The sequence below is a fragment of the Miscanthus floridulus genome, chromosome 8 (genome assembly GCF_019320115.1).
Source record: "Miscanthus floridulus cultivar M001 chromosome 8, ASM1932011v1, whole genome shotgun sequence".
NCBI classification, from domain to species: domain Eukaryota; kingdom Viridiplantae; phylum Streptophyta; class Magnoliopsida; order Poales; family Poaceae; genus Miscanthus; species Miscanthus floridulus.
In genome coordinates, this window is record NC_089587.1 from 133146595 (window position 1) to 133218683 (window position 72089).

At 43.0% G+C, this 72089-nt stretch overlaps 1 protein-coding gene and 1 non-coding gene across 2 annotated transcripts; both read right to left on the bottom strand.

The window, feature by feature from the left end:
• Positions 1-34019: 34019 nt before the first annotated feature.
• Positions 34020-34628, bottom strand: LOC136469901 (uncharacterized). Its single transcript, XM_066467922.1, has one exon. The coding sequence runs from the start codon at positions 34626-34628 to the stop codon at positions 34020-34022; it is 609 nt and encodes a 202-aa protein (XP_066324019.1).
• A 33322-nt stretch (positions 34629-67950) lies between these two features.
• LOC136478658 (small nucleolar RNA R71) lies at positions 67951-68059 on the bottom strand. The gene has a single exon (XR_010764377.1). It is a non-coding gene; the product is annotated as a small nucleolar RNA R71 (small nucleolar RNA).
• Between the last annotated feature and the right edge of the window lie 4030 nt (positions 68060-72089).

The following is a 72089-nucleotide window of genomic DNA, read 5'->3' on the forward strand; positions in this document are numbered from 1 at the left end:
TGAGACATGACATTGAGTCATGTGATCAAGGTGGAGAAGATCAAGACAAGACTTGGCTTGATGGACCGGTTGCAAGCATGAAGGGCAAGTCGAAGGCTTTGGAGTGATGGACCACGTGGCAGTGAAGCTTGAGCAAGACTTGGCGTCGATGGACGATGGCAACGGTGAAGAGCAAGTAGAGTCAAGATCGATGAACCAATATGATCATGTGATGATATGAAGTGGATCATATCATTGTTGATCGTGTTGGTGCATGTGTTGCATCGACATTGGAGGAGATGGAATGGAATGCCAAGGCAAAGGTATAACCTAGGGCATTTCATTTCACCGGTCATAGGTGTGTAGAGAAGTTTATGACCGGGTTTAGGATAGATGGCCGTACTATCAAGAGGGGCAAACTTGTTTGCATATCGATCATCTAGTGCCACTCGAGTGATCTAACTTTGCATTGTCGCTAGGATCGAGTGGCGTGGCAAGTTGAGTGGCTAGGATTCGGCGCTTTCGGGAAAATGGAATGCCTATTTTCTATTGCGCCGGATGCAAATTCTGGTGGTTAGCACATTGGTGCAAGGGTGAAGAGAATGGAGAAGATGCTGGCGTCGGTCAACTAACCGGACGCTGGATCTGAATGCACCGGACGCTGGCTGGCTGTGTTCGGTCAGGCTGACGTATAGTGACGCAGTAGCTGGAGAGTGACCGGATGCTGGCTGCGTCCGATCGCGTTCGACCGGACGCGTCCGGTCATGCTCGGGAGCTTACTGGAAACGACCGGACGCTGAGGGTCCAGCGTCCAGTCAGTTGAAGCTAGAGTGTCCGGTCAGGTCAAGTGACCGTTGGAACCGGGACATGTGGTCTTCTGTGGGCGACCGGACGCTAAGGTCCAGCGTCCGGTCAACACGACCGGAGCGTCCGGTCGGCCCGACCATTGCCTAGTGAAGGTGTAACAGCTAGTTTAGCCCTTGGGGCTATAAATAGAAGTGGCCCTCGGCCATGGCTGGAGTGGAGCACCTTGGGGGACTTTGTGTCCATGCTTGTGAGTGCTTGGGAGCCCTCCATCACACATATACTTGATAGTGATCATTCGATTGTGTGAGTGAGCGATTCTAGTGTGATTGCATCGTGAGGTTGCATCGAGTGGCACTAGGTGATCGAGTTGCAAGCCGGTGGTGCTTGTTACTCTTGGAGGTTGCCACCTCCTATACGGCTTGGTGGTGGTCTCCGTCGAAGCCCGCAAGAAGCTTGTGCGGCGCTCCGGAGAAGTGCTTGTGAGGGGTACTTGTGCTCGCCCCGTGGGAGTCGCGAAGAGCAACTTTAGTAAAGCGTGTCATTGAGCTACCCTCACTCAAGGGGTAGGTTCTTGCGGCGCCCGACGTGCGGGCTTAGCGGGTGATGCTAATTAGCCGCCGAACCACCAAGTGAGCGGTCGACACAATGGGGACTAGCGTGTTGGCAAACACGTGAACCTCGGGAGAAAAATCATCGTGTCAACCTTATTCTTCCCGTTGGTTTGCATCCTCGTTACACAAGCTTGCAATTACTTTTATACATATTAAGCTTGTGTAGTTGCAAGTGTAATTAGATAGCTTGTGTAGCTTGCTAATTACCTTCTTGCTTGTGTAGCATAGAAGTAGCTACCTTGCGTGGCTAATTTGGTTTTAGTAACCTTGTTAGTCACATTGCTTAGTTTGTGTAGCTAAGTATTTGCGCTCTCTAATTAGGCATTGGTTGCCTTGTTATTGAGCATTGCTAGTGAGCTTAGTTAGCTTTGTGCTTTTGCTTACTAGCATGTGTAGGAGCTCCCTTGTCACTTAAAGTACTAGTGGCATAGGTTTGTGTAACCTTGCTCCTAGAATTGTTTAGGAGAGCTCCAGCTAGCCCGACACCTTTATTGCTTAATTGTTATCTTTGCAAGGTGCTAGTGAACATATATAGTGGGGTGTAGTCTTGGCTAGACCGTTAGTTTAAATTCCGCATTTGTATCGGTTAGCCGACGCGATTAAGTTTTAGAAAAGACTATTCACCCCCCCCTCTAGTCGCCATCTCGACCCTTCAAGTGGTATCAGAGCCCGGTCTCTCATTTGTGGTCTTCACCGACCCAAGAGGATGGCGTCTAATGGGCTAGATGATTGTCCATACATTTTTGATGGCACACACTTTGCACGATGGAAAAATTAGATGATATGTAATTTTAAGTATGTATGCCCTCAAATGTAGTGGATGGTAGATGTAGGCTTTTCTCATGTGTTAGATGAAGATAATCTAACTCAAGCACAAGAGAAATGCCTAGATCTCGACATCCATGCTACTAACATCATGTATAGATCTTTGCATGATTGCATATTTGGAGAGATCATGGACATGAAGACCACCCATGAGATTTGGAGTTATCTCAATGAGAAGTATGGGACGGTCTCCGATGATGATGATGATGAGCCCAAGGAGGAGGCACATGAGTGTGTTGAGCATAACCACAATTTGATGATTGTGGAAGATTGCTCCACCTCATTGTTAAGTGAGGATGATGATGATCAATCCACTGCAAGTTCACTTGACAAGGTTGATGATGATGCCACAAGTGTTGCAAGTGATGATGGTACCCCATGCACACTTGATGGTGATGATGGTTCATGCTCAAACCATGATGATGCTACTACAAGTCCATCCACTACACCACATTGTCTCATGTCACAAGGTGACACCAAGGTATCAAATGATGATGTGGTTGATCATGTTGATTCATATGATGAGCTTGTTAGTAGACTTGCTAGCATGACCATGTCTTTAGAAAATGAGAAAGCTAAAACATTAAAATTAGAAAATGAGAACTCATTTCTAAAGAACTCTTGTGAAGATCATAAGAAATTACTTGATGCATATAAATCTTCACTTGATGAGCTTAAATTGAATCATGAGACACTACTTGCATCTCATGATGAATTATTAGAAAAACAAGCTTCTCTCATTAAAATATTTACAAAGAAACTTAAAAATAATGAGAGCTCATCACATGGGTCAAATGATCAATCACATGTTGTTGCTAACCCTTGTGATGTAGGCAAGAAGCATGTATCCACCTCTTGTGATGATTTATTAGATATGCCATGCTCTTCACATATAGATGCTTGTTCTACTTCTATGTCTTGTGAGACTAACCTTTTGAAGGAGAACAATGAGCTCAAAAATGAAGTGAAGAAATTAAGCAACAAGTTAGAGAGGTGCTACAACTCTCAAGTCACCTTTGAGCATATGTTGAAAACTCAAAGAAACTATGGTGACAAGTGTGGCCTTGGCTTCGAAAAGAAGATGACAAAGGGTGAAAGAAAGAGAGAAAGAAAGATAAAGAAGCTACAGCAAAGAAAGCTCTCTCACACCATGTGCTACCGGTGTCATGAAGCGGGACACCTTGCAAATGGTTGCCCAAACATCGAGAAGCTCAAGAATATAAAAGAAGAAGAGAGGCTAAAGCATGTCAGGTGCTTCAAGTGCGGCACTTGGGGTCATCTTACCTCGATGTGCCCAACCAAGAAATTGGTGAAGCAACAAGTGAATCCTCAACCAAAGCCACAAGTTGAGCAAAAGAAGACACCCCAAGAGCAAATCAAGATCAATCATGAAGATGATGATTTGATGATCAAGAAGAAGAAAACAAGAAGGGGTGGAAAGACAAGGCATCCAATGCAAATTCAAGATGCCAAGATGATGAGCAAGAATGACAATGAGAAGAAAGTCTATGCTCACATCAAGTGCTTCAAGTGTGGAAGTACGGGACACTTGGCCTCTAAGTGTCCTAACAAGCTTGAGAAGAAGGCTCAAGCAACCCATGAGAGGCAAGGCAATGAGAAGCACCACATGAGCAAAGAAGAGAAGGCTCAAGCAAAGAGAAAGTGCTACTCATGCCGGGAAAGGGGACACATGGCACATTCATGTCCCCTAGGTAAAATTTCTAAGCCTATTTCAATTGATAATCATGATATGCTTAGAAAGGATGGCAATGGTACCTCATTGGTTGCAATTGCAAAACATCCCGCTACTCATACTAAGGCATTGCCTAAGTATGTTGCTCCTAACTTGAGAGGACCCAAACTTGTTTGGGTACCATCAAAAAGTGGATGAATGTGTGTAGGTACCATTGGCATTGGAGGCTTGATTCAATTATGTTCATAGTAATCATCATATGTTGAATCAAGATATGAAGCTTAGTGCACATCCAATCCCAATGCCATGACAAATTAAGTGAAGTCCAAATGTGCTATAACATACAAGTGTAAATTTCAAGTTGTTGGTGATTCATTGGATATATTTGATGACTTGAAAATTATTGAATTGAAACTTGCTAGTTGGATGATCCTGAGCTAACCAAGGTATATCTCTTGTTGATCATTTCATTTGGGTGCATAGAAGTTGATTGAATTGGATAAATATGCAATGTTGCTTGCTATGAGATGTTTGAATGGATAATTGCTTAGTAATCAAGTTTGGATTGATTTGTGATTGGATAAATTCATGAGATGACATTTAGTAAGTGATTTGAATGGATATATGTCTTATGGAAGTATTCAAACAAGTTAGTTTCAAGTTTGATTCATATTTGATGAAGCATAGCTCAATTGTTGAAATCTGTCCTATATTACAAAATCTGAGCTAGCTGTGATCATAGCCATGTTTGAGTAATCAAATCTTATTGGATTGGCTTGAAAATTGGTATACATGCTCTAGACATATAGTATGAGATGCTGTACAAATTTCATGGAAATTGGATAAGAAATGCTTCGGTTTTGGAGTGGTTCTTGTCAGCTATAAGTGCAGCAGTTTTCAGCATGTAGCAGTGGTGGAAGAATTAAAATTTAGCAGTCCATATGAGATCAAATGAAGCTAAAATTTTTTATGGCTGATAGATAACTTAGTGAAGCTCATCTCCACCAAATTTCATGGTATTCGGATTTGTACTTTGAGAAATATGCTTAGTTCTTTGGAGAGTACAAAATCTGTCAGAAAAGTGATAAATATTGGATTGATCTAGAGTCACTTTGATTGAAAGGTCCTCAAGTTGGAAACATGTTTACAAGTGTTTGAGGTACCTAAGTTTGGTTTTGAATTGATCTAGAAGCATGACAAGATATGAGTACGATGCCATTTGATTGAGAAGTGTACTTTGCACACTTTTGGTACTCAAATTAGAAGGTCAAGATCAAATTCAAGATGAAGATAAAGTTTAAGTTCTAGTTGTGATTGGAGATCATTTGGTAGAAAGAAAAGAACTTAAACAAGAAGAAAGAAAAGGACTTAAAGAAGGAACCAAGGTTACTCATCAAGTTAAGTCCATCACTTGGATCAATCAATCAAGTCATTTCAAGTGAGTATCAAGAATGGTTCTTGGAGAGAGGTCACTTCTCCCTAGTGTAGGGGCTTGCCGCCTATGTGTAGGTGAACCAAGTGTGGTACTTGGAAGGCTAACATGGAAGTGGTGATCCGAGGAACATTTGAGATGCTTAGTTGAAGAAATCAAAAGGATTGATCAAGAAAAGCAAGCAACACCCAAAAGAGAGATAGTTATTTCAAGTGGTATTTCAAATAGTTCTCTCATGAAAGCAAACATCAAAAGAGAAAGCAAGTCAACCACAACAAGAAAGTGCACTTGATCATAAGTGGTATTCATCTCATATGGGTGAAGAATGTAATTTAAATTGGTATCTATTGGTCTTCACCAAGCTTTTAATTGGACTTCACATTGCTATTGGAGTAATGAATTGGAATCTATGTGACTATCCTCTACTCCAACATAGCAAAGGTATCATTGTAATGTGTATGATCATTTCATCCCTTACTAGTATGTGGTTAGTGCATATAGTACATGCTTCATAGGATCATGCATTACAAATGAAATGTTTGAAATTCATAGCCTACCACTATTGCTTGAATGATTACTTGATCTAGTGGTTAGTACATGAATTTGTTCATGAGCTAGTGAACCCAAGTACTTGACTTAATTTGGATTGCCAACAAGTGACAAGTACAACATTGGCAAGATAACCCTTAAAAAGAGGTGTGAAGAAGCTTGTCATTGGTTCAAACTAGACTTGAAAGCTTAAGCAAATCAATTTAGTTCAAGTCACATAAGAAGCTCATGATAATGATAAGAGTACAAGCACAAGACAACAATGCAAATGGATATCTAGTTTGTATGTATCAACTCACAAGTGATATCCTATAAGTGGTACTCATGAAAATAGCAAATGTTCAAGAAATGGTCTTTATTGATAAATCAACCAAGTGGTTCCATACTAGAAGATTCTTTCAAATGGTATTCACTTCCTACAAGTGGTATCTATACATAGTAGTCGATGGTTCCACAAGTGATCCTCAACTTTAAGTGATCATCAAATGAAGAATGCATTCCTCACCTACAAGAGCTTAAGTGAAATAAAATGGATGACCCATGCATAAGAATGATAAGATACAAGTAGTACAAGTTGCAAATTCTAAATGGTATCTACTTGTGGTGTCATTCCAACATTCAAGTAATGTCCATAAAAAATGCAAGTCTCAACCATCTACCCCAAAGTGCATACCTTTGCATCAATAAGAAGCACACCTTTTATGGAAATTGATGACAAAGGGGGAGAGATTGTACAAAGATATGAAGCATGGGGAGAGATTGTACAAAGGGGGAGAGATAAGATATGAAAGCTTAGAAGGTTGGACATGGACATGGACAAAGAGGGAGCAACATTGGAGAAAAGAGAAGGATCAAAATTCTTGGACAAGAGAAGCACACAAGTAGGGGGAGCAAGCTCATGAACTTTGATTGATTGCATTTGATATATGCATATTCATGTGCTTGCTTGCATTGCATAAGTTTTTTAAATTCAATATGCATGCTTGTGTGGTGTATGCTAGTTGTAGAACTTGGATGATGATTTGATAACTAGCATGCATAGGATGATAGCTAGACACTTGGTATGCTTTTCAAGTAATGCTAGTACCTTGCTTTTAATGTTGATCTCACAAGGTATCTAGTGTTTTATTATCAAGTGATATCTAGCTAACCATGGTGCTAAGGATAAACTTAAAGGTGCAACTCCGATTGGTACACGCTTCAAAGGTTTATTCTATACACCTTAGCATCATTTTGTAGTATTTACTCTCCCACAATTTCAATCTATGCATATGTGCAAGCTTCAAATTAAATACTTTAGCACATATGTAGGGGGAGCTAATACTACCATTTCGGGTTTGTGGTACTTGTCCAAAATCATTTACACATGGTAAAATTGCTTGGGCAAGCAACATGAATCCAAAAGAGCTTAATTTATATATCTTTGTAGAGTTGTCATCAATTACCAAAAAGGGGGAGATTGAAAGGTCCTTGTTTGGTTTTGGTAATTGAGTGACAACTTAGGTGGACTAATTGTGTTTATGTGAGATACACAGGTGATTAGTCCACAGGTACATGTGTGTGAGCAACATATGCCATGAAGGTGAAAATGGCTTGGAGATGTTGCAAAGCTCACACATGTGATGATGAAGGAGCTTAAATGCACATGAGACATGACATTGAGTCATGTGATCAAGGTGGAGAAGATCAAGACAAGACTTGGCTTGATGGACCGGTTGCAAGCGTGAAGGGCAAGTTGAAGGCTTTGGAGTGATGGACCGTGTGGCGGTGAAGCTTGAGCAAGACTTGGCGCCGATGGACGATGGCAACGGTGAAGAGCAAGTAGAGTCAAGATCGATGAACCAATATGATCATGTGATGATATGAAGTGGATCATATCATTGTTGATCATGTTGGTGCATGTGTTGCATCGACATTGGAGGAGATGGAATGGAATACGCAAGGCAAAGGTATAACCTAGGGCATTTCATTTCACGGGTCATAGGTGTGTAGAGAAGTTTATGACCGGGTTTAGGATAGATGGCTGTACTATCAAGAGGGGCAAACTTGTTTGCATATCGGTCATCTAGTGCCACTCGAGTGATCTAACTTTGCATTGTTGCTAGGATCGAGTGGCGTGGCAAGTTGAGTGGCTAGGATTCGGCGCTTTCGGGAAAATGGAATACCTATTTTCTATTGCGCCGGATGCAAATTCTGGTGGTTATCACATTGGTGCAAGGGTGAAGAGAATGGAGAAGATGCTGGCGTCGGTCAACTGACCGGACGCTGGATCTGAATGCACCGGATGCTGGCTGGCTGCGTCCGGTCAGGCTGACGTACGGTGACACAGTAGCTGGAGAGTGACCGGACGCTGGCTGCGTCCGATCGCGTTCGACCGGATGCGTCCGGTCATGCTCGGGAGCTTACTAGAAATGACCGGACGCTGAGGGTCCAGCGTCTAGTTAGTTGAAGCTAGAGCATCCGGTCAGGTCAAGTGACCGTTGGAACCAGGACATGTGGTCGTCTGTGGGCGACCGGACGCTGAGGTCCAGCGTCCGGTCAACACGACCGGAGCGTCCGGTCGGCCCGACCGTTGCCCAGTGAAGGGGTAATGGCTAGTTTAGCCCTTGGGGCTATAAATAGAAGTGGCCCTCAGCCATGGCTGGAGTGGAGCACCTTGGGGGACTTTGTGTCCATGCTTGTGAGTGCTTGGGAGCCCTCCATCACACATATACTTGATAGTGATCATTTGATTGTGTGAGTGAGCGATTCTAGTGCGATTGCATCGTGAGGTTGCATCGAGTGGCACTAGGTGATCGAGTTGCAAGCCGGTGGTGCTTGTTACTCTTGGAGGTTGCCACCTCCTAGACGGCTTGGTGGTGGTCTCCGTCAAAGCCCGCAAGAAGCTTGTGCGGCGCTCCGGAGAAGTGCTTGTGAGGGGTACTTGTGCTCGCCCCGCGGGAGTCGCGAAGAGCAACTTTAGTAAAGCATGTCATTGAGCTACCCTCACTCAAGGGGTAGGTTCTTGCAGCGCCCGACATGCGGGCTTAGCGAGTGATGCTAATTAGCCGCCGAACCACCAAGTGAGCGGTCGACACAACGGGGACTAGCGTGTTGGCAAACACGTGAACCTCGGGAGAAAAATCATCATGTCAACCTTATTCTTCCCGTTGGTTTGCATCCCTGTTACACAAGCTTGCAATTACTTTTATACATATTAAGCTTGTGTAGTTGCTCGTGTAATTAGATAGCTTGTGTAGCTTGCTAATTACCTTCTTGCTTGTGTAGCATAGAAGTAGCTACCTTGCGTGGCTAATTTGGTTTTAGTAACCTTGTTAGTCACATTGCTTAGTTTGTGTAGCTAAGTATTTGCGCTCTCTAATTAGGCATTGGTTGCCTTGTTATTGAGCATTGCTAGTGAGCTTAGTTAGCTTTGTGCTTTTGCTTACTAGCATGTGTAGGAGCTCCCTTGTCACTTAAAGTACTAGTGGCATAGGTTTGTGTAACCTTGCTCCTAGAATTGTTTAGGAGAGCTCTAGCTAGCCCGGCACCTTTATTGCTTAATTGTTATCTTTGCAAGGTGCTAGTGAACATATATAGTGGGGTGTAGTCTTGGCTAGACCGTTAGTTTAAATTCCGCATTTGTATCGGTTAGCCGACGTGATTAAGTTTTAGAAAAGACTATTCACCCCCCTCTAGTCGCCATCTCGACCCTTCAGAGACGCGCGGGCGTGGGTGTCGTGCGGCTGACATGCGGGGTCCAGCGGCAGCAGCTACAAGCAGAGGCAGGGAGACGCGTGGGCGTTGTTGGGCCGCAAGCTGGGCCGCGCGCGCTGGGGCTGGCTAGGCCGAGCGGCTGGGCTACGAGGCCTTCTTCTCCCTTTCTTCTTTTCTTTTTTTGTTTTTCATTTCCTTTCCATTGTTTAAATTCAAATTTGGTTTAGGTTTCGAATTTAAAACTAAGGTAACTTGTTCATTGGAGTTTAGGGAATTTTGTTTAGTAATAAACTTTATAGAATTGTTAGTCATAACATAAAGCAATGAGAATCCAAATCACAATTTAAGTTAATCATGTCTGCAACATCTATTTAATAGAAATTAATAATCATAATCAACATATGACATGCTATGCTTTTGTATTGACTTAGGTTGGGTTACTTTACATGACACTCATCATCACATGGAGGTTTTGAGAAAATTTTGTAGTTGGTATTTTTGGTGTGTGGATTTTTGGGTTGTTATAGCTGCCGGCCGTGCTTGTGCCACCGACCATGGTAGTGGATGTGATAGGTGGGACACAGCTAGATGCAGCCATGGTGGTGCTCGAGGCAGCGGCATGACCCGCGCCACCGATGGTCCAAGTGACATCACCCAACATGGACTAGACAGAGGGGGACGTAGCCGAGGGGTCCCCGAATGTCATGGTGGTGGCAGAGAGGACCGGCGGGGAATCGTCCTTGGCCCTAATGATAGGGGGCAGCCACTCACCCATGCGGGATGAGCCCCTACTCCGGTGGATGAATCCATAGGCCCCGACGTCAACACTCTTCACCCTCGTCGATGATGCTGCTAAGAGCATGGAGCGAGAGAGTCTCGATGAGGGGATTATGGCCATGCTAGAAGCCTTGAACCATGCCAAGGGCACCCTGTGTGATGTCATCATTCCTACTAGCCAGATATTCACTTGATCTTGCCTCTCGTCCTCTTCTTTCTTCATGTATTTTTGTGTTCTGACCATCATCTTTTTTAGTCCCTTATCACTCATAGCCATGAGAAATCTCAGTTCCTTCAGTGAGCAGAAGGAGAACTAGGACCATCTCGTCGAAGAGGTGTGGCTGCGCAGCTCATTGCCACCCAGCAGAGGGTGGCCCGAGCTAACTCCCCTTGCTGAGGAGGTGGACAATCTCCGATTATGTGAGGCCGAGGCCCATCGGCATGCGGACAAGGTCGAGAGGGCATTCGAGGCCCTATTGGTGAGGTCACGGCAGGATGATGAGGAGGCTGCCAAAGTTAGGAGGGAGCTGGATGAGCTGCTCTAGAAGGACACCGAGACCCACCGATGGATCCGTGACCTTCTGGCTGAGGCTGAGAGGGAGCAGGAGCTAAGGTTAGGAGCCAAGGAGAAGCTCGTGGCCCTAGAGTGGAGGGTGAGTCAGGATGCCAAGGTGGTTGCCCGGCTATGCAAGGAGCAGGACAAGCTACTCCAAACTGCTAAGAGGCTCTGCTCGGAGCATGGCGTGGCCCGCAAGGAGCTTGACCAGGCCATCTGAGAGAGCGATGACACAGAGCAAAAGGTCGGCTCCCTCTAGGCTGAGCTTGGAACTGTGACAACCTAGAGGCTAGAGGCCAAGGGCATCTCTGCTAGGCTAGCCACGGAGCTCGCTGAGGTGAGGAGGAACCATTAGGCAGAGAGCAATGAGCTCGGTATCTTGAGCACCACCCTCAGAGTTGTCTGTGATGACTTGGAGGTGGTGTGGTCAGAGGGGACTAGTTTGCTCTTGGCCCATGCCATCAAGATCATGGCGTGGGTGCGCCAACTCAAAAGGAACACCCTTTCACGCTAGGGTGAACCAAGCCTTTGCAATTGCTCATTCTCATTATGTGGATAGCATCGACTTGGAGACGATGAGCCTCAGCTTCGCTCCTGGCTACGAAGCACATGAGCTGGATGAGATAGAGATGGTGGTGGCTCCTCTTACATGGGACCTGGTGGACAAAATCAAAGACATAGTTCTCCCTCGGAGGGGCTAGTTAGTCAAATAGGTTAGATGATCATTATTGTAATCAGTGGACAAGTGCCAACCCTTATGTATTGCAAAAAACAAACTCATCATTTCATTTCATTTGATTGAACTTGTTTTCCTCCCTTTTTGTATGCAAAAAAGGGGCTCACATATTTCGACCCTTTGGTTTATTAAGACCGTAGGGCCCGAGGTGTAGGAGGAAAACTCTATTTACGCTGGTAAGCAAAGATACTGTAGCCACCGAGGTGTAGGTTTCTTACAGTCTGACCAGGCCTGTTCAGTTGTTCATTTCCACAATCCTTGCCACTAGGTTTAATGTGAGGAAGAGGCCGAGCGCGGCGACTATTTCAAAAAGGGTGTATTTATACCCTTATTAGCCCCCAATGAGATCCGACCCCTTGCCGCTGGTAGGGTCGGATGTCATTGAAGATCTAGGAGAGGATAGCGACACTAGTAGGAGAAAGCATCTCTTGTATTCGCGCGTACCCCCTCCCAAGGATTTGAGCTATTGTTCTACAATTGTGCGTTCGGTCTCCTTGTGAGTGCAACTTTCCTCAAGCCCCTGCACGTAGCAAGGGTTTGGTCATGGTCAGCTTGTCTTTGTAATTGTCGCCCCATCTATGGTTTCCACAACTAGAGGAGTTGAGTTAATCATCACTCGCCTCGATGGCTCAAGTGATGCTATCGGTGAGCTCACAAATAGGCATGTTCAAGTGGAATCTAGTTTCTTCATTCGTGATAGGGTTGGCAAAGCCCTCGTGTGTCATTCCACTGCTCCTTAACCCACCTTCCAATAGATGCCCCCTCAATGGGGATTCTATGGGCTCGGCTAGAGGCTAGGATCAAACGAGGAGGTCGAGATGAGGCCGTAGGGGCTCATCTGTGTTTTCTCCTCTAGCTCTTGTTTGACGTGAGGTGGCCTTAGGCCCTCTATGGGCTAGCCTTTGAACCTCAGTCTCCTAATTTAGGGTCAAGTGACTCGAGCCCTTGAGCCTAGTGGGTCTTAGTAGGGGTTGGTCGTGTTTCATGCGTCACCCTATCCTCAATTTCTGCAACTAGAGGGGCTGAGCTAATGACACTTGCCTCGATGGCTCGAGTGTCACGCTCGGTGAGCTCGCTAATGGGCATGTTCGAGTGGAATCTAGGTCCGCCATCCGCTGATGGGGATGGCAGAGTCCTCATGTGGCATTCCACTACTTCTTAACCTGCCTCTCAGTAGATGCCTGAGCTATTCAATAGGCTCGGGTGGCTCATTGGCCTCTCCTTGATGGAGAGTTTGTGGGCTTGACTTAAGGTTAGAATTGAACAAGAAAGGTTGAGGTGTCCCTGTCCACTTCTAAGCGGGGTCATGCAAGGCCACTGGGCTCATCTTGGTTTTTCTCCCCTAACTTTGTTTGACGTGAGGCAGCCTCAAGCCCTTCATGGGTTGGCCTTCGAACCTTGGTCGATCGCCGCTCATATCGCTTGTATGTATGGGTGAATGTATGAATGAATGATTGAATGAACGTATGAATGCATGCGTGAGAATGAATAATCATGCAATGAAAAAGAAAAAGTGGGGATCGATAAAGTTACCTCGATGGCTCAAGTGACTGGTTCAAGGAGCTCTTACCGGATATGTCCGTGTGGGTCTGGGTCTGACGTTCATAATAGAGCCAGCATAACCTACATTGGGTATCCAACTACTCCCTATCTATCTCTCGGCAGCAACCCGAGCTGTTCGATCGACTTGGGTGACCTGTCGGCCCCTCCTCGATGGAGATTCCATAGGTAGGCCCATCCAAACCCTTCTTGAGAAGGTGGAGGCTAGAGCTCAAGGTGCGGAGACAAAGACTCTGATCATGCTGGTGAGCAAAAACACACTAGCCACTAGGGTGTAGGGTCCTAGTGGTCTGACTAGGTTTACTCAGAGTTTGTGTCCACACACCCTGCCTCCAATTTTTAATGTAAGGAGGGGTTGGGCATAGAGAATGTCTACCGAATAGACACTCTCGCTAGCCCCCGAGCGATGTCCGACCCCTTGCCGTTGCTTGGGTCAAAGGCTCAGTAGCAAAATTAATGCATAAAGTAAAGGTGCTTGTCTCTCGGCGGTGGCTTTGAGCTGTTCGATCGACCTGGGCATAGGTTTTACCTCTATGGTGAGAGTGATGGGTTTGGGAAGCCTCCACTAGATATGAGCGGGATCCTATCTGCTCCCTACCCATGTTTTGGTGGTGGCTAAGCCATCAAGTCAACTTGTGCTACCTGCTGAGACAAGACTGTCCTACTGAGATAAAGGATGAAAACATCCCGTGTAAGAATTTTAGTTAGGTAGATAAGCTAGGTGGAGAAACTTGTAACAAATGGACAAGCTTTTAGGTTTCATTATAGCAAATGGCTTTTTAGCTCTTTTCCCCTTTTTGAATAAAAAGGTTAGCATACTCCAACCCTTTTTGTTGTTAAGGTAGTAAAAGCTCAGAGTGTGGGTGAGCTAATTTTGATCACGCTAGTGAGCAAAGACACCATAGCCGCTAGGGCGTAGGTTTCCCACAGTTCAACTAGTTATAGTTAGAGCTTTTTCCCACAAAGCTCGCTCTTAGGTCTTAACGTGAAAAGAGGGGCAGGCACAGAGAATGTTTGCTGGATAAATGTGCTCATATCAACCCTCGAGTGAGGCCCGGCCCTTTACCATTGCTGGGGTCAGATGTCATGAAAGATTAGGGAGTTTGATAACAAAACTGATAAGAGAAAGTGTGTGTTTATTAAGGGTAAAAATGACATATCTGCTCGATGTTCTTGGCATTGGCTAAGACTTCACCATTGATGGTCTTCAACTTGTAGGCACCAGGCCAGAGCACCTCCACGATGATGTATGGTCTCTCCCATGGTGGGGAGAGCTTGTGGTGGTCCTTGTTGCTCTAGACGAGGTGAAGAACTAGGTCTTCGACATTGAAGGCCTAACCCTGCACTCGGTGTCTGTGGTTTCATCGTAATGCCTGCTGGTACTTGGCCGAGCAGAGGAGGGCAACGTCACGTGCTTTGTCCAACTAGTCCATGGCGTCCTAGATGGACGCCTTGGCTCCTTCTTCATTGTACGCCCTAACCCTTGGCGCTCCATAGTTGAGGTCGGTCGGGAGGATGGCTTCGGAACCATAGACCATGAAGAATGGCATGTAGTCGGTGGCCTGGTTGGGGGTTGTCCTCAGACTCCGGAGCACCGCAGGAAGCTCGGCAACCCATCGAGCGCCAAACTTGTTCAACTAGTTAAAGATCCAAGGTTGACACCCTATAGGACCATGCCATTTGCGTGTTTGACCTGCCCGTTCATTTAGGGGTGCGCTACAGAAGCCCAGTTGACATGGATGTGATATTCATTGTAGAATAGAAGGAACTTCTTTCTGGTGAACTGTGTGCCATTTTCTATGATGATGGAGTTTGGGACTCCAAAGCGATGGACGATATCCAGGAAGAACAACACGGCCTGCTCGGACTTAATCACAGAGATCAGCCGAGCTTCTATCCACTTTTAAACATGTCTATGGTGACAAGCAAGTGGGTGTAGCCTACGAGCGCTTTTTTGAGAGGTCCATCCAGATCGAGCCCCTAGACCGCAAATGGCCAGGTGATGGGGATTGTCTGGAGCGCTTGGGCCGATAGGTGGGTTTACCGAGTGTAATAGAACCAACCAATTTATAAGTGCACAAGTACGAAAGTAATCACCGAAGTGATCAAACCATCATAGTTGAACATGATGCATGCATGTTCTGTATGTCCTCATGAATCTTAGGAAAAATAAAAATTCTAGCGACATACACGGTGGCATACATACGTTCTCTCATATACATATCTAGTTGAGCTACACATTGCGTTGTTAGTGTACCTACAGATAAATTCATTGTAGCCCAACCCCACAAGAGATAAATAAGCATACAATGAAAGTAGTAAACTAAGATACTCTCCATAAATACATCCTAGATGTACATACTTTGGTATCCAAAGCTACCCGATTGATATACCCACAATTAAGTACCTTCCTAGATACATCTATGTAACATGCAAATAGTCTAGTAACCACAGCTAACTCTCCCCTAGACCGACAATTGGATGGTCATGCTCTCACAACTCACACTTACCTGGATGTAGAGGCAATTGATCCATACATTACCACCCAAGCGGATGGCATCCATACAATAGCATGCCGTATGGATGACAAAATAAAAATGCAAGCAATTACCCTCCCCAAAGTTAGTACTTAAATAAGCCACCTAAAAGTCCTTATTTGGACATAGAGGATATGACCACAGACACACTTAGGTAAAAATTTAGATTTGAACACACCTATATATAAGTGGCTATAAGTTGTCAAAACTAATTTTTGGAAACAAAAACCTTTGTTTTAAATACACATATGACATGTTTAATGTTGAACCTTGCTTTGATACCAGCTGTAACAGAACCAACCAATTTATAAGAGCACAAGTACGAAAGCAATCACCGGAGTGATCAAACCGTCATATTTGAACCCATATAAACCCGGTAGTCAACTAAAACCATGAAGGATTTCAAACCAACTTGCATACAACCAAGATCATAGTGATTCAACACAACAAGCCACAAGTTACAACCATTTCACAAGTAGTTCACAAGTACCTCATACATTAGAGTTCACATAGTTATTACAACACGAGTTCACAAAATAGTGGAAGCAAAGTAGTTTGAGACCATCACACACACTTAGTTCAAATACAAGCCAGTTCCATAGTCATATCCAGCAAAAGTAACATGATAAGATACATAGAAGATCAAGCCCATGATCTAGTCTTCATCTCCCACAGGGTGGAGACAATACTTGTAGTAGCCGTTATAAAGCACATCATCTGCAACAAGAGGGAATGAACCCTGAGTACGAGAATGTACTCAGCTAGACTTACCCATCATAAACCAAAAATAAATGACACCAAGGAGTATGCAAGGCTTTATCAGTGGATCTTGCTTGACAACCATTTTGCATAAAAGCTTTAATGATACAAGAGCAGAATTTAAATTATTAGTTAAGCAGCAAGTTATCAGTATTAACATGTCATCTAGATTAGCACCTGTTCTAGAGCAACCAATTGATTAAACTCGAAACATTAGTAACCATATCTGGTACAATGTTGTAACATCATCATCGTCATTTTAACCATCAAGTTCAATTAAGTGTCTCTATGTTGCCGCTGCTCAGTCAAGTTCTCACTATCCGGGAGAGACGACAATTCAGATCGATTCCTACCCAGCTAGGGAATTATTCCTAACACAAACCCAATCAACCTGATCAGTGATTGCCTCGGGTCACCTTTGGTACAACTCAGGAATAAATTCACGGGTCCACGCAGCGCTGCACTCTCAGGGAGTCCATTCTACTAGGAGGTCAATCTCTCCTTTTGGACTTACGCCAATGACTCCCCGCACATCCTTACTACCACCAAAGTGCGCACTTTCACTTCTCGGCTTCTGGCCTGAGTTGAGCTACTCGGTTTCATAGTCAGAATGAGCTATCCGGCCAACTAAGTGATAGACATGTGTTCAACATGACATGAGGACGTATAGCGAATCAGTCCTTAACCGACACAGACGGGGATAGATCAACACCTAAGACCTCCTTGCCTTGTTGCTTCTCTATCGACATCCCGCTCGGTCTCCATTCATTATTAACACATGGTTATTTCCACGATAGCAAATATGGCCAACCGTGACCAGACATCCTATCTTGCAGGTGATAGGAAATCACCAGACTTTACCAGTCTAAGCATGGCTAAGCTTTGATTTCACTCCTAGACCTAAATAGGATTCAGGGTACATTTACTAGACAAGGAATAGATAGATATGCAACAAGTGTTTGCATCCAATTCCTATCACTTAATGCATCAAACATATAAGATACTCAAAGTAACATTTTCAAAACATAGGAGACTTAGAATGCTCCAGGGCTTGCCTTTCAGAAAAGAGGATGGTTGGCGATTGGGACACTCAAGGACTTCTTCTTCGTTGGCTCCGCCTTCTGGGGCCTGCACCTCCTGCTCCTGAGCTTGCTGCTGCTCCTCCGGAAGTCCTTGCTCGAATTCCAGAAGCATGACTCCCTCCGGAACACCTATTGCATGCATATGCATAGCATAAGAGTCATGCATGCAAAAGCGATGGAAGGTGATGATGAAATGTACAGCTATGTAGAGACGGACACAAGAACGACATGATGATTCAAGATTAACATTTATTTTACTGAGTAGATGCATATATCTTCAAGAAAGCAAGAACTACACACTCACCAAGCTCTAACGGCCTAAGATAAAGTTGTTCATCTTCAGTAAGAGGTCTAGCACCTGCAACTAACAATTTATTTTAATTATCCTAGCATCTAAATCATCACAGCAACTCATATAAAGCAATCAAGTCCTTCACTACATTCACAGATTGAAGGCTGCAAACAGCAGCTGCTAGTTTAACTCATAACTGTAGTTGTACTAATCTAAAATACATGCAACAAGACAATATGGAAAGCCTATGAAATTGTCTACAATTCATATTTAATCATCATAGCAGGATTGCTAAGTTAAAAGGGTCAAATAGTCACATTTATCAAATCTGGTCTAGAATTTCCAGAGAACTACAAGTTCTGAAGACCAACTTTAAACTGTCATAACTCACAAACTATTTGGCCAAATGCCATAAAAATTTAACACAAGCTATTTAAGTGAGTTAGCTGCAACTTTGTTATAGACAAGATTCATAGCAAACATCATCTTCACCATGTAATTTGCTTAACTCTAAAATCTGTTCAGAAAGTCACTATAAGTGAATTATAGTGAAAATAATATTTCATTACATACAAGAATTGTACTTTGAGCACTACCAATGTTACCAATAGTTAAAATACATCAAATGAACACTAAAAAATAGTGGCCATTTCTAAATAAATTCATTTCATGCCTTTATTAATTTATTTAGATAATTAGGTGAAATAATAAACACATAGCCAAAGTGTACAGAAATTTCCACACAAATTACAGTAGCTTATACATGTCCCTAGTAGGATATTGTATAAATTTCACATCATTTGAATAAGGATAACATCCTACACAAAAATAACAAGCCAGCAGGGCTTAAAATAGCATAAATAGGAAATCCTATTAAAAGGTGTCAAACAACAATATTCATATTTTTATTAGCTTCATCACAACACAAGAACACTGTATAAAAAGTTTCATGCTCAAAGGATATATATTTTTACCCTGAAAAATAGCACAAGAATCTAGCATTTATTTAAGATAAATAACAAACTCCAATTTCCAGCAAGATCATAGTTCAACCAATATTTTTCCCAGGTAGTAAATGACAATACAAGACTAACATAATTAGAATCACATTTTCAGCACTTTCCTAGCTCAAGTTATAGATTTTACAAGATTGAAACCATTTAAAAGCATTTATCAAACTCTATTTTATTCTCCTAGAAAAATACAAGAAATAGTGCATTTCATATTTTTATCAAATACTACACTTCATGAGGAAGCCAACAAAATTTGGTTCACTCAAATAGGACACTCCTAGCCCTAGATATCATTTTCAGAAATTAGCACAAAAATAAGAAAAAGAAATAACAAAACCTAGAACTACTGTCGCTGACATGCGGGACCCAGAGTCAATTGGGCCCCACTGGTCAGTCACACAAAGACAGGGGCGGTGGTTTGACTAGCACTAGCTCACCGACGGTGAACTTTCTAGTGAAACCAACCCCACCACGATGATCCTCACAACATCCCGCGTCACTAGGAGTAGGTAGTTGGCACGGGGACACACCGGAAGTGGCTCGTCGCCGGCCATGGCGACACGGCGGCGCTGCATAGAGGTGCTCTAGCCATCTCTGGCCATGGCAAGTCTAGGCGAGAGGCGCACTAGCTCTATGGTGACTACGTGGATCTATCTAGGCTGTCTAGGGTTCGGGTGGATGCACCGGCGAGGTCATCCACGTGCACGGTGGTTCGGCGGCGAGAGCACGACGGCACTGTCCATCGTGTTCAACGTCGGTGAAGCTACGGCTCACCATGAGGTCATCAGCTAGGCTAGACTACACCCTAAGCTAGTGCTAATGTGAAGAAGGAAAAGGAATGGGTGAGAGAGCAGAGCGGCAGTGAGCTCGCCGTGATGGCGACCATGGAGACAACGAACTCTGGTGAGGCGAGACTGGTGAAATTCACCCTTATCGTGGCTTGTTAGGTCTAGCAAACACATCGAGCAGGTAGGAGGAATATGGTGGAGCTCATAGCTAGCTAGAGGTGGCAATGGCATGGTGGCGAGGGAGGTAGGCCAAGGCAACGTTCTCTGCAGCAATGGCGGAGGCTCGGTGCTTTGCTTTTGTGTTTCGCGCGCGGCAACGGGACAAGCAAATGAAGCGAGCGAGAGTAGCAGTGTGTCGTGGCATCTTCGTGGTCATGATAGCCTGATGAGTGGGGACACCTTCGGCATATGGCTTCCAAATGGCATGCACGGCCAGTGCACTGTCGGCCATGACGGCGTGAACGCGGTGGCTATCAAACCTTGCATCAGTCGCCTGACAGCCCGATTTCATCCCCTCCTAACTACTAAACCACAGTCATTTAGTACAAGCTCCATTAATCAAAGTGGTAGAGCTATAGGTAAGCTCCAACATTGCCGATATCAACATCATCTAAAACTCCACGGTTTTCAAACTATATGGAACAAAAGTAGCTTACACGAAAACTGAAAAGCATTGAAAGACTTAGAAATATTTTTCAAGTTTCAAACAACACTACATTAACTTTTGTGATCCAAATTCAGGCATGTTAGGAGCTGAACTAGCCTATAACCCAAAAATAAAAGTTGTTACACTCCTCAAGTACTACAACTTTGTTTTAGGGTGCACATCCATGAAAAGTTTCTAAAATGCAATTCAACTCTAGTCGAACATACCACATGAAATTGGTGCTTTACACTATAGGTATGACTTAGAGACCAAACTAGCTTTAGTCATGAATACCAAAGTAGTTCCTAGTGACATTATAAACATGTTAGAAGCATTCCTAAGGTTCCACAATCATTTCATACATTGATCACATGTAAATCCTAGGTCAAACTCAGCATATTATCACTTAGTAGCTTAATTAGGCAAAGTGATCCACATGAACATTGTTCCAATAGGCATCCTAAGTGTAGCTAATGTGTTTTAGTGACCAACATCAACCACTTGCACTCAATCTCACATGATCATAAGCATACACATAGGGAAAACATAAAATAACAAGTCATGTTTCACATGTTTCAATTGCATGTTTCATATGTGAAAGCTCATATAGGAATGCATGATGCTTATGCTCATGCAATGCAAGTGCAATTATGCAAACCTAACACATAGGGTGTTACAACCCTCCCCCTTATAAAAATCTCACCCCAAGATTTGAAAAGTGTACCATTTGGAATAAAAGGTAGGGTATACATCCTTCAAATAATCTTCCCGTTCCCACGTTGCATCGCTCTCACTACTCTGATTACTCTACATGACCTTGTAAAACTTAACCACCCGGCTCTGGGTTACTCTCTCTTTAATATCAATAACCAGCATTGGCCTTTCTTCATAGGATAGATCTAATTTCAACTTAGAATTTCTAAGTGATACTGTTTCTTCGGGAACGTGGAGACATTTCTTCAATTGAGAGACATGAAAAACATTGAAGATAGCTCTCATCTCATAAGGTCGCTCTATCTTGTAGGCTACTCTCCCACTCTTCTCTATGATTGGACATGGACCTAAATATCTAGGTGAAAGCTTCCTCTTTACTTTCGACCGTTGCACACCTTTCATCAGTGATACTTTCAGATAAACGTAATCACCAACTTCAAACTCAATGGGCTTCCTTCTTTTATCCGTATAGCTTTTCTACCTAGCTTGAGTAGCTTCCATATGCTTTTGGACAATATGGACTTGTTGTTCAATCTCTTCGACGAAATCAATGCCATAGTATCTCCTTTCTCTAGATTCAACCCAATTCAAAGGAGTTCTACACTAGCGGCCATACAATGCTTCGAATGGCGCCATCTTGATACTTTCTTGATAGCTACTATTATAGGAAAATTCAGCCAAGGGTGACCACTTCTCCCTTGAACCTTTGGAAAATATGACACAAGCTCTTAACATGTCTTCTAATATTTGATTCATCCGCTCCATTTGTTTGGAGGTCTGTGGATGATAAGTAGAACTTCTGACTAAGTTGGTGCCTAACATCTTGTGCAAATGTTCCCAAAAATGGGTGGTGAACTGAGGTCCTCTATCAGATATAATGGTTCTAGGAACACCATGGAGATGTACTATCTGATTAAAATATAACTCAGCACAGTCACTTGGTCGATAGTTAGTTCTAACTGGTATGAAATGAGCAGACTTGGTTAAACAATCCACTATTACCCATATAGAATTAAAATTCTTTTAGGTAGGGGGAAGTCCAACAATAAAATCCATACTAATCTCTTCCCATTTCCACCCTAGAATAGACAATGGTTGAAGAAGTCTAGTAGACTTCAAGTGAATTGCTTTGACCCTACAACAATTGTCACACCTTACAACATAAGCTATGATTTCTTTCTTCATCTTGGTCCACCAAAAGCGAGGTTTCAAATCTTGATACATTTTGCTACTTCCTGGGTGAATAGATAATTTGCATGAGTGAGCTTCAACTAAGATTTGGTTTCTAAGCTCTTTGTCTTTCGACACTACAAGTCTATCCTTAAACCATAGGACACCCTTCTCATCTACTCAGAAGTGTTTTGTTTCTTGCTCCTTCATCTTCCTTTTTATGTGGAATACACCCATAATGGATTTCTAAAGCTTGATGATTTTACTTTCAAGAGAGCAACTAAGAGTAATATTATGCAACACAGCAAGATGTAACAGATGTGCCAAATGATAATCTTCTTCCAAGAGAGAATTGCATTGAGATTTTCTACTCAAAGTGTCGGCAACTACATTTGCTTTGCCCGAATGATAATGGACTTCTAAGTTATAATCTTTGATCAACTCTAGCCATCTTCTCTATCTCATGTTTAATTCTGGTTGAGTGAAGATATACTTGAGACTTTTTTGATCGGTATAGATATGACACATGTTACCGAGCAGGTAATGCCTCCAAATCTTCAAGGCATGAACAACATCAGCTAACTCTAGATCATGAGTTGGATAATTAGCTTCATGCTTCCTCAGCTGACATGAGGCATAAGCAATAACCTAACCTTCCTGCATAAGAACATATCCTAAACCGGTACCTGATGCATCCCAAAACACATCAAATGGTTTCTCGATATCAAGTTGTGCCAAAACAGGAGCTAAAGTCAACAAAGTTCGCAAAGTGCAAAAAGCAGTTTCACACACCAGAGTCCAAACAAACTTGACATCTTTTTGAAGCAACCTAGTCATGGGCTTGGCTATCTTAGAGAAATCTAGGATGAAGCGACAATAATAGCTAGCCAAACCAAGGAAACTCCTAACCTCATGCACTAAAGTTGGTGCTTTCTAATCCAATGCTTCTTGCACCTTAGTCGGATCAACCAAAATCCCTTCATCAGACAACACATGACCCAAGAAAGGCACTTTCTTTAGCTAAAACTCACATTTAATGAACTTAGCATAAAGCTTATGTTCTCATAGTCTGGATAAAACAATTTTTAGATGCTCGGCATGTTCTTCAGCACTCATGGAAAAGATCAAGATGTCATCGATGAAGACAACCACAAATTTGTCCAGTTCCTCCACGAATACTGAATTCATCAGATATACAAAGTATGCTGGAGCATTGGTCAAACCAAAAGACATAACAAGATACTCATAGAACCCATATCTGGTGGAGAAAGAGATCTTAGCACATCCTCTGGTCTAATTTTTATATGATGATAACCATATCCCAAATAAATTTTGGAGAATACCTTTGCCTTAGACAATTGATCAAACAATGCGGGGTAATGGGTACTTGTTCTTGACTGTCACAGCATTGAGTGGACGATAATCCACACACATGCATAATGACTTGTCTTTCTTCTTCACAAATTTCATAGAGCAACTCTAGGGAGAAGCACTAGGTCAGATAAGACCCTTTTCTAACAAATCTTGTAACTGAACCTTAAGCTCTGCTAACTCATTGGGTGGCATCCTATAAGGTCTTCTAGAAATAGGTGAAGTACCCGACACTAACTCGATCTTGAATTCAATATCTCGATCCAGCGGTAAACTAGGTAAATCATCAGGAAATACATCTAGAAATTCATAAACTACCAGATGATCCTCAATTCTCAGGGTCTGAATAGCATTGGCAATGTTGCGGAGGTTCAGATCTCTAGGAAGTGGCACTAGGAAAGCCTCATTGCTAATAGGATCCCTCAACATAATGACCCTAGTGGAAGTATTAATGAGCACTCCATGACCGCTCATCCACTTCATCCCCAAGATTACATCTATACCTAATCCTAGCAAAACTACCAGATCGGACGTATACACTCATCCCTCTATTTTGATACTCACATCCTACACTATCTGATTGGTAGAAATATTACTTCCAGCAGCACTAATGCAATAACTACCAGTGGATAGTGTTATTACCTCCTGGTTGTACTTTGATGCAAAAGCTGGACTCATGAATGAATGCGAAGCACCGGAATCAAATAGTACAACTACAGGATGTTGATTCACAAGAAACTTACCTGCAGTGACCACCTCTCCTAAGGGTATCTTTGTCATGTTGGTGTAGTTAACGTGACCTTGACGAGCAACAGAATTCCCCTGCTTCTAATTATTCTTCTACGGATAAGGACAACTCTTGGACCAATGACCTGTCCTGCCATAATTCTAGCAGGGCCTGTTAGCTGGTGGAATAAAAGAATTCCCTAGTCCTGTGGTGCCTTTTGGAAGAGGAACAGTAAACGCCTTCTTGAACCTAGTCTTGGCCTGATTCTTCTTTTGAGGTGGACGGTACATTATGGCTATAGCCAATGGGTGAAACTAAGTTTTAGCCACTAGAGCTTTAGCCTGAGATGCACTGGCCTCAAGGGCCCTCTTGCGATTCTTGGAAGCTGCATAAACATTATTGTTGTTCTCTTGAGTAAGAGCGTCACTCACAAACTCATTAAAAGTAGCCCTCTTGTTGTTCCCCATGGACTTCATTAGTTTGGGACTAAGCCCTCTCTTGAAGCTAGCGATTCTCTTTGCTTCTAAATCAAGAAACTCTAGGGCATACCTTGCCAGATGATTGAATGCATGAAGATATTTAGTAAGAGTCTTGGTGCCTTGTACCAGCTTCATGAACTCATTGTGTTTCATGGCCAACAAGCCAGGAGGAATATAATGACCCTTGAAAGCCTCTAGGAACTGATTCCAAGTGATCTGAGCATTCTCAGGTAAGGTGGACCTATAATGACGCCACCATATACCTGCTAGTCCTTGCAGCTGATGTGAACATACTCCACCTTCAACTATTCCATCAACCTAAACAAACGAAACTTGTGCTCAAGCGTGTTTAGCCACTATTCTACCATGACCCTAGCATTGTTCCTAGTTTGTGCCAAACGGATTGCGTCATCTCGGTCATGAGTCAACTACATGATCTGATCATGGTTAGCATATCTTTCCCTAACAGCACTCACAAACTGCTGCCTGCGAGTTTCCAAAGCATCCATAAAACCACCTATCTCATTTTGTGCTACCCTAAGCTCATTACCATACTTACGCACATGTTTCTTCCACTTGCGTCGTTCATTCTGTGCCTACTGAAGAGCTGTCAAGACACTAACATAAGTGCTCTAATGATTATAGAACATCTTCAGAACAACCATCATTGCACTCATGGCTAGTCTATAGCTCTGTGCCCACTCTGTCTCCGACATTACCAAGGGATTATCCTCAAAATCTAGCCAAACTGCCCCTAACAGGGCTACTTGAGGAATGGACTCAGCTGGTACATTGATCAACTCATCACCAAACTCTTGACAAATGTCAACTAGCACTTCCAAGGCTGTCACTTGGGCACCTTCCCAAGGGGTTTGTCCATTAGCTTCGACGCTCCAACCAATCCACTGGGTGTGTTTGCATGAGGCGACACAACCACCACAACGTCATACCACAATGACCTTCCTTCAGCCTCTACTTGCTTCCAAGTATAACAAGGCGACTCAGCGTATCCCACTGAATGTAGCACCATCCATAAAAGGGTTGGAGTGCCAAACACGTGCAGGAATGTGCTGCTCCTGGGTGGTAGTGCTGGTGTGGCCATCTGTAGTAACATTGCAATTTGGGCATGAGAGGATCATTTTATAAGATAAGAAATATATAATGGGATAATTAATGATAAGGGAGGGAGTGATGCAAAAATATAATTACATGAGTGAACATGATGCATGCGTGTTCTGTACATCCTCATGAATCTTAGGAAAAATTAAAATTCTAGTGACATACACGGTGGCATATATACGTTCTCTCATATACATATCTAGTCAAGCTACACGTTGCATTGTTAGTGTACCTATAGACAAATTCATTGTAGCCCAACCCCACAAGAGATAAATAAGCATACAATGAAAGTAATAAACTAAGATACTCCCCATATATACATCCAAGATGTACATACTTTGGTATCCAAAGCTACCCGACAAATATACCCACAATTAAGTACCTTCCTAGATACATGTGTGTAACATGCAAATAGTCCAGTAGCCACAACTAACTCTCCCCTAGACCGACAGTTGGACGGTCATGCTCTCACAACTCACACTTACCTAGACGTAGAGGCAATTGATCCATACATTACCACCCAAGCGGATGACATCCATACAATAGCACGCCGTATGGATGACAAAATAAAAATGCAAGCAATTACCCCCTAAAGTTAGTACTTAAATAAGCCACCTAAATGTCCTTATTTGGGGATAGAGGATATGACCACTGGCACACTTAGGTAAAATTTCAGATTTAAACACACCTATATATAAGTGGATATAAGTTGTCAAAACTGATTTTTGCAAACAATAACCTTTGTTTTAAATACACATTTGACATGTTTTATGTTGAACCTTGCTCCGATGCCAGTTGTAACAAAACCGATCAATTTATAAGAGCACAAGTACGAAAGCAATCACCGGAGTGATCAAACCATCATACTTGAACCCATATAAACCTAGTAGTCAACTGAAACCACAAAGGATTTCAAACCAACTTGCATGCAACCAAGATCATAGAGATTCAACATAACAAGCCACATGTTACATCCATTTCACAAGTACTTCACAAGTACCTCATAGATTAGAGTTCACATAGTTATTACAACATGAGTTCACAAAATAGTGGAAGCAAAGTAGTTTGAGACCATCACACACACTTAGTTCAAATACAACCAGTTCCATAGTCATATCCAGCAAAAGCAACATGATAAGATACATAGAAGATCATGCCCATGATCTAGTCTTTCATCCCCCGTAGGGTGGAGACAATACTTGCAGTAGCCGTTATAAAGCACGTCATCTACAAAAAGAGGGAATAAACCCTGAGTACGAGAATGTACTGAGCTAGACTTACCCGTCGTAAACCAAAAATAAATGACACCAAGGAGTATGCAAGGCTTTATCAGTGGATCTCGCTTGACAACCATTTTGCATAAAAGCTTTAATGATACAAGGGGATAATTTAAATTATTAGTTAAGCAACAAGTTATCAATATTAACATGTCATCTAGATTAGCACCTGCTCTAGACCAAGCAATTAATTAAACTCCAAACATTAGTAACCATATCTGGTATAATGTTGTAACATCATCATTATTTTAACCATCAAGTTCAATTAAGTGTCTCTACGTTGCCGCTGCTCAGTCAAGTTTTCACTATCCGGAAGAGACGATGATTCGAATCGATTCCTACCCAGCTAGGGAATTATTCCTAACACAAACCCAATCAACATCATCAGTGATTGCCTCGGGTTACCTTTGGTACAACTTAGGAATAAATTCATGGGTCCACGCAACACCGCACTCTTAGAGAGTCCACCCTACCAGGAGGTCAATCTCTCCTTTTGGACTTGTTCTAATGGCTCCCGGCACATCCTTACTACCGCCAAAGTGCGCACTTTCACTTCTCTGCTTTTGGCTTGAGTTGAACTACTCGGCTTCGTAGTCAGAATGAGTTATCTGGCCAACTAAGTGATAGCCATGTGTTCAACATGACATGAGGATGTACAACAAATCGGTCATTAACTGACACAGACGATGATAGATCCACACCCAAGACCTCCTTTCTTTATTGCTTCTCTATCGACATCCCGCACAGTCTCCATTCATTATTAACACATGGTTATTTCCACGATAGCAAATATAGCCAACCGTGACCAGACATCATCCTATCTTGCAGGTGCCAGGAAATCACCTAACTTTACCGGTCTAAGCATGGCTAAGCTTTGATTCGCTCCTAGACCAAAATAGGATTCAAGGTACGTTTACTGGACAAGGAATAGATGGATATGCAGCAAGTGTTTGCATCCAATTCCTATCACTTAATGCATCAAACATATAAGATACTCAAATTAACATTTTCAAAACATAGGAGACTTAGAATGCTCCAGGGCTTGCCTTTTATCAAAGAGGATGGTTGGTGATTGGGACACTCAAGGACTTCTTCTTCGTTGGCTCCTCCTTCTAGGGCCTGCACCTCCTGCTCCTGAGCTTGCTGCTGCTCCTCCAGAAGTCCTTGCTCCAATTCCAGAAGCGCGACTCCCTCCGAAACACCTATTGCATGCATATGCAAAGCATAAGAGTCATGCATGCAAAAAGAGATGGATGGTGATGGTGAAATGTACAGCTATGTAGAGATGGACACATGAACGACATGATGATTCAAGATTAACATTTATTTTACTGAGTAGATGCATATCTCTTCAAGAAAGCAAGAACTACACTCTCACCGAGCTCTAACAACCTAAGATAAAGTTGTTCATCTTCAGTAAGAGGTCTAGCACCTGCAACTAACAATTTATTTTAATTAGCCTAGCATCTAAATCATCACATCAACTCATATAAAGCAATCAAGTCCTTCACTGCATTCACAGATTCAAGGCTGCAAACAGCAGCAGATAGTTTAACTCATAACTGGAGTTGTACTAATCCAAAAGACATGCAACAAGACAATCTAAAATGTTATGAAATTGTCTACAATTCATATTTAATCATCCCAGCATGATTGCCAAGTTAAAAGGGTCAAACAGTCACATTTATCAAATCTAGTCCAGAAATTCCAGAGAACTACAAGTTCTGAAGACCAACTTTGAACAATCATAACTCACAAACTATTTGGCCAAATGCCATGAACATTTAACACAAGCTATTTAAGTGAGTTAGCTACAACTTTGTTATAGACAAGATTCATAGCAAACATCATCTTCACAATGTAATTTGCTTAACTCTAAAATCTGTCCAGAAAGTCACTATAAGTGAATTATAGTGAAAATAATATTTCACTACATACAAGAATGGTACTTTAAGCACTACCAATGTTACCAACAGTTAACATACATCAAATGAACACTAGAAAAAATAGTGTCCATTTCTAAATAATTTTTTTCATGCCTTTATTAATTTATTTAGATAATTAGGTGAAATAATAAACACATAGCCAAAGTGTACAGAAAATTGCACACAAATTACAGTAGCTTATACGTGTCCCAGTAGGCTAGTGTATAAATTTCACATCATTTGAACAAGTATAACATCCTACACAAAAATGACAAGCCAGCAGGGCTTAAAATAGCATAAATAGGAAATCCTATTAAAAGGTGTCGAACAATAGTATTCATATTTTTATTAGCTTCATCACAGCACAAGAACACTATACAAAATGTTTCATGCTCAAAGGATACATATTTTTACCATGAAAAATAGCACAAGAATCTAGCATTTATTTAAGATAAATAACAAACTCCTATTTCTAGCAAGATCACAGTGCAACCAATATCTTTCTAGGTACTACACGACAATACAAGACCAACAAAATTGGAATCACATTTTTAGCACTTTCCTAGCTCAAGTTTTAGATTTTACAAGATTGAAACCATTTAAAAGCATTTATCAAACTCTATTTTATTCTCCTAGAAAAACACAAGAAATAGTGCATTTCATATTTTTATCAAATACTACACTTCATGAGGAAGCCAACAAAATTTGGTTCACTCAAATAGGACACTCCTAGCCCTAGATATCATTTTCCAAAGTTAGCACACAAATAAGAAAAAGAAATTACAAAACCTAAAGCTACAGTTGCTGACATGCGGGACCTAGAGTCAATCGGGTCCCATTGGTCAGTTACACATAGATAGGGGCGGTGGTTTGACCGGTGCTAGCTCACCGACAGTGAACTTTCTGGCGAAACCAACCCCAGCACGATGATCCTCACAACATCCCGTGTCGCTAGGTGTAGGTAGTTGGCACGGGGACACACCGGAGGTGGCTCGTTGCTGGCCATGGCGGCACGGTGGTGCTGCACGGAGGTGCATCAGCCATCTTTTGCCACGGCAAGTCTAGGAGAGAGGCGCACTAGCTCCATGGTGACTACGCGGATCTATCTAGGCTTTCTAGGGTTCGGGTGGATGCACCGGCGAGGTCGTCCACGTGCACGGTGGTGCGGCGACGAGAGCGCGACGGCGCTGTCCATCGTGTTCAACGTCGGTGAAGCTACGGCTCACCGTGAGGTCTTCACCTAAGCTAGACTACACCCTAAGCTAGTGCTAACATGAAGAAGGAAAGGGAATGGGTGAGAGAGCAGAGCGGCGGTGAGCTCACCGTGACGGTGGCCATGGAGACAGTGAACTCTGACGAGGCAAGAATAGCGAAATTCACCCTCACCGTGGCTTGTCCGGTCTAGCAAACAAGTCAAGCAGGTATGGAGGAATACGATAGAGCTCATAGCTAGCTGGAGGCAGCAGTGGTGTGGTGGCGAGTGACCTCGGCAAAGGTGACGCTCTCGACGGCAATGGTGGTGGCTCGGTGCTTTGCTTTTGCGGCTCACACGCGGTAGCGGGACAAGCAAATGAAGCGAGCGAGAGCAGCAGTGCGTCGTGGTGTCTTCATGGTCACGATAGCCTGACAAATGGGGACACCATAGGCATACGGCTGCCAAATGGCATGCATGGCCAGCGCACTGTCAGCCATGACCGCGTGAACATGGTGGCTATCAGACCTTGCATCAGTCACCTGATAAGCTGATTTCATGCCCTCCTAACTCCTAAACCACAGTCATTTAGTACAAGCTCCATTAATTAAAGTGGTAGAGCTATAGGTAAGATCCAACATTGCCAATATCAACATCATCTAAAACTTCATGGTTTTCAAACTATAAGGAACCAAAGTAGCTTACACGAAAATAGAAAAGCGTTGAAAGACTTAGAAATATTTTTTAGGTTTCGACCAGCACTACATTGACTTTTGTGATCCAAATTCAAGCATGTTAGGAACTGAACTAGCCTATGACCCAAAAATAAAAGTTGTTACACTCCTCAAGTACTACAACTTTGTTTTAAGGTGGACATCCATCCAAAGTTTTTAAAATGCAATTCAACTCCAGTCAAACATACCACATGAAATTGGTGCTTTACACTATAGGTATGACTTAGAGACCAAACTAGCTTTAGTCATGAATACCAAAGTAGTTCCTAGTGACATTATAAACATGTTATATGCATTCCTAAGGTTCCACAATCATTTCATACATTGATCACATGTAAATCCTAGGTCAAACTCAGCATATCATCACTTAGTAGCTTAATTAGGCAAAGTAATCCACATGAACACTGTTCCAATAGGCATCCTAAGTGTAGCTAATGTGTTTTAGTGACCAACATCAACCACTTGCACTCAATCACACAAGATCATAAGCATGCACATAGGGAAAACATAAAATAACAAGTCATGTTTCACAAGTTTCAATTGCATGTTTCATATGTGAAAGCTCATATAGGAATGCTTGATGCTTATGCTCATGAAATGCAAGTGCAATTATGCAAACCTAACACCTAGGGTATTACACCGAGCATAATACTGGCACCCTTCATAGGTGCATATGATCTGCTCAGTGTCGGTTACCGTGGTAGGCCAGTAGAAGCCCTGTCGGAACGTGTTTCCGAGCAGGGTTCTAGGCGCGGCATGGTGACCACACACTCCACCGTGGATATCGCTCAGCAAATGCTTCCCCTGTTCGATGGTGATGCAGCACTATAGGATCCTAGTGTGACTTCAGTTGCACAGTTTGCTCTCCATAAGAACAAAGGACTTAGCACGACGTGCAAGCCGTTAAGCCTCCATCTTGTCTATCGGCAGCGTATCATGGAGGAGGTAGTTGAGGTAGGGCATCCTCCAATTGACCAAAGGGTCAAGCTCTGTCATTGGGTCCTTTTCAAGCTCCATGACTTTGGGACCAGATGGAGCCGATGGTTGGTCATCCCTTGAGCCTAGAATGGGTGGACCATCACCAGCTTGTTCTAACCCCTCGTAGCAAACTGAGGGCTTGTGTTGGTCACTGATGAAGACACCCATTGGCACCGGCTCCTAGCCGAACACCACCTTTGCCAACATGTCGGCCATCTCATTGAGGCGCCTCAAGATGTGGTTGAGCTCAAGGCCATTGAAATTGTCCTCTAGCTAGCAGACTTCTTAGTAGTATGTAGCCATCTTGGCATCATGGTAGCTTGACTCCTTCATTACTTGGTTGACGACCAGCTAGGAGTCACCCTGGATGTTGAGGCATCAGATGCCCAACTCAATGGTGATGCATAAGCCATTGATGAGCGCCTCATATTTGGCCACATTATTGGAGGAGGGGAAATGGAGGCAACCCTTGTACCTCATGCATACCCTGAGGGGTGACATGAAGACTAGCCCCACGCTAGCGCCTTTCTTCATCAGCGATCCGTCGAAGTACATCATCTAGTACTCTTGGTCGACGACCACTGGTGGCATTTGGACCTCGGTCCACACTTCCACAAAATCAGCCAATACATGGGATTTGATGGCCATCTAGGAGGTATACACAATGCCTTGACCCATCAGCTCGAGTGCCCACTTCATGATTCTTCTCATGACATCCTAGTTTTGGATGACCTCACTAAGGGGGAAGGATGTCATGACCGTCAACGGATGTGACTCGAAGTAGTGGTGTAGCTTCCTTTTGGCGATGAGGACGGCGTATAGGAGCTTCTAGATTTGGGGGTAGCAGGTCTTAGAGTTGGATAGGACCTCGCTAATGAAGCTCATAGGGCACTGTACTTTAAGGGCATGCCCCTCTTCTTCTCGCTCCACTATTAGGGTGACACTAACCACCTATGTGGTGGCTGCAATGTAGAGCAGAAGGGGTTCTCCATCGGTAGGAGGAACTAGGATTGGAGCCTTTGTCAGAAGCTGCTTGATCATGTCAAGTGCCTCCTAGGCCTTGGATGTCCATTTGAAGTGGTCGGCCTTCTTCAAAAGTCGATAAAGGTGGATACCTCAGTCGCCAAGGCATGAGATGAAGTGGTTGAGCACAGCGAGGCACCCTGTAACTCGTTATACCCCCTTCATATTTTGAATCGGGCCCATCCTCGTGATTGTTGAGATCTTCTCTGGGTTGACTTTGATGCCATGCTCGGAGATGATGAAACCAAGCAACATGCCCCTCGAGACCTAAAAAATGCACTTCTTGGGATTGAGTTTGATGGCATTTGCTAGGAGTTTTGTGAAGGTTTGCTCAAGATCAGCTATGAGGTGGTCAACCCGTTTAGACTTGACCATGATGTCATGAACATAGGCCTCAATAGTCTGCTCGATGAGGTCCCCAAAACACTTGAGCATACAATGCTGGTACATAGCCCCAGCATTCTTTAGACTAAAATGGCATTGTGACATAGTAGAATGATCTAAAGGGGGTGATGAAAGATGTCACGAGCTGGTCAGACTCTTTCATCGCAATTTGATGGTACCCGGAGTACGCATCAAGGAAATAGAGGGTTTCGCTCCCTAAGGTAGAGTCAACTATTTGGTCTATGCATGACAAAGGAAATAGATCCTTTGGGCATGCTTTATTGAGACCCATGTAGTTAACACACATCCTCCATTTCCCACTCTTCTTTCGTATAAGAACAGGATTGGCTAACTACTTTGGGTGGTACACTTCCTTGATGAATCCGGCAGCCAAAAGCTTTGCGATCTCCTCATGATGGTCCTGCATTTCCCCTCATCAAAGTGATGCAGGCGCTATTTCATCGGCTTGGAGCATAGGCAAATATTCAAGGTGTGCTTGGCGACTTCCCTCTAAATGCCTAGCATGTCCGAGGGTTTCCACACATAGATGTCTTTGTTGGCATAGAGGAAGTTGACGAGCACGCTTTCCTATTTAGAGGAAAGTGTGGTGCCAATGCACACCACCTTGCCCTCGGAGCTGCTGGGATCTATAAGGACCTTCTTTGAGCCCTCCACTAGCTCAAAAGACCCGGTCGACCTCTTAGGGTCGAGCGCTTCTTCAGTGACCTCCTTCCTAATGGCCATGAGCTCTCTAGAGGCGACGATTGCCACGGCATGATCACAGCACTCGACCTCGCACTCATAGGCACGCTGGAAGGAGGTGCTGATAGTGATGACCCTATTAGGGCTCGACATCTTCAGCTTGAGGTAGGTGTAGTTGGGGATGGCCATGAACTTCACATAGCATGATTTTCCCAAGATGGCATGGTAAGTTTCATGGAACTCAACCACTTTGAAGGTGAGGGTCTTCGTCCTATAGTTGGATGGACCCCCGAAGGTGACAGGTAGATCGATCTGCCCAAGTGGTATGGCCCACTTTCTAGGTATGATGCCATGGAAAGGAGCTCCAATTGGTCGGATGCACACCCAGTCGATGCCCATAGCATCGAGCGTCTTGGTGTACATGATGTTGACCCCGCTACCTCCACCCATTAGTACCTTGGTGAGCCACTTTATACCGATGATCGGGTCGACCATGAGCAGGTATCTCCCTAGTTGTGGGACGCTCTCTAGGTGGTCAATCTGATAGAAGGTTATAGCAAACTCTGACCACCAGAGGAAGATAGGCGTGGCTGGTTTGATCGTATAGACCTCATGGAATGCAACCTTCTAGTGGCGCTTGGAGTTGTAGGCCACCAAACCCCTAAAGATCATGAGGTAGCCATCTGGCGTTGTAAAGCTGCCGTCCTTCTCCTTGGCGTTGTCTATGGTTGGGTCGGGGTCCTTCCCGTGCTCCCCTTTCTTGGAGCCTCTAGATAAGAAGTGTTTCATGAGGCTGTAGTCCTTATATAGATAATTGATGGGGAAGGCATGGTTCATCCATGGCCCCTCGAGTAGTTTTTCAAAGTGGTTCGGAGTGCCCTCCGTGGGCTTCTGACCACCCCTATGGTCAGCGACAGCCATAAGTGAGCCCTTACACCACTGCTTGTTCTTCTTTTTAGCGTGACAATTGGAGATGCCTTCGCCAACATCCTTGTCTCGCTTCACCTTGCCCTTGAGGCGGTCAAAGATCGCTCCGATCGCTTCTTCACCCAAGGCATGGCTAGTGGCGATGTCGAGGAGTTCCTTGGTTGTTCATGGGCCCTTGCATCCTAGCTTGTGAACCAAGGACTCATAGGTAGTCCTAGATAGGAAAGATCCTATAACATCAGCGTCGTCGATGTTAGGTAGCTCATTGCATTGCCAGGAGAAGTGCCGGATGTACCCATAGAGAGTTTCTATAGCCTTCTATCGGTAGTTCTTGAGGTCCCATGGGTTCCTAGGGCGCTTGTATGTGCCCTAGAAGTTTCCCACAAAGATCTCCTTTAGGTCCACCCAACTTTGGATTCTATTGGACAAAAGGTGTTCCAACCATGTTCATGCCAAATCGACCAAGAACAATGGAAGGTTGTGGATAATTAAATCATCATTATCTACACCACTAGCTTGGCAGGCAAGCTAATAACCCTTGAGCCATAGTCTGGGGTTTGTTTCCCTAGAGTACTTCAAGATGTTGGTTGGTGGTCAGTACCTTGGTGGGAAGGCAGCATTGAGGATGTGTTGGCTGAAGGCCTAAGGCCCTGGTAGGTCAGGGCTTGGGCTTTGGTCCTCTCCACTATCATAGCATCCACCACAATGAGGTGATAGCCATAGCTAGCTCCCTCTCTTAGGTCACTGTAGGTATGCCTACGGGCATCGAGGGTGTTGTGTGCATTACTGTTGCGACCAAGATGCTGATGCACTAGGACCACAATACGTAGTCTACCACCTTGTGACGCCTAGTGGACCGATGCATCCCTACCGGGGTGCTCCAAGGGTGTGTGCTGGCCGGTGTCGAGCTCGCATCACCAAGATAATGAGCTCTCGGCCTGCTATGCCACCGCATGCTCGAGCAGCATGCGAATCTTGTAGTGGGCCCAATGATCCTAGGGCATCATGGCCTCTGGAAGACAATGGAGCAAGGATGCCATAGCGGTGATGTTCTGGCTTGCCTAAGCAAAGTGAGGGAGGGCTTCATCATCCACGATGATCCTTCGGTTCACGCCATGGGCCATGTCGCATGCGCGCCAACCGTCTCCATGGCGCTCGATCTCCTAATTGAGCTCCACATGTTCCTGCTCGAGCTAGAGTCATGCTTCCTTGAGCTCTTGGTGTCAGGCTTTTAGCTACTCCACCCACATGGGAGGTGGGGCCACTATCTCCCCCTTGGCCTTGTTGTTGAGGTCATTCATTGGGGTAGCCTCCTCCTCATGGATGCTCTCAACATGTCCCTTAGGGGTACCTGTCATGAAGCATTCATGAGAGGGGTGATGGCTCGCCCTGCTAGAATTAGAGCTAGAGGGTGACTCCAGCTCCTCTATGAGAAGGTTGTGGAAAGACTCCATGATGTGTTCGATCACCCCCATGAACTCATTGTTCATGGGGGATGGGATCATGCGCTACCCCACAATGTGGCCAACTGTCTCTGTGGCATTGCAGAGATCGAACAGGAGCACTGTCGGGGTGCTCCAGATGAGGTATTCCAAGGAGAACAACTCTCTCCTAGTAAGTTGTGCCATGCAATTGGTGAATGAGAGGTGAGGTGGCACAGGTCCTCCTGAGAGAGTTGGGGCCCTAGGAAGACACCGAGCTGATGCTCCAACCTTCCATAGTCAAAATTGAGGAGCTGGCCGCTTTTGAGGGTGTGGGCCTCCGGCGCATGTAGCCGCAGCTCCTCAAGCATCTCAGTGATCACGTCGAGGCTAGTGGAGTGGAAGGGTTGAATGATGACAGGCTCCTGCGCTAGCTCTCCGTTCGCCATGATGATGAAGTCTAGGTCCCCAAAGCGCACGTGTGTGCCCAGGTCCCAGCTGATGTCATAGCTAGCCATCCATGGCCTAATGTTAATGTCGAGACATGCAAAGCCCCCTACTTAGCACGACAACTGTCAGAGTTTTGAGTAAACACCAATGAGTAAATTTGTATTATTGCTCATCTAGCCTAGATGGTGTGCTAAAAAGATAGAAGGTTTATACTAGTTTGGACAGAATGTCCCTATGTCTAGTTCGTGCTGCTCATGTCATTAGCACTAAAAAGTTTGTAGTAGTGGTTACAAACAGGCGAGAGGGACAGGTCCCAAGTCTCTGATGGAAAGATCGAATGGGTGCCGAAAGCTTGGTTGCTGCTCAGCTATGTGTTTGAGGTTCGATGCTAGTGGTTCTGCTGTGATGCGGTGTGAAGTGTGATGTCGTGAATCGATGCCCCTTAGTGGGGTGCCCTGCTTTCCCTTTTATAGGCCAAGGGAGAGCATGGGTTACGGATGGGAGAGCGATGGACATGAGAGGCAAGGGAAGTCCTTCAGGGTCATTGGGTCTTCCTTTTCCTCTATGTGAGCCCCACTGACATGGCAGGTGGTGACAGGGACAGTGCCATGCTAGGCTCCTGTCCACTGACAATGCCATGCCCTAGCATTGTCAGTGGGCCATCACGTCCCACTCCACCCTAGCAGGTGGCGCAACAAACCAGCGTGCTGATTAGCAGCCATATAGGGAGTAGGCAGCATAGTGACCACGCATCCATCACTGTGGGCGATGTGAGTTCCCTAGAATGATATGTCATGGGGATAGGTCATGCTTAGATGTGACCGCTCCCTGCACGATTCTAGAAGTTTGACCTTGGGTCACACCCTCTACACCATAGTGGTTGTCGTGAGCTTCTGTAAGGATCCATGCCTGAGGGATCAGCCAAGGCGGAGCCAGCCCCCAAACGTTGGCCGAGATGAGGCTAGCCCTCAGATGTTGGGCATTGGTGGTAAGGCACCATCGTTGCCACCCTAACTGGTCCCTGCCCCAGTGCGAGTGTGAGTCATCTACAAAGTTGCAACAATAAGTGATTATTGGATGATGTCAAGAGATTGTAGATGAATTGTGTTATCATGCCAAACTAAAATTACTAGAGAGAATGTTAAATTCAAACAATAAAACAGAGGCATAATCATCCATTCTCGCAACATGACATCACCAATTAGATTACTTATTGAACTCGCAATGTTTTAATATGCATGTCATATTCCACCAGTAAAACGAAACTGGAATGTCATCAAAGCTTAATCCATAGTGAGACAACATTCAAAGTGCCAATATTACACCAAAGTTAAATCACGAATACCGAACTTCAAGCTACAAGTCCATTACAAGAATAATAGGGATACATCTAGTGCTTTAACTAGTCACTAGGTGACTGTAATCTTCAGCGTGCTTGCTATCGAGGTCAAAGATAGCATCGTCCTCATCGTCCAGCCCAACCATCATCTTCGACCATCATTTCTAGATCTTATTCTTCCTCATGAAGGACTAAGTGCAGTTGGTTGTTTAGATGATGCACTTCATGCTGAAGATCAACCACCACATTCTAGGTATGTGCAAGTTGCTAGCTGATAGTACTGAACTATTTCAGTACGGGAGTTGGCCCAATCTTCACAACAGTAGGTCACGATCAAGATAACTTGCAACAAGGCAGCGGGGATAAAAGGGTAACTTGCTGAAGAACAGTGGAGTAACTAGCTTTATACCTAGCCAAGGTTGGATGCGACCAAGCTACAGGGAGAGAGGCACCGAAACCACGAAGACTTTGACTCGATCTCCAAACGACCGCAGAACCACAACTAGAGCTAATCCACACAAGGCGGGGCAGCCGTACTGGAACCCGCAAAGCATGAACTAGCAGATTCCAGAGGGATCTCTTCACAAGTCCAGGAAGAACAAGGGTTTGAGTAAGCACTTGGCAGCTCGACTGCAATATCACTTGAATTATCAAATCATCAAAAAGTCCTCTAGTAGCCTAGAGGTGGTATTTATACTATGAGAAATCTCTAAGATAGATATGAACTGAAGAAGCCATGTTGGGAGGTGGAAGGACAACTGGCTAGAGCATTCACGAGGTGGTCTTCTGTTCCCGCGCATCTTCTGGGCTTCTATGTAGTCTTCAATATTTTGGTCATAACTCCTTCCTACGAAGTCCAAATGATGAACCGTTGGATGCATTGGAAAGATAACTTCATCATCTTCCCAACCATGTATGCTATGCACCACAAATTATTATAGAATGGTACAGTTTTGCATGGGATCTTTAGCTTCATGCAGACTATTGAGCTTCGAAGCAATCTTCACTAAAACTAGTCGGACGCCACGCTAGACACTCCAAACTGGTCGGGCATGATAGCATTGGAAACTAGGCTTCAAGATCTCTCCAACAAGTGCTCATTCACCTTCATAGCTTTTGGGAGACAAAATATATGACTATTTCTTCTAGATGGTTCTATCATGCTGGGTTGACTCGAACATAGCTCTTCTTTCTGATCCATCCTTGATGTATCCTTGTCTTCCTCCTTGGAGAACCTAAGTAATAACAACATGCACGACTTAGGTAGCTCAAAATTACCATCAATGTTTAATTGTAATTGACAAAGTAGCACGTGCACCTCTTGTTGTATCTTTTTGGCACGGCTATGAGTGATTGGTCCAGTAGGGACTTGGAGTGGTGTAGTGGTCGAGGAAGCAGCTGGTGAGGTCGACGAGGTCGGTGAGGTGGTTGGAGAGGTCGCCAAGGTCCCCGACGCTGGCGTGGTCACATCATCCTCCCCCCCTTAGAAAAGAGTCATCCTCGACTCTTCCAATCCAAAGAATGGAGAGAGGTCGGCCACATTAAAACTGGTGCTCACACCATAAGTACTAGGCAGATCAATTTCATAAGCGTTGTTGTTGAACTTGCGTAGCACTTTGAATGGACCATCAGCTCGGGCTTGCAACTTGCTTTTGCGTTGATCAGGAAATCTGTCCTTGTGTAGATGCACCCAAACCAAGTCTCCTGGTTCAAATAACACCTTCCTTCGACCTTTATTGGCGTGCTTCTCATACATCCTAGTCATCTTTTCAATGTTTGTCCGAGCTCTATCATGAAGGTTCTTGACAAACTCGGCTCGCTTGCTTGCATTGAAGTTTACATGTTCCTGCATAGGTAAAGGCAAAAGATCTATGGGAGCAGTGGGTTTAAACCCATATACAATTTCAAATGGACAAAATTTAGTGGTCGAGTGTACTGCCCTATTGTATGTAAACTCGACATGTGGCAAACTTTCTTCCCAAAGATTCAAGTTCTTCTTGAGGATAGCTCACAGTAGCATTGATAGAGTACGGTTCACAACTTCAGTTTGTCCATCCATTTGTGGATGACACGTCTTAGAGAATAGCAACCGTGTTCCAAGTTTTCCCCACAAAGTTTTCCAAAAGTAACTCAAAAATTTGGTGTCACGATCAGAAACAATGGTTCGTGGCACTCCATGTAGTCGTACAATTTCTTTGAAAAACAATTCAGCGATATGTGAAGCATCATCGCTCTTGTGGCATGGGATAAAATGTGCCATTTTGCTAAAATGATCAACCACAACAAAGATGGAATCCCTTCCCCGCTTGGTTCAAGGAAAACCAAGAACAAAATCCATGGAGATATCTTCCCAAGGCACACTAGGGATAGGCAAAGGAGTGTATAATCCATGAGGGTTCACACAAGACTTAGCTTTGTGGCATGATTTGCAGTGAAGAACATGTCTCTCCACATCTCTTCTCATCTTTGGCCAAAATAAGTGGTCGATAAGGACTTGTTCTATCTTCTTGGCGCCGAAATGGCCCATGAGTTCTCTTGCGTGGGCTTCCTGCACAAGTAAAATTTGAACAAAGCAATCTGGAATATAGAGTTTGTTAGCTCAAAACAAAAACCCATTATGCACATGAAATTTTTTCCATCCTTTGCCATCTCGGCACTTGGAATATGGTTCAGCAAAATATGAATCAGTTGTATATAAATCTTTTATGCTTTCTAATCCAAGAATCTTAGCGTCAAGTTGGATTAGCAAAGTGTGACGTCGAGACAAAGCATCTGCTACAACATTCTCTTTTCCTTTCTTGTACTTGACAATATAGGGAAATGATTCAATGAATTCACACCATTTTGCATGCCTTCTATTTAGTTTTAGTTGTCCTTTAACGTGTTTCAATGATTCATGATCTGAATGTATCACAAATTCTTTAGGAAAAAGGTAATGTTGCCAAGTTTCCAAACTCTGAACAAGAGCATATAATTCTTTATCATAAACTGAATAATTTAGATTTGGACCACTTAGCTTTTCACTGAAGTATGCAATTGGCCTTTGTCCTTGCATGAGCACACCTCCAATCCCAACTCCACTTGCATCACATTCTATTTCAAATGTCTTACTAAAATCTCAGAGTGCAAGGACTGGGGCTGTTGTTAACTTCATCTTCAATTCTTCAAATGCCTTCTGTTGTGCTTCTCCCACTTGAAAAGCAGTTCTTTCTTTGTTAGCTCATTGATTGGTGCAGCAATAGTGCTGAAATCCTTCACGAACCACTGATAGAAACTAGCAAGTCCAAGGAAGCTTCTTACTTGGCTCATGTTCTGTGGAGGCGTCCAGTCCCATACAACCTTGATCTTTTCTTCATCTACCTCCACTCCTTGTCCTGTAACAACAAATCCAAGAAAGACTACCTTGTTGGTGCAAAAGGTGCACTTCTCAAGGTTAGCATACAATTTCTGTTCACCTAGGATAGCAAGCACACATTGGATATGTTCAACATGTTCATCAAGAGACTTGCTGTAAATTAAGATGTCTTCAAAGTAAATGACAACAAACTTGCCAATGAAAGCTCTAAGCACATGATTCATCAATCTCATAAATGTACTTGGTGAATTGGTTAACCTAAAAGGCATTACCAACCATTCATATAACCGAAATTTTGTTTTAAAAGCTATTTTCCATTCATCTCCTTCTTTCATGCGAATCTGGTGATATCCACTTCTTAAATCAATTTTAGTGAATATGATAGCACCACTAAGTTCATCAAGCATATCATCTAGCCGAGGGATGGGGTGTCTATACCTTATGGTAATGTTATTTATTGCTCGGCAATCCACACACATCCGCCAAGACCCATCTTTCTTAGGAACTAAAAGGATAGGAACAGCACAAGGTGACAGACTTTCTCGTACGTACCCTTTTCTCATCAATTCTTCCACTTGTCACTGAATTTCCTTGGTTTCTTTCGGGTTGGTGCGGTAGGCAGCATGGTTTGGGAGTGAAGCATCGGTCACAAGATCAATTTGATGTTTGATTCCTCTCTTAGGTGGTAGTCCTAGTGGCACTTCATCTGAAAAGACATCCTCATATTCCTGTAACACATCAAAGACAACACTTGGTAGGGTAGATGGTAAGTTGTTAGTAGAAAGAAGAGTGTCCTTGTACAGGAGTACGAAGAACATGGCATTGGGTTCACTCAATTCTTTTAGATCCCTTTTCCTAGCCATCATAACTAAACCCTCTTTTCCTGGTGTCTTGGTTCTTTGAGGCTGTGGGGTTTTATTTGGCTTTGGAATCTCTCCCTCACTATTTTTGTGGGTCACTCACAGGTGGTTCTCGCTCTCTCGTTGTTTCTTCTTAATATCATCCTTCAAAATTTCCTCCGGTGTTAAAGGAAGCAAAGAAATTCGCTCTCCTTTGTACATGAAAGATAGCTTGTTGGTTCTTCCAAAGATCTTAACATCACAATCAAAGAACCATGGCCTCCCTAGCAGCAGCTGGCATGCTTGCATAGGCACCACATCACATTCCACCTGATCATTATACTTTCCAATAGAGAAGGGTACAGTCACCACATGATTAACACGTAGCATACCGCAGTCATTGAGCCATTGCATCTTGTATGGACTTGGATGACGCCGTGATTTCAACCCCAATCTATTCACCAATTCTTGACTTGCAATATTGTTGCAGCTACCATTGTCAATGATGATGCGACATAGCTTGTCCTTAATCATGCCTCTAGTATGGAAAAGATTGTGCCGCTGGCCATTCTCTTCTTTTTCAGTAGTAATACTAAGCACATGAAGAGAAATAAAACAATTATGATCTCCTTCATCAGGCTGAATTTCACTCGCATCCTCTTCAATTTCTTCATCAAATGTTGGTCCATCATCTTCAAGATCACTTTATGATTCCCATTCGCCTTTCTCATTTAGCAACATGGTCCTACGGCTTGGACATTGGGCAGCAATGTGCCCATGGTTGTGACACTTATGGCATACAATCTCTCTGCTTCGAGTAGAAGAAGCGGCACCTGAAGCAATGGTTGGGGCTGCTGAATTTGCAGCAAACCGCTATTGATTTGCAGACGATGATGCTGTGGAAGCTGCCATCTTTGAATTAGCAATTGATGGAGAAGATCTAGCTACAGCTCCTTGAGATCGTCCTCCACCCAAAGACATACTAGAATGTTGTTTGCGCCAAGGGGCAGCAATGGAATGACTACCATATGATTTTCCATGGGACTCTTGCTGAATTTTCCTTTCCGTACGCATAGCTTGATCAACTAGATCTTGCAAGGTATGGTAGGGAAACATCTCAACAAAACCAGAAATTTCTTCATTGAGTCCTCCTAGAAATCTTGCCATTTTTGACTCTACATCTTCTCTGATCCCGGCCCGTACCAACAGCAACTCCATCTCCTTATAGTACTCATCAACTATTCTCTTCCCTTGCTTCAGCATTTGCAGCCGGTTTCTGAGATCACGCTGATAGCTCGAAGGCACAAATCACCTTTTCATCACTCGCTTCATCTCTTCCCATGTATTAATATAACCAAGACCCAATTCAAGTTGATTCTCTTGTACTTGATTCCACCAAGTAAGAGCATATCCAGAGAACTCCACCGAAGCAAGATTTACACGGCGCTGATCTGAAAGGTTATGTACCCTAAAGATTTGATTACACTATTTAGCCCATTCAAGATACTCATCGGCATTCTCCTTCCTAGTGAATTTTGGAATGCTCAATTTGACTTGAGCAATGTTGTCTGGGTCATCTCTATGACGACGACCACGATGATGATTCCTATCTTCAAAATCAGCACGTTGGTGATCATGACATCGCTCAAACCTTCCGCCATGTGCAAAAGGATTTTCATCATCATAAGATCCTTCATGATCATTGTATTTAGACTCTTCATCTTCAAATCGTACACGGCGTCCATGTACACGATGACCACCACGCTGATTATCAAAATTAGCATGGCAACAACCACCATGTCCTCCATGGCCATCGCCGAAGCGATCAAATCCATGGCCAAAACCAGAATTCTCATCACTAGACTCCTCCCGGTGATTTTCTTCATGACGACGATGTGGCCCTCGGCCTCCCTCTATGGGAAGACGAGCGTCAAGCATCCTCTCCATCGCCTCCACCAACGAGTTTACCATGTGGCGCATCTCAGCCCATGAGACAGGGGGCTCCCCATCTCCATGGTTTCCACCATGGACACTTGAATCTAATCCTGCCATGTTAGGGGCAGCAAGAGAAGGTGGAATATAAAATTATTTGTGGAAACACTTGATCTCACCTCTTACATACCCAAGTTCTTTCCTAATCTCAAGGACCGTGACGGTGCTGGTGTGGCAGCTTCAACGGAGGTGGTAGAGAGGTCATAAGGATTACGAATTGAACGTCTTGGTTTAGGTTTTGGTGGAGCTATAGGTGGCTAACAAGGAGGGCTACGGTACTGCCAACCGAGTGGTTTGATGTGCTCAAAGATACGATGTTGCTGCTAACAAGATTACCACCAACTCAAATATGTAAACTAAAATTTTCAGCAATACACCGCAATACAGATCCTTCAAATTCTTTTCACTTCACTCTTTTTTTGAAACTAATCTTTCTTTCTTTTTTTGATCTATTTTTTTATAATATAGACAGCGGTAACAAACGAAACAACTCAATTTTTATATAAACTGTGGTGACTAGCAACTCGATGAACACAAAACACAATGTAACAGTACCACAAAATGGTTATAGGTATTTTTTGTGTGGCTTTGGACTATAGGATATGAATAAACACAAATATATGAAGTAGATTAAACAAGGATAATGATGTGGATGACGGCAAGACCTACCATGTCAACTTGGGCTCTGATACCAGATGATAAGTACGGAACTATTTCAGTACGGGAGTTGGCCCGATCTTCACGACAGTAGGTCACGATCAAGATAACTTGCAATAAGGCAGTGAGGATAAAAGGGTAACTTCATGAAGGACAGTGGAGTAACTAGCTTTATACCTGGCCAAGGTTGGATGCGACCAAGCGACAGGGAGGGAGGCACTGAAACCACGAAGACTTCGACTCGATCTCCAAACAACCTTAGAACCACAACCGGAGCTAATCCACACAAGGCAGGGCAGCCGTACTGGAACCCGCAAAGCACGAACTAGTGGATCCTAGAGGGATCTCTTCACAAGTCCAGGAAGAACAAGGGTTTGAGTAAGCACTCGGCAGCTCAGCTGCATTATCACTTGAATTTTCAAATCATCAAAAAGTCCTTTTCTAGTAGCCTAGAGGTGGTATTTATACTATGAGAAATCTCTAAGATAGATGTGAACTGAAGAAGCCACATTGGGAGGTGGAAGGACAACTAGCTAGATCATTCACGAGGTGGTCTTCAGTTCCCGCGCGTCTTCTGGGCTTCTGTGCAGTCTTCAATATTTTGGTCATAACTCCTTCCTAGGAAGTCCAAATGATGAACCGTTGGATGCGTTGGAAAGCTAACTTCATCATCTTCCCAACCATGTATACTATGCACCATGAATTATTGTATAATGGTATAGTTTTGCATGGGATCTTTAGCTTCATGCAAACTGTTGAGCTTTAGAGCAGTCTTCACTAAAACTAGTTGGACACCATGCTGGACACTCTAAACTGGTCGGGCATGACAACATTGGAAACTAGGCTTCAAGATCTCTCCAACAAGTGCATATTCACCTTCATAGCTTTTGGGAGACAAAAGATATGACTATTTCTTCTAGATGGTTCTGTCATGCTGGGTTGACTCGAACGTAGCTCTTCTTTTTTATCCATCCTTGATGTATCCTTGTCTTCCTCCTCGGAGAACCTAAGTAATAACAACATGCATGACTTAGGTAGCTCAAAATTACCATCAATGTTTAATTGAAATTCATAAAGTAGCGTGTGCACCTCTTGTTGTATCTTTTTGGCGCGGCTATGGGTGATTGGTCTAGTAGGGACTTGGAGTGGTGTAGTGGTCGGGGAAGCAGCTGGTGAGGTCGATGAGGTCAGTGAGGTGGTCAGAGAGGTCACTGAGGTCCCCGACGCTGGCATGGTCACATCACTAGCACAGGTCCCTTTTGACATAGTCCTGCTACGTAGCTAAGGCTTTGGCTCTATTTCATGCTGCTTCTACTTGGTCTACATGGTTGTTTGCTTGGATACGCTAGCACATGGCTATGAGTGCCTCAGCATGAGCAGTCTCCAGCTGCTCCTGTAGTCCTAATAGCACTACCTGATCATCAGCTCTTGCCACTTGGGTAGTAGTTCTCTACTGATCAACTTGCTCCATCTGAGTGTGGAGATTTCCCAATGCTACATATGCCTGATCAGTTTCCCATCGAGCCTCACTTGCTGCCTTCTTGTGCTTGCGCACAAGCTTCCTTAGTTTACGCTATGCAGCATCGACTCTCATGAGTCTATCCTTACAAGTGGTATAGGACTCTTGCTAGAAATCCTTGGTGTCCTAACAAGTATAGAACATCTTCATCACTACAATCATTGCACTCATAGTGGGACTAGAACTGTCTGCTCACTCATCCTAGTCTCGGATTAATGTATTACAGTTGTGCTATGCCCATAATGCTATAGATGGATCCACCCAAGGAAAAGTACTAGCAGCACTACCGGTAAGCTCATCCTCGTGCTGCTGACATATCTGACTTAGCACCTCAAAAGCCATTACTTGGGTAGCTTCCTAAGGAGTTCTTCCTTTAGATTTTGCCCTCCATTCCTACCAGAACGGTGCTTGGTTAGAGCTAGTATGGTTAGCTGCACGTCATACCATGGTTGTCCCTCTAGGTATACTTCATTCCAGTAATAGAGGGGCGGTTCATAATACCCCGCATAAAGCAAGACTCTTCAAAGTAGGGCAGGGGTACAAAACATGAACACAAAAGTCTCACTTCCAGCTGGTGCTGCCATTTGTACCAACATGGTGCAACTCTCATGAGACAACGTCATATTGGATAAGAGTTACATAACCGAGTAAGAAATCCATAAGGGGAGGAACAATGCAAGTGCAAGTGTAATAATAATGATTTATCATGATGCATGCATGTTTCGTACGTCCTCACAAACTTAGGAAAATTTAAAACTTCTAACGGCATACACGGTGGCATACAAGCGTTCTCTCATATATAATGTAACTAGTTGGGCTACACGTTTTGCTATTAGTGTACCTACACAAGAATTTCATTTCAACACAACCCCACAATTATATATGTAGAATGTAAATCTAGGCTCTAGGTTACAAGCTAAATAATTCCATATATATACCCATATATACACTTCCATATCAAAGCAACCTGAGAGTAAATACGCCCTATATATACATATAAATATGCATATATAGCCATATCAAAGCTAACCCATAATTAAATACCTCTGTATATATATGAGACATATATATACTTTAATATCAAAGCTAACTCTCCCCATAGACCGCACACTCACATCTTGGGTCATGCCTCTGTGATGATGAGTGGCATCTTACCTTGGGAGTAGAGGCATTTGATCCATACATTACCACTCAAGTGAATGGCATCCATACAATAGCACGCCATATGGATGGCGAAATTTAAAACCCCCAAGTTAGTACTTAATTAGCCACCTAAAGTCCTTAACTGGGCATAAAGGAAAGTGATCACTGGCACACTTTAGATTCAAACTCTAGGTTTTAAACACCTACATATAGCTATAAGTTGCTAGAAACTAGTTTTGGAAAACAAAAACCTTTATTTTAAATACACATGTGGCAATTAATGTTGAATCTTGCTCTGATACCAGCTGTAACAGAACCGACCAATTTATAAGAGCACAAGTACAAAGACAGCACGCAATAAACCTAGAAGTCCATCGAGTACCATGAAGGGTCTCTATTTAAGCAATATACAACCAAGATCGTACATGATTCAACATACATGTCACAAGTTACATAAAGTTCACAAATACAGTTCATCCATCATAGTACGAATTGAGGTTATTACAAACCACATTCAGGTAAGATAGTAGCGGAAGCAAATTAAAAGTTTGAAACCAACATATGCAACATTGTTTAAATATAGTGCTAGCTCACGACCACACTTCCACAAAAGCATAAGAGAGGGATTAATAATAGACGCCTACCCAGGGCTTACTCCCCATCCATGGTAGGATAGAAGCAGTTCTTGTAATAGCCATGATAAACTATACCACCTGCAACAATGGGAATAAAACCCTAAGTACGAGAAGGTACTCAGCTAGACTTACCCGCCATAAACCAAAAATAAAGTGACTTCAAGGATTATGCAAGGCTTTATAAGTGGAGATAGCATGACAATATTTTGCATAAAAAACCACTAATTCAGTTATACATTTTATAATTCAGTCATCAAGTTAATTATAGCTATGCATCTCTTGATTAGCAACTAACCTATGCTAAACATGTGGCATATTATTTAGTATCATAACAATAATAACCATAGTCGGTATAATAATTCAATGTTCATCATAACCATCATTCCATAAGTTACTACAATGTTGGTACTAGACAAGTTTCTCACTATCCGAGAGAGATGTCAATTCAAATCAATTTCAACCAGCTAGGAATTTATTCCTAACACAAACCTAGGCAGACCAGATCAACATTCACCTTTGGTACAACTTAGGTCCATATTTCACGGGTTCACCCAGCGCCGCACAATTAGGGACAACCCGCTGCCAGGACATTCAGGCCTGGCCTACCCTTGGACTCAAGTCTGGCTCCCCACACATCCTTACTACCATTCAGAGTGTGCACTCTTATAGAATGGGGCCTGGCCTGAGTTGAGCTACTCAGCTTCATGGTCAGAATGAGTTATCCGGCTAGCTAAGTGAGAGGCATGCGTTCAATCTTATCAGAAGTGCCCAACAATGGTACGGTCCTTAATTGGTACAGATAGATTCACATGAGTCAACCTACACATAGACTTCATTGGCCTCCAGTTACATTATCCCATGGTTGTTTTTTTTCACGATAGCAAATATAGCCAACCGTGCTCCGATATCCACCTATATCTCGCAGGTGATAGGAAATCACCCAACTTCTACTAGTCTAAGCATGACTAAGCATATATTCAATCCTGGACCTACATAAGGTAAAAGGTGTATATATCTAGACAAGGTAGTTCTATGCATCAAGTGATTTCAATTCAACTCTTATCACCTAATACGTCAAACATAAAAGGACTCAAGTGAAGTTTTGTAAAACATAGGAGACTTAGAATGCTCTAGGGCTTGCCTTTGAGGAAAGAGGTTGGCCTATGATCTAGGGCACTCAGGGAGGTCCTCAAGAGTTTGCTCCTCTCCTTCTAGAGCTATAGCTTAAGGTGTCTCCTGTTGTTCCTCCTCTTCTTCTTCATTGAACTCCAAAAGAGTTATCCCCTTGGACAATCCTATATGCATGATCATGGAATAAGATATCATGGATGCATATATAATGACATGTATGATATGGTATGGTGTGATGAAATGCATTCTCATAGGTGTTCTTAGTAGCATTGCATTAAGGTCATAACAAGTTACATTTTCTTTTACTAAGTAGGTGCATATCTCTTCTCTAGTAGCTTAAACAAACACTTATGTAAATCATTTTCTGGACTACAAGACAACGGCCAATTGTTTTGACCACAAATGGAGTTATACACATCTAAATAATATGCTTGTGGACTTTATGGAAATCTTATGAAATTACCTACAACTTTATTTTAATCATCTTAATGTGATTCAGCAGTTATCTAGGTCAAACAATTCAATCTTTTAGATCTATCTAGAGATCAAGTCATTTCTGATAGCATACTTCTAACAGCTATAATTCTTAAATCATCAGGTTTATGACTATGAAACTTTAACACAAGGTAGATAAGTATGTTTTATACAACTTTGTTATTAAGAAGTTTTACATAAAAAACCATTATCATCATGGAATCATCACCACAACAGAAGCTACACATGCAGCCATCTAGTTGAATTATAAAGCAATAATTAACTAGTTGCCTATACACAAATACTTCTAAGCCTAACTAATAATATCAATAGGTTATATGCATCACAAACACCCTAGAAAAACATCATGGTTAAGCCTAACTAATTTATTTATATTCCTTTATTAATTTCCTTAGATAATAAGGTGATTTACAGGATAAATATTTCAGTCCTCAATAAAATTCAAGAAAATTATAGTAGGCTACACATGACCCTAGTAGTCTACTATACAAATTTTAGGCTATTTAAATAAGTATACCTACCTCTACAAAAATGACAAGTTACATATGCTTATTTTAGAAAAAATAGTTTATCATAATGAAAAGTGTCAAACAATAGATTTAATATTTTTCTTACTTTTCTTGTAGCATGAGAATACTGTGTAAAAATTTGCATGATCATATGTTATGTATTTTTACCCCATTTATTTTCTCTAGAAACTAGCAATTAATTAAGATTAAATAGGAAGACCATATTTCTAGTATTCTTACTATAGTTTTAATATTTTTCCTAGCTAGAGCATGTCAACACAAGACCAGCAAAATTGGAATCACAATTTTATCGCCTTCCTAGCTCAAGTTATATAATTTACAAATAGAAACTATTTTAAAAGCACTTATCTTGCTGAATTTAATTCTCCTAGTAAAATATCATAAAAAGTAGATTTCATATTTTCATCAAATAGTATACTTCATGATGAATCTAACAAAATTTGGCTCACTCCATTTGGATACTCCTAGCTTTAGATATGAATTTTTGAAGTTTGTAACTAAATATGTGAAAAATTAATAAAGAAATCAAATTTTAAATCGGGCATATAGCTAGGTGCACCCGATGTATACACCCCGCTGCGACTGATGATTGGGCCCTGCGGGTCAACTGACCCCACATGATAGAGAGACAGAGTCACCAATGATGAGGTCACTAGTGATGAGGTCAGCACCAACATGTTCCCCATCCTATTCTACATCTATAGGTACCCTCGGTTTGCTCGGAGGATCACCAAAGCTAGCTCGTCGACAAGCATGGTGGCTCGGCGGTGGTGCAGGGTGGTACTCTAGCCATCCTTGGTGATGGCATGGCTAGGCGAGCGTGGCTACGGCATCTACAAACTCTAGCGAAGCTCTACAACATGGATTAGGTCAGGGTGAAGCGGTGGCGAAGCTTGGCCACGTGCATGGTATCATGGCGGCGTGAGTGCAATGGCGGCACGGTGGTGTTTCGCTCTAATAAGGCCAACATTGTCCTTAGGCTCTTGCCTCAAATTAGGTCTAGCTCTAACCTAACCCTAACATCTAGAAGCACACAAGGAAGAAAACTGGGCATGCATAGCCACGGCGGCATGTATGGTAGCGGCGCTCTCAACGATGGCACGACGATGGCGATGGCCCGAGGCCTTTACCTTGGCTTGATTGGCATGGATAACAGGTTGGCGAGGTGGAGGAGGTGATGGTCGAGTAGTGTGCGTGAGCAATCGCGCAATGGCGTAGTGGCGGTGGCATGTGAGCTCGGTGGAGGTGCGGTGGTGATGACCCATTGCGCGGCGGCTTTGCTCTGGCGCGGCGAGAGATAGACAAAGCGAGGCACAGAAGCACGAATGCGGGCGAGCGAGGGAGGGCAGTGATGTCGTGCAACTTTGTTGCCCACATCGGCCTAACCAGTGGGGCCAACACCGGTGTATGACCACCACGTGGTGCGCACGGTCTACGTTGGTCGGCCACGACGCGTGCGCGGTGCCAATTCAGACGCTGTTGAACCTGACTGACAGCGTGACTTCGTGACTCTATAGGTCCTAATCCATGGTGAATTTTTGAAAACTTCCTTAATCAAATTTGTAGAGCTAAGTGAGTACTATAAAAATGCTTTAATGATCATGGTCTAATTCAAACTAGTTTTCAAACTACAAAGCTCTAAAGTGAGGTACTTTGAAACTAAAATTAGCATTCTACACTTAGAAAAATTTTAAGTCACAAAACAACATTTTATTGATTTTTGTGAGCCCTATTTGACTAAGTTAGACACTGATTCAGCTCATGAACCTTAAATAAAGTTTGTTAACCTTGATGGGAACTACAACTTTTGTTTAGGTCACATAGCCATGCAAACACTCTAAGCTATTGTTCAACTTTAGTCAAACTAGCATCATAAAAATGGCATTTCAAATGAAACCAACACTTAGAAGCAAATTTGGTCTATATCATGAATATAAACATTGTTCCAATTACCCTGATGCATGTATAAAGAATGAAATGAAATTTCATATGCTCATGTTCATGAATGCTTGGATGATGCTTGTGCTCATGAAATGCAGGTGCCAAATGCAAAGCTTAACAATGGGGTGTTACAATGACTACCATCCACAGCAATAGACGGTCCTGAATCGACATAGGCAGAACAAGTGCAACCCAAGCCTTGCTCGATTGTCTAACCGAATCCTAGATCCAAAGTACAATTCCGCTCGGTCTCCAATTATCATCCATATATATTTCAGGGGATAGTACATAATAATGTTTTTCCTATCACTCGCTAGTGATAGGTAATCACTCGACTTCTACCAGATCCTATAGCATAGCAATCTACATAATCTTGTCATACTAGTAAGACTCATGGGATAAGGATATATGTATATGCAAGTGGGTTTCATTCAACTGCTCAAAACTTAATGCACAACATGAAATAAAGTGCAGAATATTAGAGGTTATGCACCGAAGCTTGCCTAGGCAAGATATAACCAAGGATTAGCATTCCATCAGGGCAACATGATCTCCAAGGCTCCATCTTTTCTGCTTTTCTAGTCGACTACATCATCCATCGTTGTCCATATTATGATATATGTAGACGCAACGTAGAAGACATAATTAACCAATGGCAACCACAACTCTAAGAATATGATTATGCCTCACAAACTAATGAGCTAGCTCTAATGACTAATGTACTAGTCTACATATCCATGTCATCAAGTAAGGCTTTGTTTTCAGAAAATGGTTTAGTTCTACAATCCCAAGGTGTTTTGGCATTTTATTGATTAAATATACATTTTCGAAATAGGTCTCATTTAGCTACCATAGCAAACTAATTTTCATGGAGCTACAAAAATTATAGTGAGCACCTAATAATGTTAGGAATTTACTATGAAAATTTTAGAGTTAACACTATCCCCAATTTGTCACAACAATTCCTACAATTTTATATTTTAACAATATCAAGCATCTCAAATTAATTAGATCACTCTTGAAAATACTATGAAGCCTATGTGAACACAATATATTAGCAGATAGATCATGATTTTAGGAGCCTAACAAAATTAGTTTCGCAATTTTTGGTCAACTACACAAATTTATATTAAATTTACAAATTTGCCTTAGAAACTAAACTAGAAACTTCTTAAAAGAGGAAAAGGGCCGGCAGCAAACCATTCCGGCCCTACAGCCCAGCGCGGGGGCAGGCTGCGTGCGTGTCACGATGGTCCTACATGGCCTAAGGTCCGGGGGAGCCCGCACGCATTGGTGGCTTTGTAGAAAAGCAACCGAGCTTCTATGTAATAGTACGACTACCATGCACACTATTCCTACCTAGCAGCGACTTTGCAAACAAGCCCTCGGGTGTTTCCACTTTTACCATGGGGAGGTCCCTAGGGATCCCCGCACTCATCAGCATGGCTGGTCGATGGCATAGGGCGATTACACCAAGCAACCTAGGCGTGCTACGACAGAAGTAAGGGACTGACCACCTTCTACGGCTAAACTTGCAAGGATGGGTGACGGTTAGGAACTCAAAGATGTATTGGCATGAGCGACAGTGGCGAGCGGCTATCCACTGGTGGTGGCGTGTCTAGTTCTGATGACCTAGGGTACTAATGGAGAGGTAGAGATAGCGGGGAAGCACAAGAAACTCACCGAGAACTGAGCTACAGTGACTGGTTGAAACTAGAAAGTGCTGAGGTGGTCTGGCCACGTGCTCTCACACTGTGCAGTGGTGCTCCAAGCTGTGGCACCGGTGCGTCACCATGCCAACGGTGGAAACCCGGGCCAATCTAACATGAGCACCAGCTAGAGGAGATCAACACAAGTCTAGAAAGACCACCAATTGGGTTCTCACCCCACGGATTAGGGACTTACCCCCAACCCACTGGCTGCGACTGCGCTCATGGCCAGTGGCATGCAAAACCCAAAATTGGCCATAGCCAGACCACCACTGGACCTAACAAGAATGGGGCATCTAGTTAACTCCCTAGGCTACTCACTAGCACAAGGAATTGGGCTAAGAAGTCTTGAGCTAGTGATTATGAAGGGGGAGAGAGTGGTGCATCGCCACTGCTACATCGCTTGAAGTGGCCCTAGTAGGGGTGACCCAACCACAACCCGACAAGGCTCGGTAACATGAGGATATGGTACACTAGCAAGGGGTAGGAGGTGAATTGGTTAGTGCTTAGATGGAGCCATGAGGTGTGCCTATGTGCAAAATGCTTGAATGCAGTAGCCTGGGCTCCGAGCGGCTCACCAACGTCGGCTAGCGAGACAGGGCGAAGCAGGGAGGCATCACCATCACACCATGACTAGGGGTTAGTTGACCTAGACATGGCGGGCAGCGACATAGGCCCACGGTAGGTGAATTGTAGGGCAGGGCGACTACCATGTAGCCATGACAACAATGACCATGACCTTGGCCCGACCCCGCATGTGTGGCCCTAGCAGTCAAGATGGTGCACGCACGTGGTGACAGCGGGGGCAGACAACAATAGCATCATGATGACACCTCGCCATGCGACCATGTAGTGGCTGCATTGGCGTAGCGTAGTGGTAGCCCTATGGCACGGCAGAGCAGGTGCATGCAGTGCCCGTGTGCACACGAGGCCAAGGCACTGGCTTGACCAGCCCAACACACAGTATGGGCGGCGATGGGACCACCACCGGCAAGGTCACGTGCGGTGTGCGCGTGCGTCGCTATGACAACCCATGCGCGATACTACACTCCTGAGCATGGTGACCACACACTCCATGCCGAATAGCCAGACAACCTCCTATGCACGTACTTTAAAGCATCAAAACCAAATGATTAAAGCCTAGTTGAGATTAAAATAAGAGTTCAACATTCTAGTAGGCACTAAGGGCTTCTCATCTGAGCAATGAGAACGGCCAGAGAGTTAGCATCAAGGAAGATAGAGAGGTGCCAACATGGGTTCATCACATCGAGCAGTGGGTTCATGAATGGAGCACCAACAGCCTGGCCATAGCGCATTCTTAGGATGTTAGGGCAACTTTTGCGATGGCATGACAACTCCAACTCAACCGTGGACTACACCATGTGAAAATACTCACTTAGAGGCAGCCAACAATACAAAATCATGGAGCTAGTTCTTATGTATTTTAGTTAGAACTTAAATGCCAAGATGACATTGTCTTCTTCCTTGTAGTCTTATGAAGTCAAAAGTTCAGCTTGAACTAAACATTCATTAACACTCTTGCCACAATTTTTAAAATGTCCAAACCTCAGGAACTTCTACCAACAAGTATTTCATGCAATAGTCCATACCTTATACTAACCCATAGGAGCAAGATATTTAAGCACCATTTAACTATTTGCTCAATATAATTCACCCAAAATGGCATTTTAAACATAAGTTCAATTTTTGGATTCGAATGTTTGAGCTCCCAAAACACTGGTTAACACTATTCTCTTTCCAAACCTAAAGTTGCATTCTTATCTACACTATTTGCTCATCATTTTTACATAGGCACTATACACAAGTTATATTTTGCTTTTGTTTACAAAAATTGTTTTTCATTGACCTTAACCTAGGTGCTAAGCAAGCTCGTAACACTAGAGGTGTTACAAACTTCCCCCTTAAAAGAATCTTGTTCTGAAAATTCGAAACAAGAATCAGAAAGGGGAAAATGCAATTACACTTCATAGATCTAAAATTACACTGAAAGATTATAGAAATTTAGATACTAAACCACATAGAGATTTAGAGATACACGATTAAGAGCAACCTTGTACAACCAAGGTTTCATCTAGAAGTCTAGCTAGACGAGGACAATGGAGAAACAGCAAGATAATGATCAACCAAAACATGGCGTATGACCAACAGATCTAGAAGCATGAGGGTGAAAAATCAATCATCGTGAACCCTAAGACTTAAACTAACTAGAGGTGGACTTGAAATTCTTTGATAGAAATCTAGATCCCTTCTTCTTGGATTACACAATCACCTCTGACTAGCGACCCTAGTTCCATGAATGACAACTAGATCTCGTAGCTCTGCTTTCGGATTCGAGGGGGGATTGGGATGAAGGAGGAGAGCAAGGGCATCTTATAGTTGCAAATGGAGGTGGGGGCATAGCGCACCAAAAAGTGGAGGTGGCGTGGAAGGGAAACATTGGTGGGTCACAAGTTGGGGAGAGCATCAGCCATGGTGTGCTCCCTGCATGAGCTTGAGTGGAGGGAGTAAAAAGGAGAGGAGGGGGTTCACTCAATGAGGAGGCATGCGAGCGGCCATGTCCCAAAAGAAGAAAAAGGAGGGGGTCTGGTACAGGGGGTGAGAGTGAGAGTTGAGAGTCCGATAGGGTGTAGGAAAAGGAGAGAAAGCACAATACGCAAATGGACAAAGCGAGCATAGCACAATGCCATGGCCAAATGAGAGTGGGGGTGCAAGTGGGTCCTAGCATAGATGGCATCCACTGAGACACGCAGTGACAGCAACCCAGCGTGTGAAGCGTGGTCAAACCAAACATAGGGATTGGGACATGATGGCAATTCAAATGTTTCAATCTACTCGAGGACTAACTTTTCCCTGTTGCTCTCCTCTATCTTCCTTTCCTCGAATATAGCATGCATTAGTCTTTGTGTGGACTGAGATTAAGACATTCAATACTCCTTCCAAAACTACATTAACTCAGTTTCTTTGAAAGAGCACTACTCCATCAACCTATTGTGGATTTCCCATTAGAACACAAGGATTATTTCCAAAGGAGAATATTTTGTTGCAAGAGTGGTATAGGGTGTAACTTGACAAAGGTGTTGGTCAACAACCTTGATACCAATGCCTGCCAAATAGCATCGCCCTATGGTAGTTGTTCCATAGGGGCCCTCAATTTCATCGTGGCACCATAAGCATTTAACCAGGCAACTTTACCAACTTACACGCTATGAAAGCAGTGGGGGCATTAACCACAGAATTAGGGGAGTAATGCAAGGGAAGATTCAAACAACAAGGGTTCCTTTCACAATAAGGGACAAGGAAATCAAATCCCATAATGGATTTAATTTCAATAAATGCAAACATTCTATTGGGACATCCACAATTAGTTTATAGAGTGTCCTTTGTTATCCAACTAGGGCTGGTCCGCTTGCATCTGAATGGTCGCCTTTCTTGTAACCCGCTGGATGTCATCTCAAGAACCCTAAGCAAGTCTAATAGAACCTAAGGGTAAGTTGACGTATCAAACATAATGGAATAAACAATATGCATGCTCCAAGTGTCCTTATACTGGTACAACGTATAAGAACTTACTCTCCCACTCTAGACACATTGCCTACCCCTACGACCAGACGATCTCAACTACTATGGATGAACTACAATGGAAATATTACAAACTAGAGGACAGCCATGAAAAGCACTACTAGCTATGATACACCTACCCTAGGACAACTAACCTACTTCATTGGACCACACAGCTTCACTCCCAAGCTCGGTGGTTTCTTCTACTGCCCGGCTATGGATCTACCTCCTCTCTCAGTAGTGGCTGAGTGAGGGGAAGCAAGGGCTCTCCTTCTGACACCTCCAAAGGTGGGGGTGCTTGTGGTACTACAACTCTGGTTCTCTATCTTTCTAGCAGGTGGATAGGGATTCCCTCCAAGATCAAGGGATCCTACCTTTTAGTGGCTAGCGACCTATGCTTGGCGCTAGTGACAAGATAGGCCTCCTCCAACTGATGGGCATGCCGAGCTTCAGCCTCCTTTAGGGCTTCCAACATGACAGTCTCATGACTCTCTACATGGCTACCACACTGGCATGCGCTTCAGTGAGCTACACCTAGAGCATCCTGGAGAAGATCTCGACTTTCTCAGCTCATCAGAGGCACTTCCTTAGCTTCGAGGCTTGCCGATCATACTACTCATCTAGAGCAAGCAAGTACATGGTCAAGTGCACCATGGTGGGACTATCTTCTTGCGTGTCCCACACTTGCAAAGCCTCCTTGCGAGCCCTCCATACCCATCGATTCAGTTTCCAAAGGTGGAAAGAACCTCATGGGGGTACTGAGCAATGAGCTCTTCATAGATTTGGTAAAGATGTCGCAAGGCTTTGCATGCCACAACTTGGAAGATGTCGATGAAGCGAAACCTAGGTTGCGGTCACATTCCAGGCTTCAGTGATATTGGAGGAACTCTTCACTCTTCCCAATATAGATAGCAACCTCACACCGCTTAGTGCCATGCTTCTCATACTCACGGCCCTCATACTCAGGATGATCTTTGACTCTAAGCTTTTGTAGGGTGGCATATAGAATTTTGGGAAAACCCTTAGTGTTTAGGAAGTAACTACTAGCCCAGGCTCCTACCATCCTTAGGCGGGTGGTTGCATGGGAGGATTGAGCAAAAAGCTAGCTCAAAAGGAAAAGCTAAGTGAGCTGGAGTGCGCTGAGTGGTGGTACCATATGGCTAGGCTAGGCCCTTTTGTAATGGTAGAGCGGTCAATGATCCTAGCATAGTCCCCTTGAGTCATGCACGTAGGCCAATAAAGAAGAGCAGCAGGATTTTCATGCACAGCATGGACGAGCGGTGTCCGAGGCCATAAAGGACTAGTACGGCTATAGGGCAGAGGTCCGACAAGAACTCGGAAGGAAGTACAAAAAGTCATGAGTCACGACATGTGTGAACCATAGGTGAACGTGAAGCATGAAGCCACAGAATAGCAGTAATTCCTAAATAAGGACTAGTTAGTCATGCACAATGCGACACGAGTGACACCTATGGATGGTGCACCTAGAAGCAATACAGGCACTGACAACTAATGCAGTACCAACATGACAAACTTAAGGATTGTATACTGCATGAGTGTTAGTCCATGGAGAAAGCCTAGTTAAACCTATTCTGAATACTTAACCATAACAATAGGGCTACTTATATACTTCGTATGCAAACACATTAACTTTTTGCAAAAATAGGTTATCAATTTTTAGTTTAGAAAAGGGTTTTGAAGCTTTATTTCCTCATTTATGCTCTAATACCACCTGTGGTAGAACCGCCTAATCTAATGCCCTCTCAAGGGTACTTGTCTTCCATTAGACACAGAGTACCCAAGCGAGGTCACTAAACTACATAGTTCTGTTGAGCACACCCCAAGGGAGAACTCGAAAAATCCACATTTTTCTGTCAAGATCATAAATGAGAGTATAAGCTTACAACATCTTTAGCCATTTCTTACATTGTTTACTACAATAACAGAATTACACATGTGATCAGAGTTTTAGTAGAAAAGAAAGTTATTTAATGATGTGTGAAGCATTAACATGTAACCATCTACATACAAGATATGCTGGCAGTTTTTACATCTTTTCTTATAAAACCTTTAGTGAGGGTTATAAACAACACTATGACCGAAGCTTGAAAGGAATCCTCTTTGAGCCCACCAGGAGGTTTCCACACACAAAAGTCATCTGCCATCCATCGGTCACCTACAACAGAGGGAATAAAACCCTAAGTACTCAATTATACTCAGCAAGACTTACCCGATAGAAGAAAGTAAAAGACTCCAAGGATATGCAAGGCTATTTGGCTTGCTGGTTGATTGCCCTTAGCAGGAAGCATTACTAATAGTGCATCCTTATGTTCCAAGTTTTTAGCAGTTGTTTCTAATTAACTAGCTAACCATTCTAGGCAAGCACTTATGCTACTTTCAAGCATGTGGATAAGCAATCAAAACCATTTTATCACCTTTCAAGTTCTAGTTCTTACTACTGGTGCTAGACCATAGCCAAGTCAGTACCATCTCATAAAAACAATGATTCAGTGAATCAATGTATCCCTAGCTAGGTACCCCAAAACACATGCCCCGCTTGTACCCTAGGCACAAATGGAACCAACTCATCTTCCCTCCTATCAAGGGGTCTAGGTCCCCTGTCCAAACTTGGACTCCAAGCCTCCAACACCTGAGACCCATCTCAGTATGGTGCTTAGACCTCCACCTAATACCAGCCCAAAAAGTTAGTCTAGAAAGAGCCGGAACCCATGACAAGAGAGTGATAAGTCTTCCTGCTCCCATAAGCAAGTATGTGCTCAACCTAAAAAGTCTGTGACCTAACTACCATCCAAAGCAATGGACGGTCCTCAATCGACATAGGCAAAACAAGTGCAACTCGAGCCTCGCTCGATTGCCTAACTGAATCTAGATCCAAAGTACAACACCGCTCAGTCTCCAATTATCATCCATATATATTTCAGGAGATAGTATATAATAATGTTTTTCCAATCTCTCACGAGTGATAGGTAATCACTCGACTTCTACCGGATCCCATAGCATAGCAATCTACACTGACCCTATCATACTAGTAAGACTCATGGGATAAGGATATATGTATATGCAAGTGGGTTTCATTCAACTCCTCAAAACTTAATGCACAACATGAAATAAAGTGTAGAATATTGGAGGTTATGCACCGGGGCTTGTCTAGGCAAGATATAACCAAGGATTAGCATTCCATTAGGGTGACACGATCTTCAAGGCTCCATCTTTTCTGCTTTTCCAGGTCGACTTCATGATCCATCATTGTCCCTATTATGATATACATAGACGCAACATAGAAGACATAATTAACCAATGGCAACCACAACCCAAAGAATACGATTATGCCTCACAAGCTAACGAGCTAGCACTAATGACTAACATACTAGTCTACATATCCATGTCATCAAGTAAGGCTTCATTTTTGGAAAATGTTTTAGTTCTACAATCCATAGGTGTTTTGGCATTTTATTGACTAAATATATATTTTTGAAATAGGGCTCATTTAGCTACCCTAGCAAACTAATTTTTATGGAGCTACAAAACATAAAGTGAGCACCTAATAATGTTAGGAATTTACTAGTGAATGTTTCAGAGTCAACACCATCCCCAATTTATCACAACAATTTCTACATGTTTATATTTTAACAATATCAAGCATCTCAAATTAATTAGATCACTTTTGAAAATACTATGAAGCTATGTGAACACAATATACTAGCAGATAGATCATGATTTTAGGAGCCTAACAAAATTAGTTTCACAATTTTTGGTCAACTACATAAATTTATATTGAATTTACAAATTTACCTTAAAACTAAACTAGAAACTACTTAAAAGAGGAAAAGGCTAGCGGTGAACCATTCTGGCCCGGTAGCCCAGCGCGGGAGCGGCTACGAGCACATCGTGACGGTCCTACGCAGCCTAAGGCTGGGGGAGCCCGCACGCGATGTTGGTTTTGCAGAAAAGCCCCCGAGCTTCTAGGTAATAGTACGACTACCATGGGAGTTTCCACTTTTACCGGAAGCGACTTTGCAAACAAGCCCTTGGGTGTTTCCACTTTTACCATAGGGAGGTCCCTAGGGAGCCCCACACTCGCCGATGCGGCGGTCGATGGCATAGGGCGATTATGCTGGGCAACCTAGGCGTGCTACAATAGAAGTAAGGGCGAGCAGCTATCCGCGGTGGCGTTGCAGCCGTTCCGATGACCTAGGGCACTAACAGAGAGGTAGAGACAGCGGGGAAGCACTAGAAACTCATCAAGGACTGAGCTATGGTGATGGTTTAAACCAAAAAGTGCTGAGGTGGTCTGGCCACGTGCGCCCACACCGCACGGTGGTGCTCCGAGTACTGCACCAGCTCGGCACCGCACCCACGAAGGAAACTCGGGCCAACCTAACACAAGCACCAGCTAGAGGAGATCAACATAAGTCCAAAAATACCACCAATTGGGTTTCCCCCATGGATTGGGACTTACCCCCAACCCACTAGCTGCGGTGGCACTCATTGCCGATGGCAGGCGGAACCCAAAATTGGCCGCAGCCAGACTACTGCTAGACCTAATGAGAATGGGGCATCTAGTTAACTCCCCATGCTACTCACTAGCACAAGGAATTGGGCTAAGAAGTCTTGAGCTAGTGATTATGAAGGGGGAGAGAGCGGTGCATCGCCACTGCTACATCATGTGAAGTGGCCCCAGCAAGGGTGACCCAACCACGACCTGATAAGGCTCGATAATGTGAGGATATGGTCGCATGAGCGAGGGGCAAGAGGTGCATTGGTTAGTGCTTGGATGAAGCCATGAGGTGTGCCTATGCGTGGAATGCTTGAATGTAGTAGCTAGGCCCGAGTGGCTCACCGACGTCGGCTAGAGGGACAGGGCAAAGCAGGGAGGCTTCACCGTTACCCCATGACCAGTGTTAGTTGACCTAGACATGGCGGGCAGTGACATAGGCCTATAGTAGGTGAATCATAACATAGGGCAATTGCCACATAACCATGGCAACAACGTCCATGTCCTTCGGCCCGACCCTGCACGTGGCCTAGCGGTCAACATAGTGCGCGCACGCGGTGACAGTGGGGGCACACAACAACAGCATCATGACGACACCTAACTATGTGACCACGCAATGGCTACATAGGTGTAGCACAATGGTAGCCCTTTGGCATAGCATAGTAGTGCGCATAGTGCCCGTGTGCACATGGGGCCAAGGCACGACTTTGCTAGCCCAACGCGTAGCACAGGCAGTGATGGTACAGAGCACCCATGTGCGACGCCACACTCCTGAGCACTAGGGACCTGCACACTCTAGGCCGAAACAACTAGACAATGCTGCTATGGATGAACTTTAAAGCATCAAAACCAACTACTTAAAGCCCAATTGAGATTAAAACAAGAGTTCAAGATTCTAGTATGCACTAAGGGCTTCTTGTCCGGGCAACGAGCATGGATAGAGAGTGAGCATTGAGGGAGATAGAGAGGTACCAAGATGGGTTCAGTCATGCCTAGCGCGGGTTCATGAATGGAGCACCAATAGCCTGGCCACAGCGTGTTCTTAGGATGTTAGGGCAATTTTTATGACACCATGACAACTCCAACTCAACCATGGACTACACCATGTGAAAGTACTCACTTAGTGGCAACCAACAATACAAAATCATGGAGCTTGTTCTTAAGTATTTTAGGAAGTCAAAAGTTTAGCTTGAACTAAACATTCATTAACACTGTTGCCACAATTTTCAAAATGTCCACACTCATTAACTGCTACCAACAAGTATTTCATGCAATAGTCCATAACTTATACTAACCCATAGGAGCAAGATATTTAAGCACCATTTAACTATTTGCTCAATATAATTCACCAAAAATGGCATTTGAAACATAAGTTCAAATTCTCACCGATTTAATAAAAAGTTCTCATTTAATTTTTGGATTCGATGTTTGCAGCTCCCAAAACACTAGTTAACACTATTCTCTATCCAAACCTAAAGTTGCATTCTTATCTACACTATTTGCTCATCATTTTTACATAAGCACTATACACAAGTTATATTTTGTTTTTGTTTAAAAAAATTGTTTTTCATTGACCTTAACCTAGGTGCTAAGCAAGCTCGTAACACTAGAGGTATTATAGCTGGCGTCACTGCCCTGTGTGAGTCTTGTTCTGACCAGACTCTATGACATGTCTAGTCCCTAGTTTCTTGATATGTCTGGTCCTTAAAAATTGTCTCTGGTGCCTTACTAGGAGTCGATCTGATGCTGGCGTGGTTCTGAGTCCTATCCTTCAAATGGGACGTCCGAATCACTGACATGTGCGGGCGTGCAAAGGTGGTAGCAGTTGAATTTAAATAGGTGGGATGTGGCGCTCGCTAGTTGGCTGGTAGGTGCGACCAGACGCACCTGACCGGACTCTAGGGTGAGTCCGGTCACAGAGTCAGTCACCTTCAAAGTGCATAACAGTTGGATTTTCTCGAGGGTCTTTAAATAGATTCATTGATTCCTAGTGCATTTCCTTTTGTGATTGCATCTAGTGGCACTTGGGGATTGGGAGTGATTCCTAGTGCATTTGCTTTTATGATTGCATCTAGTGGCACATGGGGATCATTGGAGCTACAGAGTTTGTGTTACTCTTGGTGGTTGCCGCCACCTAGATGGCTTGGAGTAGTGGAGGAGCATTGGCATGAGTTAGTGATTGTTCATGGCCATCTCTTGGTGATTTGTGAGGTGTTCTTGTGCCTTTCCAGTGAAGCACCAAAGGCAACTCTAGTGGATTGTGTGTGGCTTGTGGATCCTAATCTTAAGTTGGTTGTGCAACACCCGATTGTGGGTTAGGCGTGTGATGTCTATTAGTGCGTGAACCTCCAAGTGAGTGTATTGCCACAATAGGGACTAGCTTGCTGGCAAGCAAGTGAACCTCAGAGAAAAATCATTGTGTCATCTTATCTCTAGGATTTCTTGTGAATTGATTGATCATCTCTTGCCATGGCGGTATACCTCCACTACCCTACCTTGTATTTAATTCCCTAGTGTAACTAAGCCCTTTCATGTAACTAGTTTTGAGAGCTAGCTTGTGTCTTATCTAGTGTGGTTAGTGAGGCCCTTTAGTTAGTCTTTGAGAGCTCACTAACTTAGTGGTAGTGACCTAGCCATTGTGTGCTTAGAGACTATAGCAACTAGAATTGTGGTAGGTGGCTTGCAATTTTAGTAGGCTAGCTATTTGTCTAACCACTTGGCTTAGTGTTATTGTAGAAATTTTTATAGGCTATTAACCCTCCCTCTAGCCATTAGGACCTTTTAGCTGTCCCTTAGCAAACCCCTAGTGAGAAATAAGTCGCAAAGCTAGAAGAAAGGAGCACTCTTCATCCTAAAAAACTTGACACAGTTACTATCATCGTTGTGGTAGATGACCCTAAGATTGTTTGCCCTCTCTTTATTCTAGCACTCATTGGGCCATAGCAAATTCCTCTCCTACTTCTTGAGATGCGTCTAAATCTAACAAAGAGCCGAGCACTAATGACTGCAACCAAGGTTGTGCTTCTAATGATTAGCCGACAACACCTAATTGAAGGATCCATGAAGCTAACAACAAATTGGGGGTACCAATTAGTACAAAATAGAACCAGTAACCCTAGGAAATTCTAAGGAACAACTGCGACACCAAGTGGTGTGCCACACAAATCCGCATCAATCATTGACGGAACCCTAAAGAGCATAACTAAATCGATAGATTTGAACCACAATAGGAGCAGAGACAAGAAATTAGGGTATGAAATAGGACATCAATGTAGCAATATGTCTATGACCCTGAGCAAATCATAGGAACAACTGCTACACCAATGGTGCTCCACCCAGATCCTCATCAATCATTGACCAAACCCTAAAGCTTAGCTAAGAAAATTGATTCATGTGAATAAGAACAAAATACGTAGACAATCATACGAACAAGAACAAACTGCGTACACCAAGAGAAAAGAATGAGGCCGCATACCAGACCTAGTCCCACCTTACCAGAAAAGCCATCGGAGGGCATCATTGTCGGTGAAGCACCAGCGAGGATGGAGACGAAAGGGCAGTGTTGACGGTAGTTAACAACCAATTTAAACCATCAATTAAACATGTATAAGGGCATAAATATAATCAACAATGAAGGTTTAGGGTTTAAACTAATAAATTCCATGAGTCTTGGTGAATTTGTGTTTCTAGCAGGGTTTAATCAGAAAACCACCATGGAGGACCTAATCATCAAAGGAAAATACAGAGTTCCACCATGGTACTTACATGGGAAGACTCTAGAAGAGTCTAGAAGCCACATCATTGAAGTCGAGGGCCACCCCCTGATAGGTGGGGCCACCCGACTTGTAGGTGGCGCCGCCTGGCGCCCCCTAGGCCCACCTATCAGCCAGCTTCGTATGTCAGTTTCCCACCACCTTTGAGGATGCATCTAGGCCGTTTCTTAAGTTGGTTTGATTCAAGGGCTCATGTTGGACCCTTAGGGCTATATAATCTAGCCCCTGCCTCTCCCCCTAGGCATATCAGAAGTCATCAAGTCATTTGAGAAGATAGAAACCCTAATCTCCTTAGAGCTCCTCCTCTGTAGCATAGCTAGTTAGATAGATCTAGAGGGAGGCAAGCAGGACTTCTCTTGGATTCCTGATCTTGTCAAGACCGTGGTTTGGTATAAACTTTGTACCCCTCTCTCTTTTGTTTCTCCATTATTTTTAGATGCTAGTTCAATTGTTATGACAATCTCAGTATTCATCTTATTCATGTTCTTCATTATGATGTTCAATGTCTATTTTGATTATATACTTAGTATAGCTAGTTTACAATTGTGTTTATGCATAAGTTCATATAGCATTCGCTCTGATGTACATGGGGTGGGTGGTTGACATTGTGTAAGCATGGTGCTTATAGATTGTTTACCTATGGATACACCATATATTCTAGGTCATGTGGTAGATCACGGATGTGACTCTCCCATTGAGTCCTTTGTTGTCCACTCCCCGAATATAGGTGCAAGTAGGGTCCGATTACGAAGGTAGAAAGAGCTATGTTCTCAATCTTCCTTAGTAATATCCCTTAGGTGTAGATATGATGATGATCTTAGCCATGATTACTATGTGTAATTGCACTAATCAAATGTATGCTTTGACTTGTAATTAAGAATGACTTATAAATTATTACTCTAATATTCTACCTGACCATGCTAATGCTATAGAAAGGAGTACTCTGAGTGATTTATCATTATTATTACTTATTATATACATATCTTATCCTATGACTTATCCCTGTTATGAGTAGAACATTGGTTATGGTTTATTTCTCCTTCAATAGTATAAGTTATCAATACATGTCCATGCTAGACCTTCCCTATGGTAAAAATATAAATAACGATACCTGCAATACTCTTGGGTAAAATGCTACAATGGTATATAGGTTTATGATGGGTGGCTAAGTACGTCAAACAAGTGACACATTAATAAACACCAACAAGCATTTCTAGCATCGTTGTTAGGGAAGGTAACTAGCAAAGGAAGTATTGATAAACTTATAATTATTGATGGGATCAAGATAACCATTGACCTCTGCCCAAATAGGCTTACCCTTATTTTGTCTACTTGTGTATCTTTATGAAGGGTAATGTATGACTAGTTTTGACCTTCCAACAAACTACGTTGAAGATCTAGAAGCATTAATTAGGAGAACTAGAGCTAAACTCAAGAAAGTCTTAGCTTTAAAATCGGAAGACAACCATATAAGGTGAAGCTTAACACTAGAATTTGAAGCCAAGGCTAACTGGACTCTCCGTGAATTCTCTGCTCCAACTACAGCCAACATCTGTACTAGACCGGTAGTCAATGTCAGAGATAATGGATTTGAGCTTAAGCTAGCTCTCATCAATATGGTGCAAGCAAATCAGTTTTGTAGAAAGGCACATGAAGATGCGAGTGCACATCTCCAACACTTCCTGGAGATCTGCAGCACCTTCACCATCAAAGGAGTAACCCAAGATGCCATACTACTTCGCCTTTTCCCATTCTCACTCTTGGGAAAGGCAAAGCAATAGTTCTACACCAATAAAGATAGAAACACTACATGGGATAATTGCTCCACTGCCTTTCTAGAAAAGTTATTTCCCATAGGCAAGATCAATGCTCTACATAGGAGAATCTCAAGCTTTCAGCAACAACATGATGAATCTGTCCCTAAGGCATGAGAATGCTTTCAAGATTATATTGCAGAATGCCCTCATCATGGGATGGAGAATTGGCTACTCATGCAGATGTTCTACCATGGGTTGACCAATAGTACCCATGAGACTATGGATGCTACTGTTGGAGATGCATTCTTGTCACTTACACTCCTAGTTGCGACCACTCTTGTGGAGAAGATGGCCTCCAACCAAGGCTAGAATGAAGAACGTGCTCAAACCCACAAAAGAGGTGGAGGTATACATCAACTCAAGGAACTAGACATGTTGTCTGCCAAGATAGACCTACTGATGAAGAAGCTTGAAGATTGAGCCAATGAGAAGCAAAAAGTCATGCACATTCATGATTTCTCGCATGACATGTGAAGTGTGTGGAAGCACTAGGGCATTTAGGGTATAACTGTCCTAAAACCCAAGAGGATGTGAATTTTGTCAACAACAACAATTACTCTTGTCCTCCATAGAATCAAGGATGGAACCAGCAATAAAGGCCAAACTACCAAGGTAATTATCAAGGTAATAATTTTAATAATTTCAATCAACCACCCTTGAGAGAATTAATTGCTGGTCAATCCAAACTTATGGAGGGATTATCTAGAAAGGTAGCTTCCAATGATAAAATTCTAGAGGACATAAATAATAGAATGGATAGCTTTGCTTCTACCATTAAGAACCAGCATAGCATTAATAAAATGATAGAATCACAAATAGCTTAGCTGATGGTTGTTGTTCCTCCGTCCGATAAAGATAAGATTCTAGGGCAACCGAAGATCTAGAAACTGCAAATCTTATCGACATTCATATTGTAGCTTACTACTACACGGAGCCATCGATGGGGAGGTGGATAGATTACACCTTGCCTGACAAGAAAGGTGATCTAGGTAGACCTATCATCCACATCGCTATTAGGACCTCACATTTTTCAAGAAGTTATCTATGACTTAGGAGCAAGTGTCAATACCATGCCTAAGGTAATCTATGATCAAATTAATGGAGATGCTTTGTTGTACACAAATATGCGTTTGCAACTTGCAGAACAGTCACTCCATTACCTTAAGGGAAATCTTGAAGATGTCATTATTCGAGTTGGACAATCATATGTTTCCATAGACTTTGTGGTTTTGGAAATAGGTGGAGATGTGAGGGCACCCATTATCTTGGGCCGACCTTTCCTAAGCACTGCTAAAGCCATCATCTATGCGGACAGTGCTAAGATCTACTTCACAATCAAGGATGGAAAGGAGAAGTTTTCTTTCAAGAATCGCATCTTGCAATCTCCTAGTCATCCACAAAAGGCATACCTGCTTGAAGAGACAATAGTGACTAAGAAGAAGAACAATAGGAGAAGAAGGAAGAACAAAGCCTGGCAACCACATGAAGAGACAGTCAACATGATCAACACACTCCGATTAGAGTATGATCACCTCCTCGCTTCACCATTCCTTGCCAAGAAGGATGATTTAGGCATACCAACGATCGAGTGTACCGTTGGGCAAAGGGGCTCAACATAATGTCCAAGGTAATGTATGAATATTTATTCAGTGATGAACCTTTGTTCCCTACATATATGCAATTATAGATGGTGGACCAATCAATCTGATTCCTAGAGGGGATAGCAAAAGATATTATGCTAAGAATACAAGATCACTATGCCCCTGCCAACTTCATGGTTCTAGACATGGGTGAAGAAGAAGATGATACACCCATCATTCTTGGAAGACCTTTCCTCAACACCACCAATGTGATCATCTACATCAAATCTAGACAAGTCCACTTCCAATTCCCTAGAGAAAAGGTACACTATTATTTTAATAGTTACACTACTTATGAGCAGCTGAAGAAGTCCCACTCTAGGAGGAGACATCGATCATCCTGAAACCAGAAGAATCAATCTCCAAAGAATGAATGGGAGGAAGATAAGGAACCCAAAGGAGTTGTAAAAGATGAACCCGCTCTGCCAAAGTCAAGTCCACAGACTAAGTAGGTGTGGAAGGAGAAGGTAACATCGTCACTAGAGTCACAAGAGGCGTAATCATCAGAGTCTCCATAGCTAGGGACTAGATGATGCACCTATAAAGTAAAGGACTCTTCTCCAGCCAAGTCTGGTCCAAAGGACTAAAAACTCCAAACCCTAGCCATGAGGTAACATTGGTACTTATCCATATTTACTTTTTAGCATTAGCATTGCATTTAGAAAAGAAAAATAAAAAGTTCCATTACTGCATTACATCATTGCATCAAAAAAAATCCTAAGCCCCATGTGAATAAATCTGTGGTGTGTAAACACCCACAAGAATATTCACTATGGTGGCATAAAAATAAAAAAAACACATGCATACATATTTTCTTCCTGATTTATATAAATAAGAAAAAACAAAAATATATTAATAGACATCCTGTTAGAACTTTGTCAATTAGGAAATCTGTATAAACCCCCAAGGATAACAATTCTTTGAATGGCTGACCGCTAACCCCTTATCTTAATCTATGCCATGAGTTTTTGGTGTTCTTGTTGAAGTATTTAGCAGGATGATCAAGAGTAAAGCCATCCATTCGAACTACATGTTCCTGAGCCACTGCTGCCCCCTTTACACGAGGAAAACTACTTCTGGAAGGATGAGTGATTTTAAGAAAGACCATGACAACATCTAGCTTGGGGGAGAAGCATCCCCCATGTATCTAGCTAAGTATTTCTTTCCCTTTTTGGTTTTTACTATCTTTGAGTTTTCTATATATTTGCTAAAGTCATAAAAAGATGCATAACAAACAAAAACAAAATAAAAGTTTATCTTAGATATATATATATATATATATATATATATATAGTAAGGTGTGATCTTAAAAATGAAAACAAAATAAAAGTGTGTGTCTAGTTTTCTGTTTTTAAGAGTTAAATAAAAGGACTCTAAGGATAATCTCTTACAATGGAAATGATGACTAGTTGCTCTATCAGTGATTCCTTTCAAGTACCTAGTTTTCAGTCTTGAATTTTCCTGAGTTTTGGATACTACTATTTTGATATAAGAATTTACTCTGAACTTGAAACTCGTGGGTAGCATATGCTTGATCTAAGTTTAGGTAATTGACGGATATGATATGAGAAGGTCTGAGCTTCTGTTTATCTTATTCCTAGTGATACTAAAGTTCTAGAGATTTATCTTTTGAAAAATATAAATCTTACATCATGAGTTCTTGTATGACAAAGCTTGAATTCCTACCAGAGCCATATATGATATTTAGATTAGAAAAACTTTCACTCATATATGTTGCTTATTTTGCATTGAGTTTAGTCAAGCTTTGTTGATGCCTTATGAGAGGTTTGTCATGCTCTTAAAATCAATATCACGTGCACACCACCTAAATATGCACTACACCTACATTTGGGGTAGGCGCAACAACATGCCATCCATTTAGATCCACCCAAAAAATGTTTTACTCCTACACTAGGAGTGAACACCAAAAATATTCTATGATAGAACTGACCAATTTATAAGAGCACAAGTACAATGGCAACCATTGAAACAATCGCACTGTCATACTTGAGCCCATATAAACCCAGTAGTCCATCGAGTACCACAAAGGGTCTCGATTCATCACCAACATACAACCTAGATCGTACATGATTCAACATACATGCCACATATTATATAAAGTCCACAAATACCTCACCATACATTGGAGTACAATTAAAGTTATTACAAACCAAGTTCAAATAAAGTAGTAGCAGAAGCAATTATAGTTTTAAATGAACATCTCGCACCATCATTCAAATACTTTGCCAGTTTATGATCACAACCCACAAAAGCATCATAGAGGAGTTAAATAGAAGTGCCTTGCCCAGGGCCTACTCCTCATCCATGGCAGAACAGAAGCAGTTCTTACAATATCCATGATAGACTATATTATCTGCAACAAGTGGAGAAATAAACCCTGAGTATAAGAAGATACTCAGCTAGACTTACCCATCATAAACCAAAAATAATGTGACTCCAAGGATCATGCAAGGCTTTATAAGTGGAGCTAGCTTGACTAATATTTCCCATAAAAAAGCCACTAGTTCAACTATACATTTTATAATTT

Bases quoted from the DNA above. Each gene is read 5' to 3' on its own strand.
- LOC136469901 (XM_066467922.1), bottom strand. From the start codon at position 34,628: ATGGTCGACCCGATCATCGGTATAAAGTGGCTCACCAAGGTACTAATG.